Consider the following 72,089-nt stretch of genomic DNA (forward strand, 5'->3'; position numbering starts at 1 on the left):
AATAAACATTCCTTTGTGTAAGTATTGTCGTATCTGCTCTTTCTGCACCTGGGACCTCCCCTGTTCCCGAGTGCGTTCATCCGACCATCTACGTGTCCTGGACCTGATCCTGGACCTGGAGGAGCTTGGACCCCTGGCCCACTATCACCAAGACTAAGTATCCTCTTTAACAACCTCTCTAACTAGACGGGATAAATCTTCTATGCTGCACTGCCACCAGGATTGGCACAATCCTGGGAGGCCTCTCCTGCCTGCTGTCCCGGATCCTGCTGTCCGGGACGTACAACAGGGTGGTAGCTTCCACGTGGAAAGAGACACAGGAAAAACGAGGAAAGAAACGGCGCTTCCACGAGCTGCTTGTCAGCTAGTGACAAAGTCCATGAGCTCGGTGATTCGGCTTCAACCGACGCTGAAGCCACCCCAACTACTGATACTGAAGGAGGCTCATCACCAGAGGCGACGGCGTCGACGTCACAGTAACAGTACAAGCAACCTGATGATGACACAAGTGCTACGACTAAACTGCAAGACGAAGCACTCCACAACACATTTATAACCGGCCAATAACGGCCGGTTTACAGTGAAAGGAAGCATGAGTGGAAAGCCAAATATTGGAGGGTTGCCCGATGAACAACAGAACAAACAAGCACAGGCGCCTTTCAAGATCAAATAAGAGCGGAAAGGATGGAAAACACAGCCTTTTTAAGAGAGAATCCAGTGGAAAGGGAACTTGATCATACGAAAACGCCACGTCGCAACAAACCCGACGCGAGCAGTGATAGCGACGCAGTTCGGAGAATGAAATAAAAAAGCCACGGACTAATTCCCCTAAACAGGCTGAAGGATCGTCATCTAGTGATGACGAAATGCGAGAATAATCCTAAGGCGGGTCTATAGCGCGAGAGTATTTCGTAACAACCTCTACTCATTGCTCTCCTTTAATTAGTTTTGTTTATTCCATATGTTCGATACGAAGGGAAAGTCTGCATTACATTTCCTTTAATGTCAAAGGTCTACGGAATACCGGGAAACAAAAAAAGCTCTTGCGTCTATAGCGCGAGAGTATGTCGTAACAACCTCTATTCATTGCTCTCCTTTAATTAGTTTTGTTTATTCCATATGTTCGATACGAATGGAAAGTCTGCATTGCATTTCCTTTAATGTCAAAGGTCTACGGAATACCGGGATACAAAAAAAGCTCTTGCGTTTTGCCCGGGACAATGACATACACATTATGTTATTACAGGAAACCAATACGCGCACGCGAAAAAATGTGATGGCTTTTCAGAAAGCTAACGGAGTAGGTTTCTTTTCTTTCACCGACAGCAAGTCTTGCGGTACAAGCATACTCTTTGTGACGAACCGTTACCGACGCGTAGAATTTCGTACCAATCACACTGAAGGCAGAAGTACATGCCTAGATATTCTTCTCGGAGGCTCAAAAAATTAGATTAATCAATATATGTGCGCCGGTGACAAGAAGCTTAACCAGTGATTTCTTTATAACCTTATGAGACTACATACCTGTTAATTCGTGTTAATACCTGTTAAGTGGCGTAGCACCTCGGCAATGCAATTTGCGAACCGGCGCTGTGCATCAGCGTCGCCGTGTTCACCTTTTTCGGCAGCACATCGCATTGCACATGCACCTTTACTTGACGAGCGTTGTAGGCGGAGGTATTGTACGTGTTCTTCGACACGGCTTACGTAAGTCGTGGTGGTGGTGGTGTTTGCTCGCAGCTGTTCACGCGTCCTTGAAATGGGACAGCGTATGTTTTCAATCATGGTCAGCGCTAGTGCGCCATCCGTTGCTTCATGTGATTTACTTTTATTCTGGGCTTTACGACATTTATCGCGTAGTGCTGTGATCTAACGGAGCTTTAGTGACATCAGATGGTCTGCCAGAATTCTACGAACTAAAATGCAGAGTAGATGTTTAGTATTATCGGTACTAAGGGCGCGATAAACACAGTGACGTGGAGCTTAACACTGTGCCATGTAATGTTCAGCTGCATCTCTGCCCGTTTTTCGCGCTCTTAGTTTTAGCAATGGAACGCAGGGTTCTGTGCAAAGTTGGGACGAATGAATGTGTATATGCATCTGCAATAGCTTCACCGCAACGCATTTGTGTAATGCGTTGAAGCAAACAGTGTATTGCGGTGACGGGATGTATGGCAGCCCTAGTTCCAGCTTTGATGTCCCCTCTACCCTGAATATGCCGCTGCGCCCGCTTTACTATAATCTCGGGTGCTCTCAAACTCTCTATTTGCCGGTATTTTTATTTTCACATGCTGAATGGTCCCACCGGAATACATATATGTAGTGAGGTGAAGCTCAATAATGTTGCTAAATGCTTTCACAGTATCCGACCTAGCAATTTTAGAATAACATGGCCAATAAAGCAGCCCAGACCTTCCCTTTAACAATTTTATTAGGACTGTCAAACTAATCCTACAGCATTGAAAAACAATGTAAACACCTCCAGAGTTGACTAGCAAGTAATACACAAGCGAAAGTCTATTGGCCAAGGGTGTGGTGAAGTGCCTTAAACACGCAACAGATACGCCTTATGTGCTTAAACATTTCTAGCATATTGATGCGGATTGATCAGACTTACTGCAATGTTGGTTGCTTTACAATGAAAATAATAGTATTGGATAAGAGGATGCAAGCGACTCGTGTGCTGCTTGGTTATGCAAAGCAGATGGGTGCCACAAATAGGCAAACAGGGTTCTTGTTTACGCGTGCTGCTTGCGTCCACTAGCCTAAAGCTCTCTAATGTCAGCAGTATAAAGAGAGGCTGTAAAAATGGGGCTTTGAACTTCACAACTCCATTTTTTTCTTCTATACTCATACAATCTAAACACTAAGCTGTCGTGACAGCTTCTGCCTAGTTAATTGCCACATTTTGCAGCAAAAGCAGTCATCACTCAGAGTTGACTGTCCTAGCATTCTTCCAAGAATTCTTAGTTAAAGAGTTCATTTTTTAAAGCACTAAGCATGTCATGCACAACCAAAAATTTAACAAGCAATAAGCTACTAGAAGCAGCTCTAAAATCACCAGTCTTCTGAAGTCAGCTTGATTAGCAGCTACTAGAATTGGCTATTATCAAATCACGGCAGGGAAAGAACAGCTTGAATAAATATGTGTCTGATCAGAAAGTTGTGGTGGTGTGCTGCAGGCTAAGGCAGTGAAAGCAGGCCGTTTCGGAATTGGTCTACCTCTGTCCCAAAATCAGGCTCCGCAGCCGAGGCGACTTCACTTGGCTTTGAAATCTTCAAATTCGCTTTCTCGAGCACAGAATACCCAGTCGAGGTGAGCTGAATGCACATCACCCACATTGGGTAGGAAAAGATGTACCGGCAATAGGATGCCACCTTGACGAAGCAGACACCACAGACCTCAAATTAACAAATGACACCATCTGTCCCAACTGCGACACCCTCCATTAAAACCAGAAGGGCAGTACACTTACCTAGCATGGGCAACTGGGGCCTTCATCCAGAGTGTCAGTGTGACTCTGCCCCAAGAAGCAGCGACCATTATCCGATATAACACTTGATGTAGGGGTGAAAATGTGCCACATTCACAAAATCAGGGTTTCAGGCTGGGACCATTTCCGTGATGCACTTGAGTCTGCAGAATATGAAGGTGTTGGAGAATCGCTAGCAAGACGAATCCTTTGCACTCTGCATAGAACGACATGTGAACTAGAGCTTACTGGGGCAACATTCAGCCCTGACAAGCACCTGCTGCAACTTTGGGGTGAGCAAGCCAAGCTGCATACTGCATACTTAAATTGTGGCTGCACGCAACAAACCCTGATCAATGTTCTGCACAAGACTGAGTAGGCAAGATGTCATGCTAAGAAACTTGCCAGAGACTAATGGATGGACCACTGCACGTCGTTTGAACGTATAGGTCTCAGTAAGTGGCGACACATACTCGGAAATAACAGGATGAATGAAATACTGTAATACTATTGAAAACACGCTGCTCGATCTTCAGTGCGCATCTGAGAAATTTGAGGAACAAGCTGCAGATGCTTTCTCCGACCACCTCACAGTGACTGACCGTCACCAGAGTTGTACGCACCTTAATGACCACTTGCCAAAGAAGGAATGGAAAGCCTCTTTATGATGACAGGACCTGTTGTTGCTCTTGAGCATGTCAACCCTTAAAGCGCACGTGGCAAGGTTGGGAGTCATTTTGCAGATGTCGAGGAATCTCGCCGAAACGAGGAAGCAAGCACTATTGCTTGTAATGAATGAAATCTGGAATATTGGAATTTCCAACAAAGTGGAAACACTTGGTCATGATGCCACTACCGAAACCAGGCAATAAACCTGACACCATAGACAACCTTTGATCAGTCTCACTCACATTGACAGTGTGCAAATTGACTGAAGGAATGTGCCTCGAGAGGCTGAACCAGCACCTGGGAAAGACAAGACTACCACCTGTGCCAGATTGGTTTCTGGCCTAAGGTTGACATGTGCAACAATAGCCTCTTTCTGCATCAAAGCATTGCCAATACCAGCCGCTTCGAAAGAAAGACATATGGGTTCTTAGTCACACTCGAACCAAGAAGGTTGTTAAGCACAGTCTTCAATAAGGAGCTACCGGTGGCCTTTCGTGAAGAATGCCCAGGTATTAGGGTTTACAGTGTTGGTGGCAAAGCCACCAAGTGTTTGAATTGTGAATTTTGAATTATGAAGACTTTTACCAACTGCACAGGTGGAAATGCAGGTAAAACCCGGACCAGCACACTTCGTTGCAGGAGTGATTCGCTGATGAGGTACGAAGGTGACTTAAGTTGGTGATAAGGTACACCGAATGCAGGGATGTGCAGTATGTATAGATACAGTAAGGCCGAAACAGGTCAATTTTCTCCAAAGCAATATCAAAGCTCCTTTTTATCAGGATGCCACTCATGTGGTTTAGGTAAGTGTGGATAGCGGTATATAAAGTTGCATAGGAGAAGTGATACAACTAGATACAGCTGTTCGGCGTAATATTCTTTCTGGGCTAAATTCTTGCTCCTTGAACTCATTCGAGCTCATTAACTCAAGCACCAAAGTAGTGGACCACTACCAGAACAAAGGCATGTAGTGTGCCCACCTGAATTCTTGTGCTTATGCTAGCCTTCTTTTTTACAGCAATAGCTGCTATGGGGCTAACTCCCCTGGCTTTTCTGATGTCTACTGGTGTTGCCACTGGAATTCCCAAATTTCTTGCTATAATATTGCAAAGTTCTCATTGTGCTGCGAGTATTCAAACATACAATGAAAAGATTGGCAGTCCACAATTCTACATTTCAGCCATTCTGCTGAAGGTACAGTCATGGTGAATACTGATCCTGGAGAGCGCAATAAAGCCAACAAGTGGCATGATTGGCTAACACTTGCTCAATGCATGCGTACTGTATATACAGCTGGCGTCCACGCCTTCAAGTTCACCTTCCCACTTGCGAAAGCAGTCCTATGTTAAATGTTCTTCTTACATGTAATGACAGTGATTGGGTGCCTCTGCTTCATTAATCTTCTTCTAGTGCTTGGCTTCTCAGATTTACTGGATGGGACTGTTGGTGTCTTGTTTTCCTGAAGCACAGCGCGAGACCTATAAATGGGTAGCCCAAATATAGATTTGAGAAAACCAAAACGAATTCCGCAGTAAGAAGCTAAAGGGTTGTTTTGGTGGAGACCAGTGGTCAAGTCCGGATATGAAAGAAGAGGAAGAAAAGCCGTCTTTGCATTTCAACACTGGGAGGCACAACTCCCACAAATAAATACGACTCGTACTTATTTTACTTCTTTAAAGGAGATTACTGACTTGCATTGGCAAGTGTTCACTTCAACAAACATTGCATGCACCAAGCTTCCTGAGCATATTTCACCAGCTACTGCATCATTGTTTCGCATTATGAGTGAAACTGTAATTTTCTTTATGCCACAAGTTGCCAAATTTTGTGTTTTGCAGTAGGATGTTAGCAGTGCTATTAAGGCACTTAAATAATCGTGAATAGTACTACAGAAAAAAAATAAATGTAAGAAAGCAGTGGCTTGTCGTGCGTCGACTACGCATACACTTGGTGCTCTTATGGTCATTTTTTCCCTATCTGTAAACCATTCTAAACAAGAAAAGCTTATACAGAATTATTGTGCAAGGTCAGACCACAACTAACCTTAGGTATCCTTGGTAAGCAAGATATATTTATTTGGTGACACTTTCTGCGGCTCTGGTATTAGGCTTTCTTTCCTGTTCAGCTGTGCAGGTTCATTAAGAAGTGACGAGACAGACTGACAGTTTTAATCATTGAAAGACTTAGCGTAACCTTTCTTGGGTTGTTTTTTCTTGGTTTCAGACTCTGCACGTTGCATATTAAGGCGTGTTTCCTGTGTTTTTCGCTTTTGTTTTTTTTTTGTGGGCACGGCGTGTTAACATTTTTTGCACTATGTCAAATATGTGGTGCCATAGTGTTCTTGGACGGAGTCTTGCACTTTATTTTCCAGAATAGGATGTCGGTTTTTCGTGTCCAAGGCCATTTTACATTTGAGTGTGATTGTAGCATTTTGCTAAGTTTTGCCTGTGTTATCCAAGCTTGAAAGATTGCTACCCACTGCTGGTGGCATGACACAGGTGACATTTTTCTTCCATAAAATGAAGTCTGTCACTTATCCTATGCACTGGTTGTCTTTCTTTTTGAATTACAAGTTGTTGCCTATATTTGCTCTTCTGTTGCATTTCAAATTAGGAATGGCTATCATAGTTGACATCATTTAACCTCATTGCACACAATCTGGGTAATATGTACTTGCAATATATGACTACCATAAATAGAATAAATAGAAGTTAATAGAGACTTTTAGCGTGTCCGCTATTCCGGCAAACTGGGGCGGTTTGGGCGGATTACCGGATGGTCGGGGGCATAAACGTCAGCGGCCGGAGCGGTGAAGCTGCCTGGTGGTGTAGAGCTCAACCAGACAAACCGAGAGCTAAAATTGCGATAACCTACTTTATTATGCTTCGCTGCCGGCACAAATTTCGGCAGCGGCGTAATTGTGTTCACAATTTCGCCGCTGTCGAAAACTTACGCCCCAGCTAAGAAGAATGTAGTTAATGTAAGAACAATGCGGCTCTTTTTTTAGGGGGTTGAGCTTTACGCCACCTGCTGGCGCCACCAATCTGGCCGCTCACGTTTACGCCCCCGACCATACGTTAATCCACCCAAACCACCCCAGTTTGTCGGAATAGCGGACACGCTAAACGTCTCTAATACCTCAAGTATAGTACCTTTGCATGGTGGTGCAGCCATGAATTGTGGCTATTAGGTACCAGCACTGCAGGTAGCACTGCTTGTGCGAAATATACTTCAACTCTACTACTTTCAAACATCATTGCTTTTATCTGATTTGGAAAGCTCCAGTTCCTGTGAACAACACACTTCTGGTGGAAGAGTGGCTTGCACGTACAGTTGGCCCCAATGAAAAGCCAAATTTCTGCCCCTCTTCATTTTATAAGCATATTAGTAAAGGCATCGTTTTTATAGTAGCCTGTTTGCCCAATGTAGAAGGCGCTGCGGGGTGTCAGGATGTCGTAGATATCTTCAGCTTTGCAGGGGACACAGCATCTGGCTCATAGTTTGTCAGAGGCCATTTCTTCGGGGCAAGTTGAGTTTACTCACTTGCAAAGGGAGAACCAAGCTTGTTGGGTATGATATAAACCGCCTGTCCACTCAGTGGCCTTCTTCATTTTGTGTGACATATGTGGTTATAGAGACTCTTGCTTTATGCACTTCTTGTCCAGCAGCAGTCTTTCCTTTTGAAACACTCAGGATAGCTTTCACGAAGCTGGATATGAATAACACTGAAAAAGCCGCAGATGTTGAATTTTGCATTTATCATGCGAAGCTTCATATAGTATGATGAGTGCATAAATAAATGAGGGTGTTCTTCAAGGCTTTGCAGCACATGTCATCGGTTTGGAGCAACATGATGTACAGCACTTTTTTAATTGCATGCTATAGGTTCAGCCAGTGTGGCCATGGTTGAAGTGCGGCGCTAGGTCAAGAAAGCAGATATCTATGAGCAGCATCCTGGTAAAGGAGACGCAGGGAAAACTAGTGGGAAGCCTGTTGAACATCTGGTTGACCCAGTAGCAGGCTTCATCAGGCAAAGTGTAATAAAGAGAAGGAAGTCACAAACACATCAGAAGGTTTTTACATATTGACACTGTGCTAAGGTTCTCAGGGAGGTCTCTGTCATAACACGTCAACATTTATTAGTGCGCAGGCTATGCACGACCAACTACATATGCCTTCTGTTCGGACAAAGAACTGCTCATTGTAAAGGGGATGGAGTGGACAAAAAAATAGGAGCTCCATTAATCTGATTTCAGTGGTATCAACAGTGCTTTGTAAGTGTGCGTCGACATACTCCCCAATTCCTTCTTGGATGACACTAGCAAGGACCAGCTTGAGGCAAGGGGTAATATACGTCTTTACAAGATAAAGATGCATGCATGCATGAAGAGCACATTGCCTCCAAAAAGTAGGCACTTCACAAGAGCGAAAGTGGGCAAAGACAAGCTTCTCTGCTGCACCCCGCACTGTTGCCATGTAATGACCTCTGAAACAATCCCCCTCAAAAAGGAAATCATCTTTGTGTATCCGTAAGGAGGGCAGACAGGCGAAGCCCCTTCAGCAATGCTGCCTGCTTCAAAAGGCCCACTTTGCACCTCCTGAATGCTTCCTTGTTAGATTTGCTGGGTGCAAACATTCTACTGTCCAAAAGTTGTCATTGAGAGCACTGATGGTTTGGTGGCAATACAATTCAGAAGCGGTTGCAGCAAACCTTCCTTCCTCGTTGGTCTGGAGGCTCACGGTGCTCATGAAGTGACACTATGGGACAAGCAAGGTGACTGGATGCCTTCAAACTTTCATTCGTTTATTACACTGTTCTGTTTGTAACAACCATAAGACCTGAAACCAACAAGGTCAAGTTCGGCACTCGCTTTGTTTCTGTGGAGGATTCATAATAAAAAGCACAAAACCGGAAGACTCAAGGGAAACGATAAAGCACCATTTAACACTTAGTGTTGCTGCAGCCCACCCACTTCTTTTATTTTGTCTGGTTGTGGTACATTTTTTTTTACTATAGATAGGCATGAACTCCTGTGCCCAGCTTGCTGCGGAGAACATTAGGTGATGTTGCCAATCAGTGTTCGATTTTTATGTACATTATGTGCTGGCTCAAAGTCTCGAAACACTGCAATGGCAGCTTCTAGTAGAAAAGGTGCCCGGAAGAACGAAAAAAGAAGTTGCGCTGCAACCAACTTGGCAACATGTCTCCGTAATAAAAATTGTGCTTCTATATCAACTTCACCCCTCCAGTTTAGAGTAAAGTACCAGTGAACTTATGGACAACGAAACGTTACGTAACTGGGCTTTTTAAGATTACCTTTCGCGCATATACCGATGTTTCGCGGTGAAGTCTCAGCAATGTACTGCAATGAAGCATACTAAAAGTGGGAAAGGGCCACTGTCAGTGCACATAATAAGAGTCCTTTAATTATACACTCGCGCACCCGCCGCCTCTCAGGTCGCCTAAGTGGACATACTATGCTAAGTGATAGCGACCCCCTCCCACTTTTAGTACGCTTCACCGTGTAACTAAAATGTACTGCGTTAGGATGGATAGTTGGGCGTGTTGGTTAGGCATGATTTCTGAAGTGCAGGCGTTAAAATGACGGAGGCGAAGTGGCGCCCTGTGTGTGTGTGTGTTTCTTCTTCGTCCTCCGTCATTTTAACGCCTTCACTTCAGAGATAAAATGTACTGCGGCGAAGAAGTAGTACATTTGTATTGAGTGAATAAACAAATGGTTTCTACAACAATAATAAATACAGCTAAATCAAAGGCTAACCAAGTGAAACAAAAACTTAACCAGGCTAAAACTAGCTTTCGCTTTGCATATCCAGAGCTAGCTGAGCAAGCCATTGGCAATTTTTTACTCGCACAATTTGCCCGCCAGCGCGCTCACCTGCATTCCAAGGCGTCCTCTTCAGAAGCGTCTCCCGGTTGTTGCAGACGCAGTTCTCTGGTTGTTTGCGTTTTCCCCGGCTTCCTTGCCCTGACACGCTCTCGCCTGCGTTCTTTATGCGTCTTCACAGTTTCGGTAAGGCCAAACCAAACGCGCCTAACGTCTCAACGTGGTCGCTTGCTCGCGAGAAATTGAAAACGGCATTCTGAGCCGTTTGTTCATGCATCCATCCGTGGCGTAATGGTTTCAGTATCGGGCATCTGTTCGGGCATCCTGACATCACATAATTTTTAGAGCGTTTAATCGATTATATATTTGAACAGTACTCTCTTTTATAGGAGTTAAAGAGGCCATTCGAAGCCAGAAGGACCAATTTTATCAAATATATCTGCTTACCGTCACTCCCTGCTGGCTGACAATAATTATGCAGACACTCCACCGGAGTTGTCTAAGCTTAAGCTAACCGCCCAATTTCACCTGACCCACCCGCCAATTTCACGTTGACTCACCACAAACCTTCCAGCTGACCCACCCCAAATTTGAAATTGCCTCATCCCTAAACTTGAAGTTGGCCCACGTCCAATTTTAGTTGGCCCACCCCTTAATTCTAAGTTGTCCCAGTACCACGTCTCTTAGGCGATAGCTAAGGACAGCTGGGAATTTTCGGGGGCCCGCACGAAACGGAAGGACGAACGGAATCTAGCACCAAATTACCTTTGGCTTCACCTAGCCAAAGAAAGACGGCGGGAGAAACTCGTTTTCACCCCACCGCGTCGAAGGCGCTCAACGCGCTCTGGGGCTCCCTGGCCATCGCCACATTAGCCGCTTGACAGCTGTAATTATCCGTGGCTCCCCTCAGAAGCATTGCAGAAACTCCAGCGCTTCCCTTTCTACTAACGTGTGAAGCCAGAGGGGACGCAGATAGAACTGTAGATAGGAGAAGAGGAGAGGGAGGAGAAGAGGCAGTTACCATACAAGAGAGGGGCGAGTAGATGTGAGAAGGCAGGGAAACCCCACTACTATACGACAGCTGTTGCGGGGAAAAAGGATAAGCTTAAGTTCAACGCACGGTACAGTACATTGCTGCGATTTGGGAAAATTAAACGCCATGCAAATTTGTCAAGAGGGCAACTTAACGCAGGGTGCACAGAAGCACAGTGGAATTAATTATAGCGAACCGCAGGGTCCAGGAGACACTACGGAAACGGTCAACCGTCAAATCAACACTTCTGTGCCCGCCGCGTTAGCTTTGCGGCTATGGCATTGCCAGAGATCATGGATTTGATCCCACTCGCGGCAGCCGCATTTCGACGGGGACGAAATAGAAGCTACACGTGCACTTAGATTTTGGGACACATTACTCAGGTTTTGACACGTTAAAGAACATCACGGGGTTAAAATAATTCCGGAGTCCACCACTACGGCGTGTTTTATAATCCGAGTGTCGTTTTGGCACGTACAGCCCCACAACACTTCTGCCACAATGCGATGCACCATGTGATGTAATGACAACACTCAACCCTCTCAGAGGTTGTAAAATGTGGCGCACAACAACGCCTCGAGCAAACACCTCTCCCTATGTGTCCGGTGTACTACGCAGACAAACAGCCGTGGTGCACGCAAGGTAACGTTTAACAACAACTCACCACTCTCGTTTTAGACTAAACGTTGAAGAAATTAAGCTTTAGCCTTAACATCACGGCTAATTATCCTCAATCAAAGCATCCAGCACGGAAAGCTTCGCTTGCATAGATTGCCTCAGTGCGTGGGATCAGCATCATTTTTGTTATTATTTTACTTTTCTTCTTCCATTGGAAGATAAGATGTGATATTCCTTCGCTATTGAACAATTACATTATGCTAGACTAATTTGCCTTTACTTCGCAGAGATATTCTTTAAACCAAATTATGCGTCAAAGCCTGGTGTAATACTCCCATACGGCACTCAGGTGATATAATGGTCACTGTACTAACGTCGTGACAAGTGTAATCATTCTTCAAGTACTCCTCCCCGAAAGGCTGTCTGACCTCTACCCAACTTTCAAATGGCCTGAAGTATTGTCCAAGCTGCACTTTTCGAAAATATTTGCGGATCGGATTATTGTCTCAGTGCGATTCATTAGAAGCGGTGAAAAGCACGCTTCCTTTGACATTTAAAGATTAATTATATTTCTCTTCTTCCTTTGTGTGTGTGGGATTTAGAGCCGGCACGCTTGCCGACATGCAGCTTACGCCACTGTTGTTTCTGCAGGTTTTCGGTGCTTCCTGGACGGTGATCGCACATCGACCGCTTGGTGGGCGTGCGGTTAATCCGTGCTACCCCGAGCAATCTGCTGACCCATCATGGCACATATCGACAATCGACGCAAGCTCATCGCTGCACGAAGAACGCTGCAAGGCTCACTGGGATGGTTTCTTCGACCATGACGTCGACGGCAGGCTCGTCGAGCATTGCGAAGCACGTGACCCGGGACTGGCCTATATAGCTGCACAGCACCTTGACTGCGTGGGATTTAGAGCCGCCATGCAGCTTACGCCACTGTTGTTTCTGCAAGTTAGTACTGTTCACCTAATTGAAATTTCTAAAGCAGTCATGGCGTTGCCGGCTCTTCCCACGCGGGCATGTGTTGCATCTACAGCGCGAGTACAGTGCACTGGACGTGACAGACGTTTTTGTTTGGTTGTGAACCGAGTTTTATGGCTCGTTTTGCTCTTGCTTCTTTCCAGTGACATTGAGCTCAACCCTGGGCCTTTTGATAAAGGCGAAATGGATTTCTTAAAGACGCTACAGGATACTATTATGAATAAGTTAGAAAACATTGATGCCAGGATAACTAGTCATGATGCCAAAATGGCTGAAATGGACAGCAAGCTTGACAAAACCCAAGACCAGATAGGAAACGTTATGAAGCTAGTACAAGAACAAGCAACTGTAATTAGGGATCTAAGCCATCAAGTAAGAATTCTGCAAAAGGAAAATGTAGACCTCGAAAACAGAAGCCGTAGATCGAACCTCGTGTTTCACGAGATAGATGACACTGATCGGTCCGAAACACGGGAACAATCTGAAGCCTTGGTAAAGGGTATCTGCGCTACGAATTTGGGAATCGAACTGCAGTTGGTTCAAAGGGCACATCGGGTTGGTCGTTTTTATGAACGGAAGAAAAGACCTATAATTGTAAATTTTTCATCCGATAAAGAAAAAATGGCCGTTTTGAAGAATGCAAGCAAGTTCAAGCAACGGCTCCTCTTACAGTGTAGAACAGGACTTTTCATTTGAAACTCGAGCAGTGCGAACGAAACTTTGGGAATACGGCAAAATAAAGAAGGCGGATAAGAAAAACCAGGTTAAGTTGAAGGACGATAAACTGATCATAAATGGCAGAGCGTTTACATGGGACGATGAGAAGGAAGAAGCTATTGCCCTGTCAAAACGGTGACGTACAAATGATATTTGCTCTATTTATCGTGATTTAGTTATTGCGGTTGTTAATTGCCGTAGCATAGTCAACAAGATAGATGAGTTTGCCGTATTGGTTGAGTCATTAAAGGCAGATATAGTGTTTGGTACTGAATCCTGGCTAAACCCATCCATTACTGATAGCGAGGTCTTCCCCTGCAACTATACTGCTTATCGCAACGACAGGCCGGGTCGTGGCGGTGGTGTTTTTATATTACTTCATTCGTCCCTTTCGTCTTTGATGTTGAACATCGGTCATGACTCGGTCGAGTCGGTTTGGTGCACAGTTACACTGGCTAATAATCTTTCTTTTGTCACTGGAGCGTTTTATCGATCACCAAGTACGGATTTCAGTGTTTTGGAAATGCTGTACGATATCGTTTCGGAGGTATCTGGCCAAATAATACTGCTTGCGGGTGATTTTAACTTACCCGACCTAAAGTGGGAAAACGGTACATGCGAATTAATGAGTGCAAACCGTAATAATCTAGAAATGAGGAACCTGGTTGATAGCTTTGGCTTTTTTCGGTATGTCCTCGAACCCACACGAATTAATAGTACCCTAGATCTTCTCCTTTGTAATTCGCCAAATTTAGTTGGTAATGTTGATGTCATTCCAGGTATCAGTGATCATCGGGTTGTGGTTGCAGAGATCAAAACGAAAGTACAGCGCATAAAAAAAGTGCATCAGCAGAAAAATTTTCTTTGAAAAGGGCGATTATTCATCAATTTCTGATAAACTTCTTGATTTTCTTCCTGTTTTTGAATGCTTTGCGGAGGAACATGAAGTAGAATTTTTATGGTGCACATTTAAACAAAAGCTGTTTGACCTTACAGAGAAGTTCGTACCAAGTATTGAATCGGCTAGACTCCAGCAGCGTAAGAAACCGTGGATCACCTTTCGTGTATTGAGGTTAATTAAAAAACGAAGGCATGTGTTTCAAAGATATAAAAGAACAAAAACACACGCGTGTTTTAAAAGGCTACAAGGATTAACACGCGAATACAAAGACCTGTCGAAAAAAGCAAAAGAACAGTATCTTAAACGATTAAATGACAAAATGAAAACAAATCCTAAACCGTTCTGGCAATATTTGAAGGGATGTGGGTCTGATCCTGTTGGAATAAATGAAATTATTTACAATGAACGTATTCTTTCTGACGATGCAGAAAAAGCGACATGCCTAAACAGGTATTTCCAATCAGTCTTTCTTTCTCAATCCGCATGCAGCCCAAAATCATCCAAAAGCAACGTTCCTCTTATGAAACCAATCGAACTCAGTGTTAGCGGCATTGAATCTCTGCTAAAAAACCTTGATGAAAGTAAGGCTATTGGCCCTGACGGTATCTCTCCGAGAATTTTAAAACAGTGTTCTCACGCCATCTCGCTTTACCTTTATTTAATATTTCACAAGTCATTAACTACTGGTCAGATGCCACAGGACTGGGAAATTGCAAATGTAGCCCCTATTCACAAAGCGGGCTCTAAAAAAGAAGTTACTAATTATAGGCCTATCTCACTTACCTCAATTTCGTGCAAGATCATGAAACACATAATATATACGGCTATCATGGAACATCTAACGGACAACACATTGCTTACAAACAGACAACCCGGATTTCTCAGGGGGTTTTCATGTTCGACACAACTGATTGAATTTTATGATGACCTGGCGTCAGTGGTTGATATGGGTGGACAAATAGACTGCATATTTCTGGACTTCCGCAAAGCATTTGATACTGTCTGCCATTCTTTACTACTTCATAAACTTCGAATGCTAAGTATAGATTCTAGTGTTTTTAGCTGGATAAAGAACTATTTGTCAAGTCGCCGTCAACGTGTGGTCCTAAATGGTACTACTTCAGATTATCTTGAGGTCACATCAGGCGTGCCGCAAGGATCAGTTCTGGGGCCTCTTCTTTTTCTTATATATATTAATCATATTAACTTAGGTATTGATTCTAACATGCGGCTCTTCGCAGATGACTGTATTGTGTATAGGAAAATCGATAATGAAGACGATGTTCTCAAACTGCAGGCCGACCTAGATCGTGTTTGCGAATGGTGCTCAAAGTGGAAAATGAATTTGAATACCGGAAAGTGCGTCCATGTGCGGTTTACTAAGAAGAAAAAAGTAATCGATGCCAGCTACAGTCTAATGAATAATATATTAAGTACTAAATCCAAGGCTAAATATTTGGGCGTAATGCTGTCGGGCGACTGCTCTTGGCGGGCACACGTGGACTATGTAGTTGGCAAAGCGGCAGTTGCTCTGAATTACATTCAAAGAAATTTAAAATGCGCAAATTGTAACCTTAGAAGCACGGCGTGCCTAACCTGTATACGACCTATTTTGGAATATGCTTGTAACCTATGGGACCCGTCACAGATATGTCTGATAAATAAACTAGAACAAATACAAAACAGAGCAGCCAGGTTTGCCTTGAGTAGGTACGGGAGGAGGTACAGTTGCACAGCAATGAAAACAGAGCTCAATTGGGAGTCCCTGTCGTCTCGCCGAAAGAGGCTGCGGCTAAAGCTTCTGTATGAAATATATCACAACAAAACTGGGATTGATAGGGAAATGTACTTAAAACCACCAAACCATATATCGGCACGCACTGACCACCAGTGCAAAATTACAGAATACCGGGCTAGGACGGGCCTGTATGCCAACTCTTTTTTTGTAAAAACTATTGCTCAGTGGAATAGACTGTCATGTGAACTGGTGTGCAGTGAGAAACAAGATGTATTCTTTTCATGCTTGTAACCCCCCTGCTGTAACGCTTTCGGGCTAAGCGGGGATATGTCTCAATAAAGAATAAAGAATAAAGACATAGGCACAGACTCCTACAGCAAATAACATGAGTTCGACGCTCTGGCCTGCAAAAACCGTGACTTTCCTGACGCCACACAGCTGCTCAAAGGGGTACACTTTGTATAGATACATTTGCACGCTGCAGGTAACAAGTGTCCTAGCTGTGCTGGACAACGGTGCTGAATAGCTGTGCTCGTAGCATTGCCCGGAAAGGTCTGGACGTACTTTCAACAAAGCCTACATTTTGTAAGCATACGGCCATGATTCAGTGGTGGGTCGTGTTAGCAGTTGTGTTAACTTTAGCAGGGTGTGGTAGTTACGAAGAACGGCTGAAATGGTGCGGCAAACGGCTCAGTAAGTATGCGGGCTGCTTTTGGCAAGCATTACGCTAGCTCTATTATGATGTAGGTATTGTTGTTTAAGGCCATAGAAAAATTGTGTGTTTTCATTGTTCTATTGTAAAAGTCATCGCAGCCTCGAGAAAATCTTAAAGTAACATTTAGGCGAGTCAACTTCACCGAATGCTGATCTTCTTATATGCCTATAATATTCGCTGTGATATAGAGCTCTACAAGACTCGCCGTGGTGGATGAGTTGCTATGACGTCATGTCTCTTGGTACGAGGTGACGGGTTCGAACGCCGGCTGCAACGGCCTCATTCTAACTTGGTTGGAATGCAAAAAAAGGAAACGCTTGTGTTACGTATGCTTTAGTAGCAGGCTAAGGAATCACAGGTGGTCAAAGTTAATTGGCAAGTCCAATTTAGAGCAACGGAACATTAAGCTCCAAATTTAGTTCTTTATAGTTACATACAGCAATAAAACAGCAGTGTCTCTGGTGTAGAACGGAAATGCCTTGCCGATGACTTTTTATGGAAGTCTGTCTTTAGAGCGCAGCTCTTAGGCGCACGTTTCCCCGTTGAGCGTCGGCGTGCCTCGTTCTCCCTCGGCGCAAGTGAGTGAACGAGCACAGAGAACGATGAAAGAGCGAACGCGGAGCGCAGTCTCGCATGAAAGACGGCGAGAGTGAAGAGAGCGCGAGAAGGAAAGCAGAGGGAACCACGTTGAAGCAACACCAGATGGCGCTCCCATCCGCGCATCCACGATAACGTTGGCACCTGCCATGCGGGGTAACGAAAAATAAAGAACCGGAAAGCTCACCTTCAACCGTAGCGTTCGCCGCAAGCGTTTCCTGGTAAGGATTAGGGTTGCACAGGTTGCCGTTACCGGGATGCGGCAACTGTGTGGCTGGTATGTATAGCGCCGCACGTTGGGATTCTGCCACTCGGTGCGGCGATCGGTGCGGTGCCCAGATATATCGCTGAAATAAAGGCACGTATAGAGCAGTGCTTAAATTTCGCATTTAGGAGTATCGTAGTCGTAGGTGAATTTTTTGTTATGTCTCTTGAACTTAGAACGAACTGTATAGTAGCAACGCGGACATTTCTGCGATCTATTGACTTTGTTCAGATCCGAGGGACTTCGCTCGTGCTATGCGAGCGGCGACGGACTTAATGCTGTCGTGCAAGGACTACATCATGAAGCTAAACCTAAGCCCACTAATTCTCAAGGTGAGCACACCACTAATCTTTCGGAGCTTCTCCATGTATGCGATATGCTTATGTGTCCGTTGGTATGTAACCTATTTCACCCCAGCTTGGGTCACTGGGTGCTACACGGTCTAAATGGTAGAGGGTCGAGCTGCTGTGCTGAGGGAACCGCGTTTGAAAACGAACACCTGACCAACTTAAACGCTAGGTGTGAGACATGGGTTGCGGGTCTCCCACCAATGGTTATACCTCTTGGACACCAACTAGGGTCATTGGCTGAGCCAATGGTCCGCTTTGCGCAGCTTTTCAATGACAAAAAACAAAAACCTTTGAAATTTCTGCGGTGCAAGGCGGACTCCAACGCGCGTCATGTACGTTCCTAAACGCGCTCAAAGTGACATCGCGCAGGGGCTGCTAGATGGCGCAATGTGTCCACAGGAAAGCGCGAGATAACAGCCCAGCTGCAGTATATACGCCTTATACAGGACGCGTTTCGGCAGTGTTTTGACAAGGTGGGTCGCTACATTACTTGATGCTAATTGTATTAACGTGGCCAGTCATCCAGCGGTCGTTGCTGCCGGATCATTTGCTGACAACTTTGTGCTTGCTGACGTCAGCGCTTACAAGCAGACGACGGCGACCGAGGAGCGGTCGTTTGCCCAGCAGTCGTTACGTACGAACGCTCACTGTAGCATGGGCCAACCTTCGACCGGCAGGCATAATATTAATGCATGCAGGTCCTTCATTAGAAAAGCGCCCGGCATTTCAACGGTTTCGTCGGTTTTGTTCAATTACTTACATTTAAACTTGACGGAAGTTTCTGCATTCCATCGTTTTCCATTCCATCCTCAAGGGCCAACTACCGTCAGCACTTGAGGATGTAGGCTCCGAGGGGTATAGGCTCCGCCGTCATCATACCAAGCCACATTACAACCTAAGCAGTTGATTTTAGTTTTCCATACTTTGCTTTTTTATTATTTTATATGAGCAAATTCACTTACCACACATGTCGCAGGAAGACAAAGGTAACTTATAAGAGCAAATTATTCCACAATGTTAAAAAGAGTGCCGGAGCTGTGCTTTAAGGATGCACGAACGAATGCGTGGACGTTGTGCTCTGCCAAGCTTTGCAGCCACAGGGCCGCTGCGCGAGCCTGCCACACGCCCGCGAATAGTCCTAGCAGAGCAGCGTGAAACAGTAGCGTTGGTGTGCCTCCACATTGACGTTCGTCATATAAAGTACTCAAAGCTAGACTTCCCTTCTTGCGGTGCTACAACGTTATTCCCCGTTTATTATCTATGATAAACCTATATACGGCATGTCTACGATGCGTATCTGCATATGCCAAGCAGAAACGAGACGTTTCTACGTCATTTGGAATAGCTGGCGCACCGTACAAGTGGCGGTGATGACTAAAAACTTGTCATGAGTTAACGATGATTTTTCGCCTGCAAAGGCTATATTCTCGCTAACAGCGATGCCATGGGAATTTCGAGCACCGCTCAATTACCTCATGTTGCTTTAGTACATGAATTCACTGTGCATTTACTCTAGACAAACATAATAACACAATAATCTCTACAGAAAACTTCCACACAGAAGACGCATTACAGTATTTTAGCATGTGTGTTGTGCATTCAGGATAAAGGAACTGACAACCGGCCAGAGCGTATTGTGAGTGGAAATGAAAAAACCGTAGTTGATATCGATTTAAGCAGCAAATACATTTGATATTGGCACGGAAAGCCGCAAAATATGGTAAGTGGCGTGCACGGTTGTGAAGCCTTAGTACTTCGCAAGAAGAATACCCGGTTACTGTACGGAAGCAAGCTGTCATTAGGTATCGCATTATTATTCTTTAAATTGCAGTTCTCATATTATTACACGCTTGCCCTTCATTCTATACGTATTACGAAGTAAAAAAATGACGACGCTGACTCGTGGTAACGAGTCAGCGTGGTAACGAGGGGAGCGACAGGGACACGTTACCGCACACGAGTGCTGTTGCACACGCGCGTGAGCTTGCGAGCTAGTACCCGGAGTTATGTGGTCCCTGAGAGGTACGAAATGCCATCGACTATAATTGCGCCGTGGTTGGGTGCAAGCAATGCACTAATAGCACTACTGGCACACCGTATCACTTAGCTTGTCTTGGCTAAAAAAAGAAAATGCCCAGCGAATGCAGCCACCAAAAGCATTGCCTTCTAGGTTTGTTTCTGTTACTTTGACGGAGCCGTCACTGGGGCGTAGATTTGAACACCACCCATTACTGCAGAAATAAATGAACACTTCAGAAAACATGAACAGCAGGAACGTCAGCTTGATAAACGAAACATTACTTCCTTAGCACTAGGGCCGAACGTGTCATCTGCTTCCCAGCAATGCCGGCATATAATCGCTGTCGCGCTCACATATCGCTATTTCCAGTACGTTTCCAGCGCACGACTACATTCTCACAGCAGACCGAAAAATTGCGGTTAGGTAAATGGTGTACGACGTTTTCCACGTTGCCGCTGCGTCATTGAAAACTATGACCGGTAAGCTTTCCGTTGCACTAAAAGAACTGGTACCATAAGAACTGATTGTCAGCCCCTTTAGGGAATACACCTAAAACGAATTCTGAAAAAAATGTTTTCTCTTTAGCTGATTGCAGGGAAACACGGTAGACGTTTCTCAAACCATGGTGGTCCGAACATGGAATTTATTAGGGATACGTGCAAGGGAGACATTGCTAAGCTGCACATGTTTTCAACCACACGCACCACAGTTATGCCATCACCGTTGGACTGCTAAGCACGAGGTCACGGGATTGAATCCCGGCCACGGCGACCGCATTTTGATGGATGCGAAATGTTAAAACACCCCTGTACTTAAACTTAGGTGCACGTTAAAGAACCTTAAGTGGTCCAAAATATGCTGTAGTCCCCTAATACGGCGTCCCTCATCATCAAATCTTAGTTTTGGTGCGTACAACCCCATAATATTTTTTTTTATTTATGATACCACCCCTTCGAATGATCTATTCGCTCAGTGCTACGTGCTACTGCGAAGAATCAAGTATGTGAAAAGGAAACGAGAACAGGACCTGTGTTTAATGGACTCATCTGTATCAACAACCACTGTAGAAGACGGATATGCGGAGCACGGTTAAGACTGAAATAGTCGAGCCACACAAAGGCTATAGGCTAAAAACCTCTTCCAAAGAGTAAAGTTTTCACGCCTTAAGCACTGCCAGTATCGAAACATCTATTTCAGAATAATGATAGTCCACTTGCTCAACCTGGAGAGTTATTTTCAAAAACCGTGGTGACAGCAATGCAACGTCAGCATCTGCGGGGCTGACATTTTATGTTTCGTTTCTTTTTGTTTAACTTCTGGAATTTATTAGTCCAACATATGCAGCTCCCTTGAATTTTGGATTTTCCTTCTTTATGTGTACTCCGAAAATCTTTCACGCAGCCTAGAGTAAACTATCTGTTCCCCAAATTCAACCTGCTTAACAGCTCGCTTTTCGGTATTCGTCAGTAATTCTGAAATCATATAAAATATTTTAACAAGGATACTACCGAAGTGAGTGATACCCAACGTGGTTTCTTAAGCAAATGCAGAAAGTCGTAGACGTTTCCTTCCGTGCTCTTTTTATTGCGCCAAGGTCAAGATGATCTCCTGCATGCTCACAAGAGTTGAAGCATAATTCGCAAAGGCTGAACAAGTCAGTGTTTTGTCCAGTAGAATGTAGTTGAAACCATTGTCTGAGTTAAGGTTCCTTAGCAGTTGTAAAGTAACATTTACCTGCAATGTAAATCGTTTTCATTTGAACTCCAAAGAGCGGTAATTCCTCGCATAATTCTGGAAAAAACGTCATTTCGAATTGCTTACGGAAACAAAAGTATACATTCTCGCATGCACGTCACCTGGAACCCAGAGACAAAGATCTCTGATGCAAATTGCCTATGCACGTGCTATCACAGATTTCTGTCAAATATTTTTGTCTGCAGTCCCGCTGTTAGCCCACGGCCAACAGCGTGGTTGCAGAGAAAGCGCTTCTTGCTTTAGAGCTCTTTCGAGAATACATGCTCATTATAGCTCATTACCACGTCAAAGTATCATTACCAGAGACGCGCAGTGTGTGCAAAGAAAGTTCTAGTTATTTATATTATGTTGTGTACAGTTTATTTATTTGCTTATTTGTCATACTGCCAGTCTCCGTGAGACCAACGTAAGTGAGCAGTGTATTGGACAGTTGTGCAAAAAAAAAGAAACAGTTTATGGTACATGGTACAGAAAAAAACTACTTTAAGTATTGCAAAACTTACCAATGACGATGCGACATACAGTAGATGCTGTGACACAGTTACTAGCGCAAACAAGACGAATGGAAAAAAGGTTGGGACAGAACTAGCGCTCTGTCATTTCCCAACCTTTCTTTCTGTAGTCTTGTTCGCGCTAGCAACTATGTCACAGTGACTGCATCAACATCAACTTGTCCAACTTTCTTCGTTGATATACAATACTTTTGATTAGTATAGCAACTACACAAGGTAATATAGTATTACTAAATATTATATAAAAATATCGAATAAATGACCAATGTGAAATTACAGAAATTGTACAGATAACAGTGCAGATGTGACCACAGTTTGCGGCTTGAAATGCAGAATTTTTATGCGCAGGAAACACAAGTACTACAGGGAAGATAATTAAGCGCGGGTGTTAATGGCGTCTTGCGTGTGTAATGTCTCCAGTAGGTTAGTAGTTAAGTGGAATGAGCTGTAATAATCTCCCACTCACCTACGAAACTGATAATCGCGTATCTTCATAGAAAACCTAATGAACTTCTATTAATTGACGATACTTCCGATGTATAAAGGATGTTTGTGAACATTCCGCACTGTCTTTTGCGGCATCCTGTTCTAGTGCGCGGAATTTTGTATGTCTTTGTGCTCTTTGTAGTTCGGGAACTTCAGCCCTTTTGAGGTACTATTTTGTTAACATTGTAACGAGGAGTAGACAGTGAGGCGTAAATGTGCCAAGATCTGCTGCAGCCTAATTATTTTTTTACACACGTTCATAAGTATGGCACCGGCAGTATGGCGCAGCTAATGTGTAATGAAAGACCACTCTTACAAAAATGCGTGCTTTTTTTTTCTGGGCCACGCTCGCGGCCTGTGCTACAAAGAACTCGTAACCCCCTCTTATTGGAAAATAATAGAAATTAGGTCTAGCTGCTACAGGTTGTTCGTGATGTTTCAGGCGCCTAGTAGAAACCAAAAATAACAGGACAGGAAGTAATTGCTGGAAATTATTGATCGCACTTTGTATTCCATTCTGTGCCCTAAACCATGCGAACACGTGACGTGACCTCATGATTTTCGTCGATTGATCGTATCTACGATAACTGACTACGACCTTTTGTGTCTTATGCGACTTGTTTTGTGCGTTGTCTTCTACATTTTTGTGAGATGACTTCAATCACAATTTTTTTTTATCTGATTTCTGTTGTGGATTCCTATAGTGCAGTTCCGCCATTTGACACTGACTTTTCCTTTCTTGCTATCTTCCTTTTGTCCAGGGCGGGCTTGTTATATTTCTTTATTTGGTCTATGTGAAAATGACCAGCTGGAGCCTTGCAACCGCGTCAACGTCTCCTAAATACCATGCTTTTTTATTAAATAAGGACGCGATTGTCCATTTTCTTATGTGTTCTGCTTGGAGCCTAATGACGGCACAAATGAGATGACATTTTTGGCCCTAACTGTTTGCGGTTTCCAGCATCTGCCTCGGGTATTGCTGCAAAGTGGACGTATTTCGTCTTTCACGCAGGAACACCGACGGCTGTGCATCGGAATGCGGATCTGCTACGCTCAATTGAGCTACCACAACAGTGTAAGCTCGCGCAGTTGTAATACCGAACCATGTGTAGCGGCCCAGTGACTTGCGCTATCGTCCATTTTTTTCAGACCATCAATCAACATCGGAGGTCACTCTGCGAGTGCATGGAGAAAGGGCTCTATATGTGGCAAGCCATGAATCCGGTACGTACGCAGGCAGATACAAAAGATGATAATATTGGAGAAACAGCATATCCGTCGTCAAAGATTGTGGTGCTGACAATAGGTATGGAGGGTCTTAGAAGTTAAACTGGCTCTAATTTTGATAAAAGGGCGGGGCTATGTACGCAAAGTCTGCTTGCACACTTTGGTTATGCGCTTTGGAGGGCACAGTTTCTGTGAGTAATTAAAATAACCACGCGCATAAATAGAGGAATCTTGTCATCACGATTTTGATATACGTTAGATGTATATATCTGAAACATAAGGCAAATGGTTTCTCCGGACAATTTTGCTTTGTTTAAAGGGCTTGGTGAAACAACATCTTTCGCGGATAACACATGCTGCTGCGAACATCTCAGCCAAAGTTTTTTGCAGTCGCGTGCGGCGCGTTGAGCTCGCAAGCAGAGCACGAAGTCCCATTTCTCTCAAACGCTCTCTTTGCAACTGAAGCCTCTGTTCTGAACGCTTTATTTCGTAATGTAGCGGATTCCCATGCACGGCTGCAATTTGCCAATAGCTGACATCAATCTAGTATGAGGTGTTTGAATCAGAGCGTTTCTTCCTGCTGTTATCGTGTGTATTTATAGGCGAAGTTTAATAAACAGGCCTAAGTAAGAGAAAACCTGCTTTCGAATTTTCGACAACAATGACGGACATCCGGCAGAAGTCGACTATCGTCTGTTGACACACCGCCGCTCCCCGTAGGAATTAAACTTTGGCTTACGGGCGTCGGAGCCGTAGGATCTGGCTAATGTTTAGTAGTGCTGAACACCCAACCAACCTCGAACCACACAAAACGTAAGGTCAGACAACGCGCACGCTTGCCAGGTCGAGCTCACTCCTGCCGGTACCCGGTTAGGCGCTTTGGCAGGCCAATTGATATCGCTTCGAAAATGCGGAAGTGGCATGTGGTCACTGTCCGTCGGTCAAGTTGGTGCAGGTCGAACCCGGTCCGCACCACGTAGCGCGGCCAGACTGGAGGATATGAGCGCGAGCGGGCACTCGAGCCTTCTCGTGCTCGAAGCAAACGCTGCGCATGCGCACTGCAGTTGCCTGCAGCTGCGGTATGCTACTGTAGCGCCGATAGCGCGGCCGTCGCGCGGTGTCGCGACGAGTCCGCTGGCTGAGCGCACTGCGGCTCGCTGAGGACCGCCGCGTTTGGCGAGTCGCAGGCTCAAAACTGGAAGTTGTGGCGTCTACGTCAACCCACAAAATCAAAATTTAACTGCACACCACGGTGACGTTCAGTAGGCGGAATGCTGTGGGCAGGCCCTGCTCCGCCGTAGCTTCCGCAGTGCGAAGCAATGAACAAGGAGCAGAAGCTCCGCGAAGAGGTTCTTTAATTGCCAGGAAGTCCACTTCTGCTCAACGCATTGAAGTGCTTTTTGCGACAAATTATTTCTGAAATAGCCTATTTAAACTTCAAACGTATTTCTCCACTTGAATAAAGAGTGGTTCAGGGCCCCTTGAACTACCCTGTAATGTCTGTGTTTCGAGATATATATACGAATAATGTACATTCAGTCAGGTAATTTCGCATTAAGAACCGTGAATTTCGACATAACGTCGAACCGTGAGGGAACGTCAACGGGAGGGAAAGGATAAAGTCCTGTCTTGTTTTCGCCAGCCGAGAGGAAGAGCGCAGCTGTTGTCAACTTCGCTCCTATTGCAAACCATGTTCCAAAAGCAGTAAGCTACGTCACAATGGGAGCTTGACGTTCTCTCGAGGTCCACGCCCCTGAATACAAAATTAGCTAAGTGTAAAATCTGATGACGAATATCTCGGGGCAGAAGCTCTCTGGAAGAATAAAAAAAGGTGAAGTCGTTTTCTTCCAATACGAATGCTCACATATCATAGACCTATACCATAATTGTCATTTTAAATATGGTAAGGAGCTACTGTTAAGTATAATTGCTTGCGTGAATTGTGTCCGCGAAAGCTCATACGCAAAAAAGAGGTGAGGCGTGCAGAAACAAGAGTAGAGAAGCGGACAACACAATATGAGCGCCAGTTTTAATGCGCAGGTCCGGCACCTATTAGAAGCAGGTTATCCTAGTGTAGCTGTGGCCACTGTGGCTGAGCGAGCGCCAGTTTTAATGCGCAGGTCCGGCACCTATTAGAAGCAGGTTATCCTAGTGTAGCTGCAGCCACTGTGGCTGAGCGCCTAAAGAAGTCGGTTTCGAGGGGGACGGACGTGATTGAATAGCAAAAAAAAAAAGAAAGAGAAGAGTTGTGGCTATTCCGTACATTCATTCAGTATCACGCAGGCTTAAAAAAGTTGCAAGTAGATATGATGTTAATGCTGCTTTCACTGCTCCCAATGAGCTAGGTAAGATATGCACTGTCGTACAGAGGAAAAAGGAGCAGGTAAAGGCAAAAAAGAACAGATATATGTCCAGTGAAGCACAATAAGAACAACAGTTTTACTGACTGTCGTATGGGTGTGGTTTATAAAATTCCACTTAGCTGTGGCCAGTTCTACGTAGAGCAAACGGGACGGTGTATCAATCAGAGGCTAATGGTACATAAAAGGTCGTTAACCGGTGGATCGCCTTCTAATCTTTCCCTACATTGCTAAGATTGGAACTGCACGCCAGAGTCAGATGAATGCGCGATATAGTACAGGCATAAGAATGAAGATACGCGTCTTACGGTAGAGGCATGGCATATCTACAATGATGGAAGTGCGTGCGTGAGTCAGCCTTCGATTACTTTCCATAAGGAGGAGGTGCCTTAAAAGTTATCTCTCACGTAGACCGGCACGTGTACCCTACTAGCACGTGGTGTTACCATTCCTGAGGTTGCGCAGATGAGTTTTGTGTCTTCTTTCTTTTTTCGCCTCAGTGCTTTCTTCGGTGTTCGTGTAGTCCACCTCTCTACTCCTGTGTCCTGTATGCACGCCTCACCTCTTTTTTGCATAATGAACCCTTACCAACTAGCTCAGCTTTCTGTCGTTCTAAAGCTCATACACCGTCTGTGCTCGAAGATATTGCGTAGTTTGCAAGGTATTTTTTAATAAAATTACTGATTGCTTAACTTTGAAGGCCCCGTATATATATTCCTTTATGACCACGAGCTTATAGACCTATATATTTGTTCAGAACACCTTACCGCACACCTTTATATAGTGTACTGTGCAGCATATTACTGTAATCACTGTAATCGCGCGTGATATTTGAAGTGAAATAAACACGTTCCATAGCGGGCATATTCAGGCGATTCTTGCTACCCTGACGAAGACGGGATCCAAGTGAAAACGTAGAAATACGCATCACAACACATTTCTTGCATTGTTGAGGCCGGGAATCTCTGATCATTAAAAAAACCCGCCCCGGCCGCAGAATGCAGTTACCAAAGTATATATATATATATATATATATATATATATATATATATATATATATATATATATATATTGTAAAGGGGGATTTATTCGGCTCGTAGAGCAGCTGCGACAAACTCAGCACCAGCAGGTAGGGCGCAGACAGCGAACCAACTGGGTACGTGCCACGCGATGGCAACGGGGCTTCTCAGCCTGCCGATCTTCTTCGTCACAATCACTCCCGGAACTGAAGAGTAGCCATCCTGGCGACCTAGGAAGAGGTGGGTGGATCGTAATACTGCTTCAGCCGGTCAATGTGCACAGTCTCTCACCCCCGACGACGCACATCGGAAGATGGCGATACGGGCTGGACCACGTAGTTCACTGGTGATGTTTGAGCAACCACGTGGTAGGGCCCGTGGTACTTCTGGAGGAGCTTGGACGAAACGCTATGAGCAGCAACAGGCGGGACCCAAAGCCACACGAGTGAGTCGACGGGGAAAGGGTGAGGGGGGGGATTGAGGGCGAGGCATTCTTTTTGGCGGCACTGTTGAGCAGACGTCAAAGAACGGGCCAGTTGTCGGCATTTCTCGGCGTGCTGAGCAACCGCAGAAACAGGTGACCATTCAGCAGGGTCCGGCCGGTACGGGAGGACCGTATCAATAGTGCTGGAGGGATGGCGGCCATAAAGCAGAAAGAATGGTGAGAATCCGGTAGTGGCTTGAGAGGCAGTGTTATATGCGTAAGTGACGAACGGAAGTACAAGGTCCCAGTTGGAGTGGTCAGATGCAACATACATTGATAGCATGTCACCAAGAGTTCTGTTGAATCGTTCTGTTAAGCCATTGGTCTGTGGATGATAAGCAGTAGTAGTGCGGTGAATAATTTGGCATTCAGATAGGAGTGACTGCAGGACATCCGAGAGGAATACGCGGTGTTGCAAATGGGTCGCAAGACCCAAAGGTAGCGTTGGCCTGGCGGCCTGGGGCACAGCTGGAAGCATCCGAAGGTCCTGGCAAAGGATGAGTCGACTGCTAACAGAACAACTTGTTTATTCTAGCATCGCAAAAGAGCGGCCGGTCAGCTCGACCAAAGTGGAGAAACAGGAGACCACGTTACTCGACTGAATAAATCGAAGCTTCTCTCGTGGCGCCCGGGGGCAGCTGCTTTTATACTCTCGGAGTCGAGGGCAAGAAGGAACGGCTCGGATGAGGCGCACGTGACGGCGGCGCACGGACACGTTGTTACAAAAAGTGACGTATCCGCCGGGCCGGCGCCGGTCGGGCCTCCTCGCTTCACCGTTGGGGAGCTCCTCTCCCCGGCTGCCGCGCTTTGACAAGCGTGGGCACCAATATGCACACACACACACACGCACACACGAAGACACGTGGCATTGAAACATGCCTGGACGCGCTTGGCGGAAGGCGTTGCGGCAGCGCTGAACTGGCCAAAATGTCCGCTGCTTTGAACGAAGCCCCGGCGTCCGTTGCATCCGCGCCGGCTATACCACACGTCGGAGGCGAAACGTAACAGCGGCCCCGATCGCTCAACAGTTCACGAGGTGCGCCATGGCAGAGAACGAAGTTGTTCAGAATGAACGAGGCGATGTCTTTGCTGATGCGGCAAGCAAGGCGGCGGTTTCAGCATACCGTGTCAAATGATCTACGGCGACAACAATCCATCGGTTGCCAGCGCCAGTAGATGGAAGAGGCCCGTATATATCAATGCCGACACGGTCAAATGGCTGAGCTGGGCAGGGAAGTGGTTGGAGACGTGCGGTGGAGAGATGCGGGACACATATGCGTAGCTGGCAGGCAATGCAGGAGCGTACGTATTTGTGGACGAAGGTGTACATCCTTCGCCAACAATATTGTAGGCGAAGCCGTGTGTAAGTTTTTGACACTCCGCCATGACCACACTGCAGGTCAGGATGAAAAGTGGAGCATAACTCTTGTCGTAGGTGGTGAGGCACTACTAAGAGCCATTTGCGGCCGTCATTGTGGAAGTTGCGGCGCTATAAAAGTCCGTCCCGGATTGTGAATTGCTGCGCCTGTCGGCGCAACGCTCGAGGTTCCGAAGTTGCCGGAGGATTTGACAAAAAGTCGAATATCATGACAATCCATGGGTCTTTTCGTTGCTCCGATGCCATGTACAGGATGTCAAGTGGTGAGATGTCATGTCTGTCGGTAGAAGTGCTGCTGTTTGAAATAACTGGAGAGCGCGAGAGGGCATCGGCGTCAGCGTGTTTGCGTCCAGAGCGATAGACGACACGGATATCATATTCCTGGATTCGGAGGGCCCACCGAGCGAGGCGGTTCGACGGGTCTTTTAGGTTGGACAACCAGGAAAGAGCGTGATGATCGGTCACCACGTCAAAGCGTCGACCGTAGAGATATGGACAAAATTTTTTAAAAACCCATACGATATCCAGGCACTCTTTTCTGTTACTAATTGGCTTCAGGTTTCGTGAGGGCACCGATTGTGTGTATATATATATATATATATATGTATACAGTGAAAGCTTGTTAATCCGAACTTCAATAATTCGAATTTATGGATAATTCGAACTGTACGATTTGGTCCGGCCAAGCTCCACAGAAGTCTATGTATAAAAAAGTCCGTTAATTCGAACGCGAGATGGTTCCCTCACGGATAATTCGAACTACGCTCGCCTGGCACATAGCCAGAGAAACGCGCCTACTGCCTACACACAAGGCTGTATTGCCTCCGAAACGGAGAGAACGGCGAGAGAAGGCAAAATCGGAAAAAAATCTAACCGACGCGGGGTCAGCCAGAAGGCAGCGGCGGCTGCCGCCTCTCCGTTCTACGTAACCTCCGAGACTTCTTGCCCGTTGCGAATCTCAGAGGCTTTGCAAATCTTGTACAGCTGCTAATATTGTGCGGAGATGGCACGGCAAGCTGCAAAACACAGTGAATCAAGTACGTCGCAGCTGCGCTTGCAATGAAGAGCCAACGAATCAGGGCCTTCGCCACCTTCACATGTTCAGCGTCTTTGTCTCAGCAGTCTTCATCGGTTGTGCACCTCTGTTTTCAGCTTAGGAGGTACCGGCCGTCGCGATTCATTGTGATGGTGTTAAGCCTCGGCTAACGTTCGTTTCGGTGGACATCGGTGGTGTGGCACAGTCGGATCCAGAGCTTCGACTTGAAGAGGGCGTGTGCCCGCGGCACACGCCATCACTTTCTGACGCGCCAGATTTCTGACATGCCCGACTGCTTCCAAATCGTAGTGTACTGTTGCCCTCCTTAACTTTCGTTAGTTCGAACTTTCGTTAATTCGAACTGAAGCGGCTTCCCCTTGCGGTTCGAATTAATGAGCTTTTACTGTATATATATATATATATATATATATATATATATATATATATATATATATATATATATATATATACGTGACTTAGGCAAGCCGCGGCGTCCGTCCGTATATTTATTAGTCCTATCAAAAGAAGGCCACAAACAAAGACGCCAAGGAGCAATTGCTGGTACATAATAACTGCAATAAATCAATGCTACATTAATGGAAATGGAAGTGTGTGATAAAAAAGCAACTGGCTGTAGGTTGAATACGAATTGTACACGACTTCGCATGACGTTTGCGATGCTCTTATCAATATATATATATATATATATATATATATATATATATATATATATATATATATATATATATATATATATAGCATTGCAATATATATATATATTGTGCGCATGATACATACGCTTCATATTCTCACCTTTACGTTCTCGTCTTCACCGCTTTGGGGCCTGGTGGTAGGGCTCTCACTCAAGAGAATAAAGAGGAGACTGCCTAAAACTTGTCTCACAAGTGGTGGAATGTGCTGTCCTGTTTCTTCGTCCTCTCGCTCCCGGTCTCTCTCCAGCTTCCCCTACGCTACACCCATGGAACTCCGCTCGAGTCGCCGCCTCTACCAACTGCACTCAACCATGTCGCATGACCAGCAGACCAATACCAGGACATCCACCTTGCCTGCCCCTGCGGGAATCCCTTCTTGGACAGTGACCACTCCTCAAAAGGATCCACCAATGTTTGCTGGGCTTCCGCGGGACGACGTTGAAGACTGGTTGGAACTATACGAGCGCGTCAGTGACTTTAACCACTGAAACGAATCAGCGAAACTTGCTCAAGTTCGCCTTCTACCTAACCGGCGTTGCGAAAGCTTCGTTTTAAGATCATGAGCTCGATTTCGTCAACTAGAGTACCTTTAAACACCACCTACGCCAGATTTTCGCGAACTCGTCTGTCCACTCCGATATCGCCAAGAAGAAGCCTGCGGAGCGTGCTGAGCACTCGGGCGAGTCTTACAATTCGTACATAGAGGACGTCCTCGCCGTCTGCCGCCGCGTGAACCCCTCGATGGCAGACAGTCACCGTGTACACCACTTGCTCAAGGGTATTGGGACTGTGGCATTCAATGCTCTTGTAGTGCTGAATCCCACTACCGTCGCAGACGTCATCGGTATATGTCAGCGTCTCGATGAGCTTCAAATGTTCCGCCTACAACCTGACACATCTGATTTCAAGGCGTCCAACGACAGCGAGCTACGTGCCTCGATTCGCTCCATCATCCGTGAGGAACAGCACGCCCAAGCTTCGTCAAACCATCCTGAGGTCCATCTGACGCCTCCTAGGGGCGGCCTATGCCATATCGTGAGGGAAAAGATAGCTGCCGTGACCTGCCCGCAAGTCCCGAGCCCGCACCCCATCCCTACGCCAACTTACGCTCAGGTTGCCTCTATAACGCCACCCTCCCAGCAGCCACCACAACAGGCACCTGCACCGCACGTGTACCTAAATCCCATCACTGCAAGACCACCACCTCTTCCGTCTTACAACGCATGGAGCCCACCTCTCCCGGTTTGCTACTACTACGGCATCCATGGCCACATTTCAAGGTTTTGCCGACGCCGTCAGCAAGACGAAAGAGGTGGCTATGACGGGTTTGAATGGGATGAGTTTTCTGGCCCTGTACACAACGTCGGCGTTCTTCGATTATTATCCACGACATTCCCCATCTTCCAATTCGTACATAGAGGACGTCCTCGCCGTCTGCCGCCGCGTGAACCCCTCGATGGCAGAGAGTCCCCGTGTACACCACTTGCTCACGGGTATTGGCAATGTGGAATTCAATGCTCTTGTAGTGCTGAATCCCACTACCGTCGCAGACGTCATCAGTAATCAGTACATGTCAGCGTCTGGATGAGCTTCAAATGTTCCGCCTACAACCTGACACATCTGATTTAAAGGCGTCCAACGACAGCGAGCTACGTGCCTCGAGTCGCTCCATCATCCCTTGAGGAACAGCACGCCCAAGCTTCGTCAAACCATCCTGAGGTCCATCCGATGCCTCCTGGTGGCGGCCTACGCCATATCGTGAGGGGAAAGATAGCTACCGTGACCTGCCCGCTATCCCTACGCCAACTTACGCTCAGGCTGCCTCTATAGTGCCACCCTCCCAGCAGCCACCACTAGAGGCACCTGCACCGCACGTGTAGCTGAATCCCATCACTGGAAGACCACCACCTCTTCCGTATTGCAACGCATGGAGCCCACCCCTCCCGGTTTGCTACTACTACGGCATCCATGGCCACATTTCAAGGTTTTGCCGACGCCGTCAGCAAGACGAAAGAGGTGGCTATGACGGGTTTGAATGGGATGAGTTTTCTGGCCTTGTACACAACGTCGGTGTTCTTCGATTATTATCCACGACATTCTCCATCTCCACAGGACTTCAACGCTGCCGGTTCATTGCGTTTCCCGCGTCGTCGCTCTCCATCACCGATGCGGCGCTCCTCTTCCCTTCTTCGACCGGCTACTTCATCCTCCGATCACCGCCCAGAAAACTAAATGGTGCAGCTTCAGGAGGGAAATCTGCATCCTTTGGACAACCTGAAATTCCTCCGGAGCGCCCGTCAGATGTACCTTTGGTGTGCGTTGAAGGTGCCCAAACCGAAGCCTTGGTTGACACAGGGGCATCGCTTTCCGTTATTAGTACTGACTTGTGTTCTCGACTGCGAAAAGTGAAGACACCATATAGTGGCCCTCCCCCTTGTTGTGCTAATGCAGTTCTTGTTCAGCCCTCCGGTGTTTGCACTGCGCGTGTTTTCATTTATGGCATCCTTGACCACATTCATTTCGTCGTGCTGTCTCCGTGTACCTACGCGATGATTTTCGGATGGGACTTCCTGTCCTCCGCCTCAGCTTTCATCTCTTTCCGTCATCGAACTATTTAGATGACGGACACTGAATCTTCGTCCGCTGTCGATGCTCATAGCCTACGTTTCGTCACGTTTACGACTGTTTCATTCCCGCCGGCAACGAGCATATTCTCACACTAACTTCCTACACTGTTCTTGGTGGTCTTAGCCTTACTCCTAGCCTGGTGTGGTTTCAGGGTGGTAGAGCGTTCGTCGCTGTTCATAACCCTACTTCTTCACCAGTTGTGCTCTCTCAGGGCACTACTGTGACTTGCTTTACTCACACCGAACCTCTTTCGCTGGTACCGGTTCACACCGAATCACCACCTTTGTCTACCACAACTGATGATCATACTGGTGCCGCTGCTTTAACGGCCACGATAAATACCGATCTGACTTCTGCGCAGAAGGAAGACTTTTTGGCACTCCTGCAACAACACAGCACCTTATTTGACGTTCATTCCAAGCTTCTGGGGCGCACTTCCGTCGCAGTACACCGCATCGAAACCGAAGGCGTTTCGATTGTACGCCGCCGCCCGTATCGCATGTCTTCCGCAGAACGGAAAATCATTGCGGATAACGTTGACGACATGCTCAAAAGCGACATCATTCGGCCATCGTCGAGTTCTTGGTCCTCTCCTGTTCTGCTGGTTCGCAAGAAAGACGGTTCTGTTCGATTTTGCGTCGATTATTGACCCCTTAATAACATCACGAGCAATGACCTATATCCTATGCCAAGAATCGACGATGCTATTGACTCCCTCCAGGGTGCAGAATATTTCTCTAGTCTAGACCTCCGATCCGGGTACTGGCAAATCCCCATGCACTAAGCGGACAAGGACATGACAGCCTTTGCAACACCAGACGGACTTTACGAGTTCAACGTCAATCCCTTCGGTTTATGTAATGCTCCTGCAACATTTGAACGCATGATCGACACAGTTTTACGTGGCCTTAAGTGGAATACCTGCCTGTGCTATTTAGATGACATGATTATTCTTTCTAAAACTTTCCATCAGCGTTTTGAGCATTTGAACGAAGTTTCCACATGCATTTCCAACGCTGGACTCCAACTCAACACAAATAAATAACATTTTGCAGGAAAAAACATCAAAGTCATAGGCCACCTTATCAGCAAGTTATCAACAGGTTTGTATCCTGTGGAGGGATTAAAATCTTGAGCTCCCAGCGTGGCAACCCGATCCTGTAACCATTCGGCCACAATCTCACGTATACTTCTCAAATTCCAACTGCAACTAGCTCCTTCAGGTGGCCGTCACGTGTTGATTATGATCATGATTTCCATTCTGTTACACGTACCCGAAACGGAGGATTGGCCACGAACCACGTGCGCGTATTAATGTGATGATTTCTATACTATGGCGAATGTCTACAAAGGGTTATTGGACAAGAAGCACGATCGCAGGTTAATTATGATGATGCTTTCCATACTGTGGCACATAGCCGGAGCAGGGGATCGGAGAAAGATGCAAGAACGAAATGCGCATATTTATTGCATTTGATTACCCAAAGCCTTCGCTTAACACAGGTCCCAACGTGTGCATTGCATCTGCGTAGCTTTTTTTTGCCATTTTATGAAGAGAAAGTGCCATTTTTGCCATTTTTGCCATTTTATGAAGAGAAAGAAGACAATTTATTCTATGCAGGAACTGCTCGCCAAGCTGAGACTGAATGTCGCCAGCCTCGTGAAAGCCGGAAAAGTGAGACAAAGATTGCTTTTTACTCGTTCAGAATATAGTTTCAAGCATACACACTGTAAGTTAAGATAGCTGAAGCACGTTGCCTTGAAGCTACATTTTCTCAGTGGCTGGGGCAGTCGATGTCGTTTTATCGCAAACGCCTTTAATGTAGCCAAGGGTGTGAATGAGAACCGTCTGGCCGCGTGGAGTAATAGTATAGCAATTATAAATCTTGTCACTTTACAACTCAATGATGATTTCAACATTTGTGCGGCCTTACAGAAATCTAGCTTACAAAGCAGAAAATGAATAGTGGTAACCACACATTCAAGATTACGTATGTCATTTATGCGGAGACGATGTTTTAATGTATGAGCATTTCTGTATGCCTACCCAATGAGGAAACACATCCGTCCGTCTGACTGTCTGTCCGTCCGTCACGTAAGACTATCGTTTTCGAGATAGGGCGCGCAGCAGCGAATAAATTGAGTTTCGAGCTGCCTCTCGCTTCAACGCGAAGTGGCGAGAACAGAGCGCACACGAAGCTATCAACACTCGGCGATCTCTGTACCCATCGCAGACCGCTTTCAAGATAGGTCCCGCGCTACAGCACCATAGGCAGCCAGAGTACGGTTGATCACCGTTAATGATGGTTCGACGCAGATGGATGAGGCGCTAAAGAGCGATAACGACATATAATGATCGGAATCTCATCAGCGCACCTGGAGCCGCCACCTGCAGTAATTTGCTTGCGTTATCAATTCACCTTGCGCCGCCCTTCGCAGCAGTTTGTGTCGCCACAGCACTGTCATTTATACTGGTGGGATGAAGTTTCATAGCGCTGATATGACAACAGGCTGCGCCGAGAGGAGCAAGCGGCACAATGGTTCCGCACTCTTAGGCAACTCTCAGACTCTGCTTGAATTCTTTTTTTCCGCTTTGCGAACAAGGTTCTCGTACGGGCACCGAAACGGCACATTTGTCGTTGCGTTGGCAAGGTTTACCACGGCAAGGTTCACCCTCCGCAAGGTTCACCCCGGCAAGGTTCACCCTCCTCAAGGTTCACCCCGGCGTCGATGCAGTTTCAACTCCAATTTAAGAACTAGTCGATATCCTCGCCCCACGGCTCCCCCCGCATTGGCAAAGGTACTATCTGTCCTTGCACAGGCCAAGCTGGAAGCTCATTGTGGTCAGCTTCCTTAACGCCAGGTGAGCTGTGTTCAAGTACCTCCTGGCGCTGCCGGACTAGTCGGCCGGTGAGGTAGTTGTGGTGGTCGTGAGGATACGGTTCATATCTTTTCGCAGTGTTTGCTTTCTGCATCGCTCCTTCACCGAATAGCCAATATTTCAGCCTCTCACGTGTTCCATTTCAGACTGTTCGTTTCTTGCACCCTTTGCCTATGCAGACGACCAACCAGTTCGTGCTCCTCCTTGCCGAGTGCTCATAACAAGTTTGGTTAGCACGCTGTGATGCCGTTTCCGGGGTGCGGCCGCCGGGCCTCCACACAGTGCTCGCGAAAGCACGGAAGTAGTTCTGGCTACATCTCACCTGGGAGTGGCATCACTTAGGCGAGAAGTTTCTCGAAGTGTGGGCTCGCCCTGCCCTGATTTTTGATGTCCCTGGTGGGAAGCTCTTTGTTAAATTATGATGCATGAGCCTAAGGTCGCTCGACTTGGCCGTGTGCGTCTGTCCACCCACGTGTTTTGTTTGTCTTAATGGAACCCAGAGCCAGAACCAGTCGTGGCCCATCCTCGTGTAGTCACGCTGCCCCGCGGACTGCTTTGGTGGTCTCCGTGATTCTATACCTTGACCTCTTTCGTGTGAAGGCAAACCGAGAGTCTGTCGAACTGAAGTCCTGTAAGACCCACATGGCTGTTTGTGTGGTGAGCGCAGTAGCTCAGTTCGTGCTGCTCCACAGCAGCCCCCTTGTCCAGGAATGACAGCTCGCCCGAACCAATGCCTCCCACCCAGTCAACCCGGATAGGCGGGCAGGTACTGGGGTCAAGGTAGCGAATGATGCCGGGTTGGTGAGTACTTATAAGTTCTGGGATATGGTACCTACAAGTACAATGTCCTCTTCCCATGTAACAACGGCGCCACATTCTCAATACTACATAACCGCCATGTCGTTTTATGCGTTCAACATTATACGTATATATGTACTGTAGGAATTCGTTTATATATAGTTGTGTGTTTCTTTTGGCCTAAGTACTAACGTGATAGTGAGATCAATCATGAAGTTAATTTTTACCTATACATTCAGTCGTGCAAAATATGCAAAAAGTTGTTTGCACCCAAAGCCATAGGTTACTAATATCAATTAAACATATGTATATCACAGAATATGACACAGACAATTTCAGTAGATATCATGCAATGTTCCAGTAAACACACGGTTAATGTGTAACCAGAAGTTGATAGAACACTTGAAAAGTATACATAACGACTAAATTTTACATTTCCATGCAAACATACATACGGCAAAACAGATAAGCAATGGTATCCTTGAAACATCGACTTTTACAGTGAAGCTCTTAAGGGCTAGTTCCCCCAGGATCGTGTCCGTGTGTAGACACAAAACTCCCTTTACGTGGGCCGATCCCGAAGATAGTGCAATGCTGCGCCCACCCGCGGCAGAGGTGAAGCAGGCGTTAAGCACTCTCCGTACATATGCCGATCACAGAGATAGTGCAATGCCGAGGCGACCCGCGGCGGAGGTGAAGCAGGCGTTAAAACACTCCCCATACGTGGGCTGATCCCAGAGATAATGCAATGCTGGGCCCACCTGTGGCGCAGGTAAAGCAGGTGTTAAGCACTCCCCATACGTGGGCCGATCGCAGAGAAAGTGGAATGCCGAGCCGAACCGCGGCGGAGGTACAGTTCGCCATAAAAGGTTCAACATACGCAGCTTCGCTGGCCATCTGTCATCACAGAGTGGAAGGGCACTGAGTTTTTCCCGTTTGACACAAATTATAACTACACAGGTTGTTCCAACCATCTTGCACCAAGATTTAAAGATACGCATATGCCACGTAGCTGGACAAAACCAAGGTAATGTTGTTTTCCGTCAATATTGATACTCAGATTATTATTCTCTTTGCATTCTGCCTAATTTCATAATTAGTCTTAGTAAATGAATCAAGTTCTCAGATACTATATTTAGATTAAATGTTTCATTGAGAAAATTGTAGAGCACTATGACAAACTACCCACACAGCTTTTTGTTGCTCAGTCAGCATGCATTGCAATTGGTCCTCTGAGTTACTAAGCAAGGCAATATCGTCAGTGAATTGCAAGGGTTTTAGGTATTCTCCATTAACTCTCATTCCCAATTCTTCCCAATCCACTATCTGAATACCCTCTGTAAACACGCTGTGAATAGCATTGGAGGTATCGTATCAGATCGTATCTCCCTACCTCACGTCGTTCGTTATTGGGATTTTGTTGCTTTCCTTACGGAGGACTACCGTGGTTGTGGAGCCATTAGAGACATCTTTCAGTATATTTACATACGGCTCGTCTACACCCTGATTCCGCAATGCCTCCATGACTGCTCAGGTTTCGACTGAATAAAACGCTTTCTAGTAATCAATGACAGCTATATAAAAGAGTTGGTTATATATTTCACACATTTCTCTATCATCTGATTGATAGTGTGAATACGGTCTATTGTTGAGTAGCCCTTACAGAATCCTGCTACTCAACAATAGACCATACTCACACTATCAATCAGGTGATAGAGAAATGTGCGGAATGAAACCAACCCTTATATATAGCTCTCATTGATCACGAGAAAGCGTTTGATTCTGTAATTCTGTGCGATAAAGCGTTCTGTAAAACTATTATAGTATGGTACTGCCGTCAAGGTAAATCCAAATAGGTCACGAAGCTTCGGGCGGAGAGCAGTTCAGAAGATATTGCCACCGACATCAGCAAGGGTGGTTATGGGAGCAGTGATTGAAGCGCGACTTTGTTTGGAGGGAACAGACATTTGGAAAGTAAAAACCGTGTCTGTCTCTCACTTTAGTTAAAAAAGGGAGACATACATTCATTCAAGGAAGGGAAAATTCCTAATCAATTTTATATATTTGCGACGAGTAAAGAAAAGACAACTCTATTTTATTTTATCATTATCAACAAATACCTTTTTTACATCGCCCATCGTAAGAGGCCGCTATCGCTTGGACAGCAATGCAGCTCTTGAAATGTGCAGAAAGGCGCGCTCGTAAAGTTCACCTGTTCGAATACGCCCCCTTAACACATTGTGCTCTCTTGCTTGTCGACGTTTGTCCGAATTTGGCGCCGCGGGTAGCTTCCTCGTTTCTCAACCTGTTCAGTCAAAAGTAGTGAGTTATGAACGCCAGATAATTGCTTACTTTAGTTGTTTTCGTGCGACTGCATAGGCCAACGGGCTTGGTGTCCGACGATAGAACCAGCACTCTAGACCTACAGCTTTCGTCGGCTTTCAAAGAAAGTATGTTCTGTTCAGGGGTGCGATTTCGACACACTACGGCTGACATTTTCTTGCATCGCTCTCCGCGGTTAAAGCTCGAAACGCCCATCAAGTCAAATGGCGAGGTATTTCAATGTACAGCTCAAAAAGCAGGCCGCGAAAACAAATCTCGCGCCTGGTCATGACGTCACTTTTGCTTTTAACGGATATGGCGTCACATTGTTTTTTTTTTTCTTCCGCCGGTAAACCTCCCTGCACATACAGATGGCGCCATGGAGGAAGGAAACTCAGGAGAGGCCCAGACGTCACTATTTGTGAAGCTAAAGTGAAGCCGGAAGTTGGCGTTGATCATGACGTTGCTCCGCCTCTCGGGCCAGCTCTCCTCTATTGTTTACCTTTCCCGCGAAACCACGCCGCGCTGCGCGATACCGGGCTGTTCGGACACGCGCGCTCCGCAGCAATACTAATCAAAATCATCTAAACGCGATGTCTCAATGCATTACCGTTGCCGAAGTCATGTTGAAAGAAGTTTATAATGAACTTCGCAAATTGGGGCGTGAGGTCGAATCTGTTGCTTTTACCGGCTTTTATGAAAATAAACATGCTTTATCAGGCCAGCCAAATGAGCTATTCTCATCAACCGTGGGTACCGGTCGCTGCCCAGTTCTTGCGCGATAAAAAAAAAAACGTCACCTTTATCGCTGACTTCTACTTGCTTTTCTCTGCTTGGATTTCCTTGCGAGCTAGACATCTGGCGATACGAAAAAAATGCACGCATTCTCACTCTATTGTAAGAAAGCAATGGAAACGTGTACCTACGACACACCGACCCATTTGCGATCCATTTGGAGTTTATGAGGACAAACACATTCCCGTTTGAGGAATCGTCGTGCTTTATTGAACAAAGTTCGGGTGGCCGCGCATCACTACGACAGCCCGCCGGCGAGGAGGCAAAATGTCATTTTTGACTTCACGTTTAAATTGATTGACTGCGGCCTGAGGTGCCTTCTTACCACGTACGGTACGTGAAGCATCAGGTTATCAAAGTTTTGCGATAGCCGGCGCAAGGTGCAGAACAGTACGCGCGCAGAACCGGCCAACGTGCAACCATGGAACAGCCATTTGATGTGTTCGCAGGCGTACGTTCTGTGGAGCCTTGCCGACTCTTGCAGCGCATCCGCTAACCTTCACTTCCCTGCGCTTCTCGCGCGCACACATAAGATACGCCCGCGGTAGGGAGCATTCGTTGCTTAAGCCAAAGCAGCCGTTTCTTTCCCGTCTTCCAGGATGAAGCGTCGGCTGGCAGGCACACGGTGCCGAGGGCAGCAAAATGCACATATTCGGCGTAACACTCTATCAGCACGTGTATTCAGGTACACCTGTGCAGGTGTGCATGAACCTCGAACGCGCTCTGCTTAAAAGACTCCGTGCTGTCGCGAGTACTGCGAGGAACAAGCAACAGTTAAGCAACATGTGTTTTAATATGCACAAAAGCAAGTGGCTTTTGAACACAAACTATGAATTCATAGCGTACGTTCTACGCGCCGCAAATGCACCATATTCGCTGTCAAAAGCAGGAATCACTGACCTGCAAGGCGTTCATTGTACAGATTCTGAAACTCATCGGTTTCGGCCTGCGTTGGCACGTTAGCATGATTTCGCCAGAAGAGCAATATTTCCCGCGGATATTCCTTCGTCCGTTGCCATGGCAATAGCACGGTACATTGCGTACAGCGCTGCGTGCGCGTTCATTTCACGAACTTTAGTTCCTCGTGTCCCACCGGGAGAGCGCGGTGCAGATAATGCAGTGCAACAAAGCATGGAGACCAACGCAAACCTGCCCGCACGGCGCCTTTGCCACGGTACGAAACCTACGGAGCAACACGTGTGAGCGCATAGAACCAAAACAAAGCCGCCATTGTGGCCCGATAGGCGTGGCCGCTACGGCAAAGAAATAAAAAATGACCAAAAAAAAGAGAACCTGCTACGTCATTTCCTCCACACTTTTCTCCTAGCGCGCGGAGAGGGTAGGGCCTCTCCTCAGTTTCCTTCCTCCATGGATGGCGCTAAGCCCCATGAACCGACGATGAAACGCTATGTTTTGAACGTATGGTCTTCTATGGAAGCTTCGCTACCAGGTATATATACCTTTTAGAGCGCAGCTCTTTGGCGTCCGTTCCTGGGTTTCGCGTCGTCGTCGGCGTTGTCGTCGTCGGCGTCGGCCTCGTAACCAGCTCGCCGACGAATCTGCTGCTCCGCCGCCGCGCATGCGCGCTGTCGGCTCTCCGGGCGAGGGAGGATGATGGAAGGGAGGAGGAGAGATTGTGGAGGAGGGCTGGCTACACAAATGGCTCTTTGGCGTCCGTTCCTGGGTTTCGCGTCGTCGTCTGCCTCGTAACCAGCTCGCCGACGAATCTGCTCCGCCGCCGCGCATGCGCGCTGTCGGCTCTCCGGGCGAGGGAGGATGATGGAAGGGAGGAGGAGAGATTGTGGAGGAGGGCTGGCTACACAAATGGCTCTTTGGCGTCCGTTCCTGGGTTTCGCGTCGTCGTCGGCGTTATCGTCGGCCTCGTAACCAGCTCCGCCCCCCTTTCATCCCCCCAGCGCTAGCAGCGACCGACTGATACCGCTTTCGTGAGTCCGCTACCGCACTCACGAAAGACGTCGTGCACTTCCTGCAACTCGCATTAACCGTGCATCGATCCACACCGATGTTAGTAGTGGGGGACTTTAATGTTGACATAAAGACAAACAGCAATTTCCTAACACTTATGCGGGAGAACATCCCGTTCCTCTCGCTCGTAACGCGTCCCACGGCTGTGACAACCTCGCGAGGCACTTGTATAGATCTCGTCTTTGAGAATCAAGCATTGGTGTACCAAGTCGAACATATATCAGTCTATTTCTCCGACCACAAAGCTTCCTTCATGACTGTCAAGAACTGTTAGTGGAGTCTTTGTTAAAGGAATACGTGTGAAAAATAAAAAAAAAATTCTGTGATAGCGCATACATGTGTTGCTCGATTTCTTTGCCTCAATCTATCAAAAAGGTGAAACAGCTTATTTGCTGCGCTCAAATTTCGCATTAGGAAGTAACGTAATCGTCGGTAATTTTTTTGACGTAACCGCCAATGGTGCTTTCAAACCGCTTCAGCGCTGTTTGAACAGCACGATGAAAAGCACTCCTCGTTTATGGGAGGTCACTTTTTTTTTTTTTTCAAAGTGGACTGCAAGGCCTACATTGAGCAGATTTTCCTATCGAATTGGCTCACAAGAAGCAAGGAGCACGCTCAATTGGATAGGGTTTCAGTGGGGCCTAGCTAGTTCAGTGAAAGTAGATAACCGGATGAGGAGGGTGGCGCCGGCGTCTGCGATTGGTCCGCTTTCCCACAACTAGCTTGGAAGGTGGCTGGTCGAAAATCTCGCGGCGGGCAACGGAACGTTAGAAATGCCGCCAGCATGTATTCTCAGCAAAGAATAGTTGGCAAAGTGGTGTATACTGCCGAAAAGGCTCGATAACGTTATACTGCTACGGAAAAAAATGTTTATTATGCAAAAAGAACCATGCTCCCCGGCATCTCCGAGCAGCTAGTGCCAGAGCAATCGGCAGGCAGCGATCATTTATTCCTTTCGGAACAGGCCAGTCCCCTGCTGTTGCAGTTTTGCAGTTTTGTTTTACCTAATAATGCGTCTTCAGCGCGTACACGTCATTTTGACGCGATAACCTTTCGCGGTTTTGTGATGTCGCGTGGCGGGCAGGCAAAGTGGGCGCAGCCCGAAAATGTTTGATCAATGGCAGAGTACTATGGCGAAAAGGGCGTCGAATCAGAGACAATTATTTTTCTTTCATTCGCTCTAAACATGCATAATCTGTGTTCACACGTCACATCAGGTGGGGTGATTTCGCGGTTTTCGTGACGTCGCCTGAGAAATCGACAGGCGAAGTGCGGGTGAACCCAAAATTTTTTGACGAATCACGGAGGGCTGATTGCAGAATCGGAATTGAAAAATTTCGAATAGATTTAGGTCATAGCGCTCAAGGTTACAAGTTGGAATTCTTGTCACTTACATAGAGATAGTAGACGCCACATTGCCAATTTTACATATCCTTCATTTACTTTTATACTCGTACGTTCAATATTTTACATATAACGTAACAATTTGTTTATATGTAGCTGTGTTTTTCTACTGGTCTAAGTACTAACATAATAGCGAGCTTAAGTTTATTTTTTTACTTTAACAATACAGCCATGGAAAATATGTAAAAGTTAACATCATCATCAACTAATTGTATGTCCACGTACGGCAAGACGAAGGCCTCTCCCTGCGATTTCCAATTACCCCAGTCCTGCGCCAACCGATAACAACTAGTGCCCGCGAATTTCCTAATTTCATTAGCCCACCTAGTCTTCCGCCGACCTCGAATGCGCTCCCCATCTCCTGGCACCCATTCTGTAACACTAATGGTTCACCAGTTATATAACCTGCGCATTACATGGTCTGACAAACTCCATGTTTATCTCTTAATGTCAATAAGAATGTTGGCTATCCTTGTTTGCTCTCTACCTCAAACCGCTCTCTTCCTGTGTCTCAACGTTGTGCCTAACATTCTTCATTCCATCGCTCTTTGCGCAGTCCTTATCTTGTTCTCAAGCGTCTTTGTCACTTTTCAAGTTTCTACCCCACATGTATACCACTTGTATAATGCACTGATTGTACACCTTTCTTTTTAATGATAATGGCAACCTTTCAGTCAGGATCTGATAATGTCTGCCGTATGCTCTCCAACCAATTTTTATTCTTCTGTATATTGCCTTCTTATAAACAGGGTCCCCTGTGAGTATATGAACTAGATAAGTGCACTCCTTCACAGATTGTAGAAGCTTACTTGCGATCATGAACTCTTGTTCCCTTGTCAGGCTATTGAGGATTATCTATGTCTTCTGCATATTGATCTCAACCCTACTGATACACTTTCTCTTTTAAGCTCCTCAATAATTTATTGCAAATCGTCTCCAGTGCTGCTGAACAGGAAAATTTCATCTGCTAACCGAAAACTGCTGAGATATTCGCCGTTGATCGTCGCCCCTAAGACTTCTCAGTTTAATAGCGTGAATATCTTCCAAGCACGCAGTGAATAGCGTTGTGGAGATTGTGCCTTGTTGCCTGACCCCTTTCTTTATAGGAATCTTATTATTTTTCTTGTGGAGAATTAAGGTAGCTGTGGAATCTCTCTAGATATTTTCCAAGGTATTTACGTAAGCCTCCTGTTCTCATCAATAACTTATTTTCTCTATCACTTCTGGTATCTGTACTGAATGAAATGCTTTTTCGTATCCTATGAAAGCTATATAGAGAGGCTGATAGTACTCTGCAGATTTCTCCATTGCATGATTGATGACATCGATGTGATCCATTGTAGAGTATCCCTCTCTGAGGACAGCCTGCTCTATTCGTTGACTGAAGCCCACTATCGCCCTTACTCTATTGGAGATTATCTAGGTAAATATATTATACAACACTTTAAGTAAGCTTATGGGCCTATAATTTTTTAATTCTAACGTCTCCCTTTTATTGGATTGGTATAATGTCGGCATGCTTCCAGTCTCCTGGAACCCTTGAAGTCGTGCGACATTGCGCATAAAGAGTCGCAAGCTTTTCAAGCATAATATCTCCTCTATCTTTGACTAAATCGACTGTTATTCCATCTTCTCCAGCCTCCTTTCCCCGTATCATGTCTTGCGAGGCCCTTCTAACTCCATCGCAAGTTATAGAAGGAGCCTCTGCAACCTGTTCATTTCTACTTCGAATGGAAGTACCGTGGCTGCTCTGGGTACTGAACAAGTCAGTATAGAATTCTTCCGCTGCTTTGACTATATATTCGAAATTGCTGATGGTATTACCCTGCTTAACTTTCAGTGCATACATCTGGGCTTCTCTTATGGCGAGTTTCTGCTCACTAATTTCACGCTGCGTTCCTTCTTTATGGCTTCCTCAGTCTCTCTCACAGTAAAATTTCAGATACCCCTATTTTTTCCTTGTTGATGAGTTTTGACAGTTCTGCGAATTCTATCTGATCTCTTTAGTAGGACACTTTATTCTTTGTCGTTCCTTTATTAGGCCCTTCGTTACTTGTGAGAGCTTACTAACTGGTTGCCTTGGTGCCTTACCTCCCACTTCAATTGCTGCTACTCAAGCTAACCTAGTTACGGTCTCATTCATTGCCTCTATGTCATCTTCATCTCTCTGTTCTAAGGCTGCATATATTGTCAGGATTGGGGGCTCAATCCCATCGCTCCTGATCCCTTGTCAAGATTGGAGTCGGGCAAGAATTAGAAGGTAGCTGGCCCATGCCGTCGTCCGACTTATCCACGCTGAGGACGTTGATAAAGAGAAGGACTACTTCTCATGGAGAACGAGGAATATTGGTTTGTTTACTGTGTCTACATCAGTCTAGCATGACTGCGAAAGAAAGTACATCAGTCTAACATGACTGCTTTCTGTCTAACATGACTGCTTAAGAAAGTGTGTCGAGCATCCGCACAACAGCGGCTGATAAACACTCGGTCCCCCCTTGATTCCAAGGGGACGGAAATGTTTGTCCAGTCATTGTAAACACGCCGCCTCTCTCCGGGACGGCTTACAAACACACACGCGCACACACACACACTGGTTCACGGTCCGGTCCGGAACCGACGTCACACGGACTTAGTAGGACTTGGAGCTGACCCTCGCAGCGCGACCGGGTAGCCATTGTTCTGCGTCTTGGTCGGCGTGTGGGAAGGGGCCGCTGACGACGTTCCCGCGGCAACTCCCCCGCTCACGGCCGACGCGGTTGGCGTGTCGTGTTGCGGCACAAAGCCTGCTAACGGTGGGGTTCCTTGAAATTTGACGCCGCCGTCGTCGCAACTGGCTGTCAACACTTGCACCTCACCTGGGCCGTTCTTAACAATATGCTTGGAAGTAAAAGGCGGAATTGGTCTGCTTTTACCCTTACTGCGTCTAGGTTGGCCTGTTTCTTCCTGGCCAATTTTACTCTTTCTCTTTTCATATAGAGGTGAATCTTAGACATCCCTAACCTACGACCACTGCGCTTTACCCTAGCTATCACTTCTACATCCTGCACTATGCGGAGATAGGCAGAAAATATGAAATCCATTTCATTTCTTGTTTCACCATTAGGGCTTTCCCAGGTCCGCTTTGTGTTGCTACGCTTCCTGAAGGTGTTCATTATTCGAAGCTTATTCCTTTCTGCGAATTCTACCAATGCCTCCTTTACTAGATGCCTGCCGCATCGCTAGTTTTCCCGTTGGAACGGACGTTCCTGTAGTTCAGGGTAGTCGCGGAGAGATGGCGCTTGCTGCCAATCCTGCTTCCTCTTGCGGAGGAAGTGACGATTACGAGGCTGGCGAGCGCTCGACCAATGGCTTGACGAGAGACCACGATTCCTGCCTCCGTGATTGCAACAGACGCCGCTAAAATCTCGGAAGCGAAGGAACGTGATTCCAGTTTGGAGCAGCCGCAGCAACTAGCGCTGGCAACCGAACCTAGTGGAGAGGAGGAAAGAGGAGAGGGGCCGGAATCAGCTTCTCAGCTCACGTGGCAGGCATCTTCAAAAGGAGGCATTGATTCTAGTAACATCTCCCCTCTAGTGTAAGTAAAATAGACGCCGTAGTTTCCAATTACTTGTTCAACAGCCTGCTTTTCCCAACTTTTGCATTGAAGTCACCCATGACTGCGGAACCCAAAGAGAACACCGACAGCTTGCGACTTCCTTGAAGTAGCATTATGAATATATTTTTGACTGTGCGTTTGAAGCGACGAGCGGTTAAGTATGACAAGAGGAGACGATCAGTCATGTACGGTTGTCTTGCAACTAAACAGTAAAAAATATATTGAGCGGCGCTACTGTAACTCGCTCTAAGGGACCAAAACTATCTCGTACGCGTTGTACATATGTTTCGGCGCAGTTAAAATCACAATAAAATTGAAACAGTCTCACATCACAACATCAAGTAGAGCTTGCTTCCCTGCATATCTCCTGCAAGAGATACCTCAGAAATTGGTCATTTTTTGAAACTCTAAGGCAACACTTCAGAGTCTGCAATTTGCCCTATATCATAGGACTCATGAGCAGCTGACGTATTAAATAAGAGATTACCATCAAGCTATTCCTAAAGGGCATGAAATTACATTCCAGTAGCCACCTAGACCTACCGACATTGCTGGTAATGACCTCGCCAAAGAAGCCACCCCGTCGGCCCATCTGGAAGCCCGACCAGTTCCAATCCCTTTATCCAGAACCATCCTGCAAGAAAGCCTTGTATTAATGGTTAAGGTTATGACACACAAATACTGATCTTCTCCCAACCTCCCGAAGTGTCATCTTCATTGTCTGGATCCATCCTTAAAGCTACAAGTGCCACCAAAAGCTGCCCGCTCTGAGGGACAGTATTATGCTGCCTCTGGCTCGGGGTGGCATTTACGAAGGCCTACTCGTTCCGCATTGGAGTGGGGGATACGCCCATGTGCGACTCTTGTGGAACCACAGAAACGATTGAACGCATCCTATGTACCTGTACCCTATGCGACGTTGAGCGTGAAGCTCTCCGGACAGCACTGAATCAGCTGGACTCTAGACCATTTTCGGTAATGAAGATCCTTGGACTACGGCCGTACACGTCGATGGCACAGAAAGCCACGAAAGCGCTGTTGGAATACCTCAAGTGGACATGTCTTGGCAACCATGTGTAGACTCGGTCCGAACCTTCAAATGACCGGAAACTGCTCTCTCTACCTCCCCCTCTCTCTCTTCATCCCCATACTCCTTCCCCCAGTGCATGGTGGCAAACCGGTCGTGCGTCTGGTTAACCTCCCTGCTTTCCCTGTCTTCTATTTCTCTCTCTCTTCTGCGCAGTCAGCTGTGGTTTCCATAATTTATCGTAAATTTATCAGGAGGCTCGAAAGCCTGTACGATTTGCCTCAAGGAATGAGAGCTAGTATTTGAAGACACTGTAGTAGATATGAACGCACTGTAGTAAAATTATATAACAACACCCTAATAATTTGTTGCTTTCTAAAGAACACTCAGCAACCAGTTGCTTTAGGGCTTATATTCTGCCAGCTTTTAACCGAAGAATTTCTGCGTTCAAGGTACGATCAGTTAATGAGAATTCCGAGGGGGTCACCCGTTTAAATATTTGTTTTCAATATCGCTCTATTAATACGCTGGTGCTCAACTTACTGTTACTGCCAGATCTCAAACAGAAGACAGCTAAGCCTTGTAACAAACTAATACGCAAAAACACTGATGTACCTCCGATATCTTTTGCGCAATTCACGATAACCACCACTGCTGTCAGCAATTTCCACTAACTTCAACAGCTTTGACAATTCAAAGACTTCAACTTCACAATCAAAAGAGAAACGTCTCGAAATCGCATACAAATGTTGAGTCGAGTATGCCGTGCATTACTATTTATTGTGTGATTTTACTACATACAATTATCATTGACACTGATAATGCTTCTACCGAAAACAAAAAAGGTTATGTGTGCACCCATAGGAAGCGAGAGACAATGAAGCCAGAGAAAGTATAGGGGGAAGGTAATGGTTGTGTATGATGGAAATGTACACCTAATAGGCTGAAGGAAACTGAAAATGAATGAAAAGACGCCTTTCCAATGGCGGGCATAGAACCGGCGCCTTCCGCATTACGGGTGGAGCTCTTTACAAATTAAGGTGCCGCCGGGCTCACCTTACCAGCCCACTTTTCTTTGTGTTTGTGTAGAAAGTTATCTTTGGGAGTGTTAGCCAGTGACGCCCCTTTATCTTTATATATTTCAAATAAATATAAGAATTGCATTCTTCTATGCTCCCTCTATCTTGGTTCTTTGGTTACTTCGTATGGGTGCGACTAAAAAATAATCGAGCCTCTAGGTTGTCTGTAATCTTGGAGCTCGTTATGCGCATTTATGGTTGGGCTCTGGGGAACGATCTTCCAAACGAGCTGTCACCACTTATCATGGCTGTTTGACGAATGACTAATGCATTATCTATTTTACATTGTAGAGGCACATTGACCACCAGCATGTAACCAGCTGGTTTAGTGTTATTCAGTTTCGATGACATGGTTGCGCTGACTACCCTTAATTGCTTCTTTCATCCTCTCTTTCTTTCAGACATGCGCATACGACTATTTTCCTCTTGAAGAAAAGTATGCATTAGCAGCCCTTACGTATTTTACGGACTTTATTTCAGGGTAAAAAGAATACAATGGCCAATAAAAAGCAGCGTGTGTTTTGGAGATGCAGAACCGTTGCGTTATTTCCTTGGTTCGTCTTTTTATTCTTGTTGTTTTGAATCGGCATTGCATTACCTTATGACATGATTTTTATTACTGGGCGAAGCAACAGCCCTTCGACTGATATGTATTCATTAATTCATTCACATTTTCATCAATAATGAATTGGCGAGTGTTTGTGCTTGCTCTCAATAACCGCTTATTTTGAACGCATTTTCCAATTTTCCGCTTGGTAAAAATGGTACAATTAATACGTTAATATGCGTAATTAATATATTATTTGGCGTGAACCACGCACTATTACATCTTTTAATCATGGTTATCTTGCTTTCATTTAATAAATGATACATTTATTCGTTAATTCAATGAATTATATGTGAGTGTTGGTGGAAAAAGGAAAGAAAACATGCTCATGATTGCAAAGAGCGCAGTGCAGGTCAATCCACAGGAGGCAGAAAGTAAGTAACGCAATGTCCAATGTGCATAGTATAGGGCTATTTGATTTCTGTGCCAGACTAGGTCGCCGCAGAAGCTGCGGACACTGAGTGTCACAGCAACAGTGAAAGTAGGCCGGTAAGTGAAGTGGCCGGTAAGTGGCATTAAAATCTCCATCACCCGTGGGAGAGAACAAGGATCAGTATGCGAGTAAGTATTTAGCGGCGCAGAAACGCGACCTAGTGCAACCACCGGCTGGAGCACCTAAACCTTCAGACGCTATGAAATCTCACGCGGGACAGCACGGCCGACGAACGCGTCCGTTCGAGCAAGAAAACCGGAGAAAGAAGCCGTGAAGCTACTCGCTTTAAAACGGCAGAACGCGCAAAAATATTATTCCGTTTTATTCAAGGAACGATGCACTTCAGGGTAGGTTTTTTTGCAGTGGCGATTTTTACGTAGCGTAAATTTTTTTTTCGTAATTCAGTAGGGAACAAATTCCGTAACCGGCAATCAGCAGGGGTAGTACAGATGGCTATAGGTATGCGCTGACGTGTTACAGCGTCAATTATTGAGTCGCATCACGCGATGACGGAGATCAAGAGAGAGAGAGAGAATGAAGAGGAAAGGCAAGGAGGTTAACGAGATATGAGTCTCCGGTTTGCTACCCTACAGTGGGGATTGGGCATAGTGGTTAGAAAGATGGCAGAGAGGAAAACACTAAAAAAAGTGAAAGAAGAAAGAAACACGCACACATGGAGACACATACACACACAAAAGGCGTTCCAGTTAAAGGCGTTCGCAAAGGCCGGTAGATCGCAAATACCTCAATAGCGCTTGCACGGCCTTCTTCTGTGACGTTAGCTCTCTTCGATGCTGTAGAATTCTTTTTTCCGATAGCGGTTGGTCGTCCAGTTGGTCAAGTTCGTGGCGAAGGCATTCCCTCTGTGGACCGTACTGCGGGCAGGCGCACAAAATATGGCCAATTGATTCTTCATGCCCGCAGTGGTCACAGGTTGGGTTGTCGGTCATCCCTATGCGGAATGCATATGCTTTGGTGAATGCAACGTCCAACCACAGTCGATGCAAAAGCCTGGCGTCTCCACGGCGAAGCTGCGATGGCGCTCGAAGACTTAATGTTGGATCAAGTGAGTACAGTCGTGTATTTCTTAAAAGGGGGTCATTTTATTGTGACATGGTGTACTGCCGAGCAAGCAGGCGGAGCTTCCGTGCTGCGTCAGTCCCGGAAAGTGGAATTGGTACGTGGTGCTCCTCAGTATGGGCTGAACGGGAAGCTTTATCGGCCCGTTCATTGCCGATAATCCCGCAGTCACTTGGAAGCAAGATACCGCCGAGGCTGGCAAGGATATCGGGACTTAAACATACATATTATGCGGATGACATTACTCTATAGGTAACAAGGGGAAGCGACGCACAATTGGAGGAAACTCTACAACAGGCAGTGGATATTGTGGGGGAGGCAGGACTCTCGTGCTCTCAGCCCAAGTCCGAGCTTTTTGTGCTTAGAGATAAACCAAGAGGGATACATGCGAGGAACTATGTGCCGCCACCACCGCTCAAGGTGAAAGTGGGGGGGTGCACCGGTAGCTAAGGTCCAAACGATCAGGATCCTGGGTCTGTATCTGCAGACTAACAGGAAGAATAGGGAGGCCTTGGAAAGGCTTAAAAATACGGTCAATGCTACCGTGAGACTAATCAGCAAAATAGCCAATCGTGAGCGAGGGGTCAAGATAAAGGACTTGTGTAAGCTGGTACGGGCAATTGTGCTCAGTAGAATAGTGTATGCGACGCCTTATATGAAGATGGACGCGACGGAGAAAGGCAAGGGGGAGGCTATGATTAGGCAGGCGTATAAGGCGGCCCTTGGGCTGCCTAACAATACGTCTACCGAAAGGCTGCTGGGATTAGGGGTGCACAACACCCTGGAAGAACTGCGGGAGGCACACTTGGTGATGCAACTCAGTAGGCTTTCCAAAACGAGAGTAGGGAGGGATATAGCGGAGAGGATCGGCATTGGAGTTGATCCTCCAGCCGGGGACATGAAAATTCAGGTGAAGCGAGAAATACACAAGGGCTTCTACATAAAACCTTTGCCCGAAAATGTACATCCGATACGTCACGAGAACCGCAGGAAGGCAAGAGCCAGAGCTTTACATGCTAAGTATGGGAAGTACAACGGGGCAGTCTACGTAGATGTCGCCGAGTATAAGAACAAGGACGCATTTGCAGTTGCGGTGGTGGACGGGCGGGGACGCTTAGTCACCCCTGGATCAGTCAAAACCCGTTCCTCTCAGAAACTGCAGAGGAGGCGGCGATAGCGATAGTTATAGGTAATACTAAAGCTGACCTGATTTTCAGCGACTCTAAAACAGCCATCCGAAATTTCGCGAGGGGCAGGATATCTGTCACAGCGGCAGGATTGCTAAATCGGGCCACGGGGCGAGGGACTAGGGAGGTGGAAATTGTCTGGGTACCGGCACTCTCTGGGAACCCCGGGAACGAGGCGGCTGACATGAATGCTCGAGGTTTCGTCAGCCGAGCAGGTAAGCCGGACGTTCCGGGGAGGTCCACGAGAGATGGCCTGGTGTCCTTTCAGGAAATTACTAACCATTACAAACTTGAGCGGAGAATTTACCCGCCACCCGACAAGCAATTGGTGAAGGCGCAGGAATGCATCTGGCGAAGTTTGCAGACGAGATCTTTCTATAGCCCATACGCGTTAAACAAAATCTACCCGGACGTTCAGCCGGAATGCAAAAGGTGCCAGGAACTGGCCACCTATGACCACATATTATGGAGCTGTAGCATAGCGCGGCCACCGGCAGATATTATGCGCGATCCTTCTCTCGAGCAGTGGGAGACCGTGTTGGCCAGCTCAGAACCGGTCGTCCAGACCAGGGCCGTGGAGGGAGCCACCCACGTCGCCGTCAGCCATGAGCTGATGGCCATCTAGCACGGAATCGTCCGCACATGCGTTCTGACGAAAATAAAGTTTTTCCATCCATCCATCCATCGACGCGAAGACCCTGTAGTGCGTGGCATCAAAAATGCAGCTCCTATGAAGCCGCTTCTCCAGCTTACGCTGTGACTGTTGCGCGTGCAGTGCAAGCCTGTAACTTTTTTTTTTCGTGCCTGTCCTTTATCTCTCTCCTATTCTTTCTGTCTTTCATTTCCCTTGACCCTTCTCCCACTGCACGGTAGCAAAGCGAAATTTTCACCTACTTGCCTTTCCCACCCCGTTTCTCTCTCTGTGTGTGCGTGTAAAAAAATGTGAATGTACCTTAATTTACCGTTCGGCTCCATGTCAATTTATATATATATATATATATATATATATATATATATATATATATATATATATATATATATATATATATATATATATATATATATATATATATATATATATATATATTAGTTAAAAATGTCTAAATTCCCTGGAATCACAGTAATCGAGATCGAGTAGGCGATCAATTAGCCGCCGACAAAGCCAAGCGTACATTGAGGTAGCCGCTGAAATGAGTACCGATGTGTTACGCCATGAGCAATTCTACACATGGGAGCTGTACGGACGCCGCCTGCAGCTGCGCCTACTATTTGCGCGCTCGAGGCGACAGTGTTTGCACTTTGACGAATTGCAGCACCATGCGGCGCGACGCCCTCGAAAGGAGCGTATGCTAATAAAAATAGCAAGGTTAAGCTCGGCAATCTCTATGGCAACAATGGACGCCTATTGGGTCAGCTGCGCCGAGAAGCGTTGCCACAATGCATTTGAGCGGTGCCTTGGCATGACCTAAATTTCTACTGATCTGTGCAACTTAGAAGAAGAAAAACTGGCTGTGGCTTAGCTAAGGTTAAGCCCAGGATGCGAAGCATACTAGCCTTTATTTTAACGCGACAGCGTTAAGGAGCTCGTGTCGCAGAAAAGGCGGTGTCATCGGCGTCGGCTCAGGCGTGCGGCGCTTGCTCAGGCACACATTTCGTTGTCGCGCCGAACGCTGCGTTGCTCGACGCTCACCGCGTCCGATGCGGGGCGCGTAGTCGCTGCGCCGTAGCAAAGCCACCTAGAAACAGTCTCTGTAGCACGCCGCAACCTTCGCTTCTCATTCCAACGAGCAGCTCTGTCTCCAGGAGGCATCTCACCTCGTGAGTGTCTAGCAGAGGCAAGCGCAGCGGCTTATATACCGCCGCGACGCCGCGAGCGACGGCGCGAGTTGGAGCCCCGTTTCTCCTCTGTCGTGACGTGACGGTGTCACGTGGTCAGCCTTGAAGGCGACGCCGCGAGCGACGGCGCGAGTTGGAGCCCCGTTTCTCCTCTGTCGTGACGTCATGGTGTCACGTGGTATTGAAGGCGACACCGCCGCGCCTGAGGAGCTGGGTTGAGCTCTAGTAATATGCTTCGCATAAAAAATGCTGGCTCTCCAGCAATGGCTACCGGCAAATCAGATTGGTTGGAGATGATACTAGCCACAATCTTAAAGTGGACGCAGTGCACGTTCACAACGGCACACCCCACCACACCACAACGCACTACGCCATTAGTTGTGCACTGGTCCATATGGACGCGATAGTTTCCGGTCACAAACAGAACCTCATTGCAAGTCTCGTCTCGGCACAACAGTCATCCGCGGTGAGCCGGACGCTACTGGTTTGGACGCTGCCGGCGCCACCGGCGCACCGGACGGGCCGCGGACCTTCCGGACCACTGGCTTTGAAAAGAGCACAGACAACTCTGTCTCAGCGCCAAAAGATGTCAGTCAAATATATAGTGTCCTGTATCTGCCTTTTGAATGTCGCTATTGGAGATGGCAACTAAAACTCGAGCATACTAGAAGTTACAGCCTGAGCGATATTGTGAACAAACATTTGGAAGAACTCGGAAGCACTATTTTTTCTAACTTGCTTTGGAAGTAACCAGCGTATGTAATGCGGTCTTGACTGGTTGCCCGGATGATCTCGTTTTGTTCTCGAAACTTGCCCGGATGTTCTCGTTGGAGTGCCCGGGAAAACGGCCGTGGCTTTTGGGTCAAGGTTTCTTGAAGGTCGCCGACAAAGGCAGATAAAAGCATGCTAAGAATGCCACTTGTTGTTGGATTCCGCCTAGTGGCTGCCGCTTCGAAATGCCAGACGACATGTTCCCGTTCATCGGCTTCGCACGTTCCACCTTGGTACACGTACAGCTGTCAATTCATCGGTGATCATTTTGCCATGTTCTTGCCTGTGGTGCGCGCCCGCCACGAAGAGGAACGGCTCAATTGGTGCGCGAAATGGCCAAGTACAGCCTCTATTTCATGGAAACATGCAGGCCGATGTTTCAGAAGTGCCAGCAAGCTTTCGAACCTATACGCTTGTTTGAAACTCCTTACCAATTACCAAGGTTGCATCCCCCGACGGGGAGACAAGCACCTACGTAAAGAAAGCACATGTAGACTTACGCAATGACACCTGCAATAGATGATTTTGCCACATACAGGGCGCTTGCGCATAGCCCCTGCCTGTGCCGTTATGACAGTAGGGATCGCCGCTTTCCCTCTGTACTTGCGTTGAAGGCACCATTAAGGGCAACGCCGAGGACAATACTGTTGCGGACTCTTCCAGTTAGTTTCGGGAGGATCTATGGAGAGTGCGTCTCCTCAACTAGGATCTTATTGAAGAATCTTTTTTTCTATTCTCACCTTGTTGCCTTTCGATCTGGAGGGGTAATCAGTTTTGAGAGATTATGGGGTTTTACGTGCCAAAACCACTTTCTGATTATGAGGCACGCCGTTGTGGGGGACTCCGGAAATTTCGACCACCTGGGGTTCTTTAACGTGCACCTAAATCTAAGTACACGGGTGTTTTAGCATTTCGCCCCCATCGAAATGCGGCCGCCGTGGCCGGGATTCGATCCCGCGACCTCGTGCGCAGCAGCCCAACCCCATAGCCACTGAGCAACCACGGCGGGTGGGTAATCAGTTTTGTCATGACCCGTGGTCATGACCAGGGCAGAACATACTTCGAACTAGTTTTTGAGCCCACTGATGACTGCTAATGCAAGCACGATTTGCGGCAGCAGTGGCTCAATAACCCTAAAACTTGTGAAATCTGGTATTTTTTCGTTTTTTTTTTTTGGGGGGGGGGGGTAGCACTAGGGAAAGGTGCCTTGTCAGCATAAAAACTTCAGCTTCAAAAAGCTTCATTGGGTTTAAACATAGTTTGGGATAAGGTACAAAGTTGAACGAGTTGGAATAGATGGAGAGAGAACGCACCAGAATATCTCATTGTCAAGGCATTATAATTTCGAGTTAAGACATTTTAGATCTCTGAACCATGGGCATCTGGGACACGAAATAATGAAAGTCGTCCAGGAGTCTGAAACAAAGATGTGACAAGTGGCAGCAAACCCAGGGCCCTTATGTACTTTGGGTCCCTGCGCTACGGTTGCCCTACAGCTTTTTAGTGCTACTTGAGAAACAATAACGTATTTTTATCGCCCTGCAGAAAAAAATTATGGGGTTTTACGTTCCAAAACCACTCTCTGATTATGAGGCACGCCGTACTGGGGACTTCGGAAATTTAGACCTCCTGGGTTTTTATAATGTGCACGTAAATCCAAGTACATGGGCGTTTTAGCATTTCACCCCCATCGAAATGCGGCCGCCGTGGCCGGGATTTGATACCGCGACCTCGTGCTTAGCAGCCCAACACCATAGCCATTAAGCAACCACGGCGGGTTACGCGTAGAACAGTGCGTAAACTTCAGGTTACTCACTGAAGGATAACGTAAGACGACTATGAAACTGTCCAAAGGCGAAGAAAAGCAAGACAGTTACTTTCTTTATGGCTGCGCCACAGGTCCCACCAATATCAAGCCCGCACGAAAAAATCGATCAATGCGCTACGCACGTGCGTTGATCCGGGTACAGATGCTTATACTCGCGAACAGCTTTCTGTGGTAATGAAGGTAAAGTTACGAAGGCAAAGCGCGCATAAGTTTCTGAAAAGAGTCCTGTGTTTTAATCCACGTTAGTTTAAGCTGGGGAAGTGAAAACATAAACACCTTATTAGCAGATAAAACACGCCACTGAATGCAAAAGTTTGCTTATTTTGCGGCTTTTCCCTTTCACGTCTGGGCAAGCGCGAAACCATCGCATGTGAAGCTGCGTCGATTCAGTGTCTATTTAGAGCAACCAAAAGACAAACGCTGGCGCCGTAACAAATGTGCAGCAGCCACGCGCCCCTTCGTTGCCACAGAAAGTTGTTCGCGAGTATAGAACCCTATGGATTATGGCGCAATGGCGACACAGTACCTTTTTAGAATGCGAAAACCAAGTTGTGGGGTGCGTTCATCGCCCCCTATTATAGCTATATGAGACGGACGCGTTGTCACGCGAGAGCTTTGGAGCGTCTCCAAATTTAGATACGGTGCCGCAGAGCTCGGGATGGATAGCCCTCCTTCTCTACCGCTGCCCTCTATCACTGAGGCTGGTTCTGTAGAGTCAATAGGCTTTCACAGCAGCACTGAACGCAACCATGATCGAATTAGCTCAAAGTAGGAATCTGAACAACGCTGCATCTGACATTTTAAATATTTCCACTCAGATCCCAGAAAGTTTGGCAGTGCCATGAGTATCGCGACTGATTTGATGCTTGCGTGCAAGGACTCCATCATGATGTTTAATCTCAGACCACTAGTGATCAAGGCAAGTGTTTTTCAAGACTTCTGTCACATATTGAAAATGAAGTAAACGTGTTCCCTCCACAAGGTCAACAAATGCTGTGTTAGAAGACAGTTACAAAAATGCCCGTCGAATGAGAAAAACTGCATAAATTTTTTATGCTTCTAAGGCAGTAGGTCTTACGGCATTTTAGTATTTACCGATGTTATTTCAATTTCTCGCGACGATTTTAGCCTTTCTCATGCATCTCTCTGTAACAAATTACTTCTCTGTCGCTGCTGCTGCTTTCACTAAGTTTCGGATCTGTGCAGCTGATCCTGCTGTGCTCCCTCCGCATCTCGCTGCAACGTTCTCCCGTTACTGCAGATGATACTTACAAATGACAACATTGTTGAGGCTGACTAGTGCCTTTGGTTCATACTCTGTGCTAGAGCACTCAAATTTCGTCAAAGATAACACGGGCTAGATAAATAAGCGCAGCTGCTCGGAGAAACTCTGATAATAAACAATGGCTCCCTTCAGAAGTTGAAGCCTCCCAGCTACAGCCTGCCCAACGGCGAGGAAATTGCCTAACTAGCGATGCCATCACCAATTAACTTCAAGACCAAACAGCCTCTGGTAACCATGTGTGTGTGCGGAAGGGGGGGGGGGGGGGGTGTAGAGGAGGTAGGGATGCTGGCAAAGCAAACAAGTCGTGCGGCGGCTGGTTGTTTGGCGAACCCTGTTTTTTGGGCGCACAGCGAGGCGCAGCCATTCCATGACAGAGATGACGCAGGCACCGCGTGACTAGCCTCATCTGCGCAATCTTCAATGTACTGCGGCTCGCATTCATTGACAGCAGTTACAACGCATGAACCAACGATAATTTGCGCGACTTAATAAGCCTATTCATTTGTTTCTGAGGTATTACGCATGAAACAAGTATTATTGGCGGCAGGGTTCATAGCGTGCTATTTTTGTGATGTCATAACATTACAGAGTAGAGAAACAGAGAAAATATGTCATCAGTGGCAGAGTAAGTGTCCGCTTGGCTACGCTGCGCTAAGGGAAGTTGCAAGTGTATGAGAGATGAACAAAAAATAGGTTATGAAAGGAGTTGTATGCATGAACACGTTGAAGGCACCTGACAACGTCCACCGTCCTTCCTAGAACCTAATAGCGCTTATAAATAAACACACTAGAGCAACTGTTGCACAAGGGACACGAGATGATTTGACGTTGGCGACCAAGGCAAGCTTGCACGCAACTGGACGTAAACAACCTCAGAAAAAGGGTAAATGCAGGTTGATATGAAAATACTGCAGTCGCGATATGTGCAGATGACCCCTTTAAAGAACTTTCTCAAGATAGCAATACAGCTATGAAGCAACGAAATTGTTGTGCATTACAATGACCAGCCACGACTTAGTGCAAATTTTGCTAAGCGTTAAGGTAAGTTATCCCGTGGCTGACAAAGCTTTTGACGCAGTCCGCTTATTAGCCTACTACGGCCACGTAAAGTTTCCTATGGCACCAATAGGTTTACTATAACGCGCTTTCTCTGCAAACGTCTTCAATTGCGCTTCGCATTCGATGCTTGCCACCGCTAATTACTGCGTCGTACGAGATGATGGCTTTGACAGCAAGGTCCGGGGCTGCAAATTGTCAAATTTGCAATTGATCGGGCACTATGGTTGTAACTGAACAATCATTCTGCAGCACTTTCAACTAATAAGCAAGAAGGAAATGTTGCTTTGCGCAATCCCGATAAACAAACCTAAAAAAAGTGTATAGGTTGTGACTATGTTATAGTGCAATTTTCAATGCATATTACAACCCTCTAAGTACAGCTCATATTCATTAAGCTGGTCCGACGTTTACACCTTTGCAGGAACATCATCGGTTTCGCATCACCATCCGGGCGTGCTAGGCTTACGCCAGCTAGTTGCGACACTGCAGATTTCGAGTCATAAGACAATAAGAGTTGCCTAGATTTATGTATTTTCGTACTGGAAATATTGTGAGAGTATAACGACATTTCGATGAACATTTATATATTTATATATGCATAGAGAACACGTTGCACATTGTAGGAACCTTATTCCCAGTAAGTGCACGAGTTTGTAATTGGATTCAGCATCTGTGTCTCATTGCATGCAGTAAGACGACTCGCTTTTCTATACATGCGCATAGTACCATTCCTTTCAAAATATTGGGACGCTAACGTAACTACATTGAAAACATGGGCTTAAACATGGCACAGAAATGCAGCGTGAGCTCGTCTAGCACTACCCAGACGGATCAAAGCTATCTTAATACCATCACTCCACCATGTTCACCCACTGCCCATTCCACCAAGTAGAAAGGAAAGCGTAGCAGAAGCCAGAGGTATTGGAGAGTGCGTGGCGGAAGTCATGTGCTATTTTTCGCAAATAAGCACTGAGACTTGTGTCCCAAAGGTTATCATTACCATAGCAACCGCGCTCATGAAGCTCTCGCTGCTGCTCTCCACCTCCGAAAATTGAGATAAGATTTTTCCACCCGGGCCTTTCCCGAAGCAGAATCTGTTTGTGAGACAAGTTTGGCGTTTGGTGCGTAGGCTTGAACGTTGTGTTTTGGGTCTGCGAGTGTCAGGCAGCAACAGAGGCACTCATGTAATCACAGCGCAGGTTTTCGACGTCTATTTCAACGTATCACAAAGAAACTAACACAGGGGCGTATCTGCTTCGCGAAAACTCTTACAGAAGTTTTATTGGTTTTCATCGGACACGCGTCACCAGCGCACACTTCCGGTTGCTCGCCGCATCTCCTCGGGCGAGCTGATTGGAGATGCAAAGAGAGATGGCATATCAACATGGCTGCACTTCCGGTTTCAAAAACATGATGTCAGGGCCTCGTTTAATCCGGCGGTCGTTGACGTTTAGCGTAGCTGGCTAAACGTCGCCATTCGCTGAAGAGACCGCTGTGTTTATGAAACTGTAGGATGAAGCGGAATATCTCCCTTCTAAATATTTCCCTAAATGATTCAGTCTACCAGAAGCGCATATAACTCAAGTTGACTCAGGCTGCAGGCAGCTTTAGTGCTGTAGCGAGGCAGCGTTAGCAGGAAAACATGTCCCTTGTTAAGTATTTTAGGAGCAGCCAATTTATATTCGATTCTTGAGATCGAGCTGCTTTCACTAGATATTCGCTCGCCGCATTCCCGCAGAGTTGAAGTAGTAGCAAACAGGAGGAGTTTCCATAGATTCGGACAGGCGACGGTACCTATAACAGAAAAAGGAAACTGTTGTTAGCATAGTTCTTCCTTGGCATTTAAGTCTGTGAGGCCAACTTGCAGTTGTACGAGGTCTGCTTCCAAGTTAGAGAGGATGGCTGGCTTTGCACCCCGATGACGTAAGCAGCGACCGCAGTAAAGCCTGCCCTAAGTGGAGGACACAAAAAAGTTTCACTTCCCATACCCAGCACATGTCTAACAATTGAATGACTAAAGCGACGGCGGTTGGTCTTCCAGCGTTAGCGGTGCGCCTATATGCACATGCTGAGGCGTTCCACATAACCTCTGTAGAACCAGCCACAACATTTCAGGTGAAGGAACTGAATGTTCCTCGCCTAGGCCTCTTATTGTCAGCTAGCAGCCGAAATCTATAGATGAACTACTCCAATTCATGCTTCTAACGAAGGCAGACTCAACACAAGCTATAATTGAGGGACTTCATAATCACAGGACTGGCAATATTCAACATACTTCGACGCATTGTGAATCACGGTATTCTCGCCGTCACAGAAAATCGCAGCATATAAATCTACCAACTCGATCACTGTGCACTTGGCATCTCTCAGTGATGTGCAGAAAATGTGCACTTTAACATCTATCCCGCTGTCAGAAGATCAACACCTGCCTGTGCAGTGCTACTTTGCATCGGGCCCTAATATACAGAGGTGTGTTGTCTATGGCATTGACCCAGAAGACACCCCTGAGATAATATGTCGTGAATTGACCTCCACGACACACAGGGTGCTCGCAGCTAGATTCATGGGCAAAAGCCGTACATGCTTAGTGACGGTACAGGGCCCTCAATGTATCCCATAACGGTTTTATTACTATGGTTGCATATTGCGACCTAAGCCATACCTCCCTCGAGCAATATTCTGCTACCGCTGCTTTCAACGTGGACACATGCAGGCATTTTGCCCACAGCGTACTATTGATCCAGAAAAGCTCACACCAGAAGGCCAACCACGATATCGATGTGGCTTATGTAAATCTGATGAGCACGATTTGACAAGCACAAATTGTCCGACTAAACAGAAGGCCACAATCCGGATACGAAAGGCTATACCAAAAACGACTATAGTAACAACACACAATCGTTATGAGGTTCTTGCAGAAGAGCCAGAGATGCTCCTGGCAGAAGAAGAAAAAGCCCCAGAAACACAACTGTATTCTTCTGTTCTTAAACGTGGCAAGCAGTCGCAGACAAAGAAACAGAAATTACCGGAACCTCTGCATCAGTCAGATGATGACCATGATGACATTGACGCTCGGATAGACGCACTGGCCAGAGAGATTGAGCGACTACGCAAACATAAAGAATTGGTAATTCTGCGTCGTCAGAAAATAGGACCGACACGTGACGCTTCAACCACTGCTAATGCCACCGTTACGCCTGGATCCCGTCCGGCACCACAGGTCAACCAAGCTGTTTGGACAGCAGTTATAGATCAACTTGCTCAGCTAACGTTGCTCATTCAGAATTGCCTGCATCATGGCTAATTCTCTGCAGCAGCTGTCACAGGATGGAATTCTTCAGTGGAATTGTCGGGGCCTAAACTCCAAGTTAGGAGAAATTAAAACCAAGCTTCAATACAATAAGCTACATGTGTGGGCACTGCTTATTCAAGAGCATAATAAGCTATGCTCCCTAACCAATTTTAATGGGTACCATAACCCATCTATTAGAGATAGACGTGCTACTACAATGGCTTCAGCTCCGGGAAAAGCTGCAGTTTATATATCATCGCAAATTGCTCACACAGTGATTGACCTGGAGCCATGGTGTAGTGGTAATCAAGAAGTTGTCGGGGTCCTGACACGACCAGTGAAGACTCCTGTCATTCTAGTGTCATTCTACGCCAGACCGCAGCGCACACGTTTGAACTTAGGGTGGATAGCCCATCTCCGGTCTACGTACCCGGGAATTCCTATTCTCGTGGGTGGAGACTTCAATGCCCCACATACAGAATGGGGGTACAAGTACAACTCCCGAAGAGGATACCAAGTTAAAAACATCATGAGCGATGCCACTTTTACACTGCTGAACCATCATGCTGTGGCTACCTGTACTGTACCCGCAGTATCTAGAACAAACGCCCCAGACCTCACGTGGTGGTTGGGTCCTGGAATGCCGCAGTGGCGGGTGGAACCAGATACATGGGGCAGTGATCATATGCCAATAATAATTGGTTTGCACAGAACGTGCATAAAGAAAATTCGACGACGAGTAACAGTCACGCATTGGGATAAGTTTCGGGAATCATCGACTGATAAAGTACCCTCAGAGCCCTCAGAAATTCTTCCCGCTTTGAAAGAACTGCTACGGAGGAACACCACTGTAACCACAGTTGACGAGGAACAACCTCAACCGGACCTCACCCTTTTGCAACTTTGGGCAAAGCGACGTCAGGCAGAATTGTATGCGTCGAGAAATCCCGATGCACCAGGTAGCCGTGCACGTGCTAACCATATAGCGGCGAAGGCGCGTCAGCACGAAAAGCAACTTTCTCGACGACGATGGTATGAGTGGTGCGAAAATCTTGGATCGGGCATTGGAAACAGAGCACTTTGGCCCACGTTCCGGTCAATGGAACGCGGTCATAAGCAACCTGACCCTGCAGCGAGCGTTAGGTTAGCGATGCAGAGTTCGCCGCATCAATTTGCAGAACACGCTGCTAGAGCGTTTTTCCCGAAATACGATCAAGCGTCACCTGTAAACTGCCCCGAAATTGATGAGTGTGACACAACTTCCATATCCGATATATCCAGCCCTTTCACCATGGCCGAACTAATAGCGGCGATTGAAACTTCGAAGAAACGAACAACACCTGGTCCCGATGGTATTCCTTATGAGGTTTTCAAGAACATGGAAGGAGCAGCTCTCGACGCACTTCTTCAGGCTATTAATAAAGTATGGGAGACTGGAAACGTTCCACCAGATTGGAAGCACTCAATTGTTGTCGCGATTCCGAAACCAGGAAAGTCTCCAAATAGCCTGCAATCTTTACGCCCAATTTCACTAACCTCAACTGTCTGCAAACTCGCTGAAAAGATGCTGGCCACACGAGTTTCCTGGTGGCTTGAACGCCACGATAAATATCATCCTGCTCAAATTGGATTCCGTTCTTACTTGGGAACTGAAGACGGACTTTCTATCTTATCAGACGATGTTTTACAGGTTTCTCCACACAGTCACGCTGTGCGTACGGTACTAGCAACAGACATAACGAAAGCTTATGACAATATAGACCATGAAATCATTATATCCAACCTCATCGACCTGGGACTTACACCGCGGGTGATAAGATTCATCTACTCATTCCTTCAGAATCGCACATTTGCGATTAGAGTAGATGGAAGGCAAGAAGGATACTTCACATCGAACAGAGGAGTCCCACAAGGTTCCGTTCTGGCTCCTCTTCTCTTCAACGTTGCTCTAATACCTCTAGCCTGGCAACTACATCGGATTCCAGATGTGAGGTTCTTAATCTATGCAGATGACGTCACTTTGTGGTCCGTGCATAAAGATATATCTAGACAAACTCAACAGCTTCAAGAAGCCCTTGATGTGCTGAACAACTACGCTCGGAAAGCAGGATTGGACATTTCCGCCCAAAAATCAAGCTATGTTGTGGTGGCCAACAAGAAAGGACGCACAAGAATCACGCAGCACCCCTTTGCATTTAGACTCGGCGCAGTGACAATCCCTGAGGCTTCTGAGGTCCGCATACTGGGTCTCGATATTCACCAATCCGGCAGTGGTGCACACTGGCTCCGTAAAACCAGACAGAATTCGACAAAAACACTTCACCTTATTCGTCGCATTGCAGCAAAAGCAGCTGGAGCTCGTACTGACGTAGCTCGACGGTTGGTGCGTGCAGTCTTGCAGCCACGAATTTTATATCAAGCACAATTTCAACGGCTGACGTTGGCACAGCTAGCACAGTTGGAGACGATTAATCGCGATGCTATGCGCACAATCACAGCACTGCCCCGCATCACTCCGATACCTGCCCTACAGGAACATGCCCAGCTCAACACAATTGCAGAGCTAATTTTGCAACGTGAAAAAGCACGTGAAATAAAAAAGCAACTTATTCCGGCTGTCGCTGCGCTGCATGCTCATTTTCACCGCGGCTCTCGGATTGACAATCAGCCCTGTCCAATGCCTCCCTGGGAATTCACTAGCATCACAACTAATAAGCCAACGAAGTTACGACGCAGCGATACAACAGGTACTATTGACGAACACAACATCGTCGATGCATCATGCGTTAACACCTGCAAAGTCTATACGGATGCTGCCATTCTCCCAGACGGCGGAAGGACATCATTCCTGAGTACAACGCATAATTTCATCAGCGGCCACCAGCGCTATTTATCTACGGAAGCCAGCGCTCTAGTAATGGAACTTCAAGCCATCCACGACGCTATGCAAGATGCGACATCTAAGCTGCCTACCATCAAGCAACTAGACATCTTCACGGATTCTTTAGGGGCCATTCAGGCACTCAAGAAGGTCGATAAAGCGATGGAAATCTGCCAGAGAATACACACTATGAATAGTAAGACAGCTACTTGCGTCAAGGTACACTGGATTCAAGGGCATTCAGCGAACCCTCACAACATTGCTGCTGACCAGCAGGCACACTGCCCTCCTAATCCTGATCCTCCACCTATTCCCCTCCCACCCCAACCCCGTAACTCGCTGCGAGCCCGTAAAAATGTTCTCCGGCAGGACACACGCGCTCTTATCCCACCGTGTGTCTGCTCCCTCCCCCTTCACCTTACTAGGGCGGAGGAAGTTGTGCTTAGGAGGCTTCGGGCCGGGGTGGCCCTTACACCGGCTGTTGTCTCAAGGTGGAACTGGTCGCATTTACCACTGGGTGCTACGTGTCCATACTGCTCCGTTCCTGTGGTGGAATCAGATGCATACCACCTAATATGGACATGTACGGGTTTACAATCGGAACGCTCGCGTCACCTACTGCAAGCCGGCCTCCGCTACAGTGTGACAACCAGCTATGACCGCTGGATACATGATAACAGATTTCACAAAACACTGCTTCAATTCATACACAACACAGGCCTCACAGCACACATATAATACACATATACGCTCCAACAATTATGCCTTAAGGGCAAGCCTTCATCGCAATAAAAAAAAAAGAAAATCCATGGGCAGGATGCCATTACACGTGTAAACAGCGCTACTTCTGTTTCTATATTACACCGCACTTCGTCCTAGAGAGAGTTATGAAGTTTCTATCGACATCACGCAGTATTGTTTATTTTCGTTCATTGCTATGGCCAGAGGAAAGAAGCCAGTAAAATAGCAGAAAACATATGTCGTCCAGTGCAGTACCAGACTACCTCAGAAATAAGGATAGCCTTGGTATTGCACTAATCACCATGTTCACCTACCGCATCTTTCATTACTAAAATCATTTCGTCTCTACAGCTTCAACTGAAGAATAACAGGAATCCACTGGTACCTCTTTTACTGGTAGCGACCATTATTTCTCAGCAAGTGTTTATTTAATTAAAGCGTAAGCTTGTTCTTTCGATTTTCTCATTAAGGACCAAACAACGACATTACGAATGAATGCGACCATCGTCTTCGTAGCCGCGAAAGTAAGTAACCTTATACTTCTGCATATATAAATTATTTATTTATTTCGAAAATGACATAGAAATACGAGCCTGCCCAAGCCAACAATGGGCTTGCGGGGCAGCGCTCGGCAGAATGGAGCAAGCCAGGGAGTGGCACAGTAAATCAATTATGTACAAGACTCAAAATAAAACTAAAGAAAGAAAGAAAGAAAGAAAGAAAGAAAGAAAGAAAGAAAGAAAGAAAGAAAGAAAGAAAAAGGAAAGAAACCAAATTACACATACAAATCAAAAATATAACATTTAACTCCTTTCCGTGTGCTGGAAGATAAAACTTTATCTGGCAGGTCATTTGACACATCAGGTACATAGAAGGCACGGACACGTTTGCCATATCTTGTCCGTACTCTTGGTAAGGTAAAGCGGTCGCGTGTACGTAATGCTCTGGCGGGGACATACGGGAGGCAGAACTCATTGTTCCATATATAAAAAAGGATTACCGTTTCTTTGAATAACAGCCTGAACGAGGGCATGTGCGAGCATGAAAAAAGACTGGAATTGTTAGTAATGTGCACACCATACATCACCGCCCGAATTATGGATTTTAGTAAAGAATCAACTTTATTGCGCCAAAACACTGAACAGAAATAAAAAGAACAGATTCCATATCTCAGCACACTGTACGCTAATGCATGTGCTATTGTTTTCCTTACGTAAATTGGGCATGGTGCTTTAATAGAATGCAGTAGGCAAATAAAAAGAACAGATTCCATATCTCAGCACACTGTACGCTAATGCATGTGCTATTGTTTTCCTTACGTAAATTGGGCATAGTGCTTTAATAGAATGCAGTAGGCAGGCTATTTTGCGCAGCCTTTCACAAACGTTAGCCAAGTGAGTGTTCCAGGACATGTTAGAATCGAAATGAACACCGAGATAATTGACACTTGAGAGGTATGGAATAGGAGAGCAAGAGCAATTGTTACACAGAGGAGAATGAAGAAACAGTGGAGTGATGATAGGAATAGATTTCAGCGGATCGTGAAAACATACTAATTTAGTTTTATTCTGGTTAATAGAAATTAAGTTTTTACGGTACCAACTGATAACATTTGTAGTGTCAGTTTGTAATTCAGCCACGGCTTGATGGTAATTAGTATGACGAGATACTAAAAGCGTGTCATCTGGGTATTGAAACACCCGACAGCGAAAAATTGCTTGACTGAGATCATTAACGTACAAGTTGAATAAAAGGGGAGCTAAAATCGACCCTTGGGGAACTCCAGCGCTCAACTGTCCAGGTTTGCTTTTAATATTTCCGAGAACTACTACTTGAATTCGACCGTGCAAATAATTCTCAAGGAAAGTTAGAATCATTAGGCTTAAGGCTCTACGACGCTGCCTGTCCCACATGGAGGGACGCAACCTGGTTGACTGTGGCGTTGAGGTGTCGCACTTTGCTTCCCTCAATCTAGTTAGCCTTGCACGAATTGAAATTATTCGTCCGACTCAAGAAAGCGAGCTTTGTTCACGTGAACTTAGCATCTGAGTAGTGGCCTGATCTTTTGCTAGCCGAATTGAACAACGCACTACGTGGGCGATGCACATTCAGAATTCCTCAACGTTGCACTACTTTAGCGTTTGTTGAGTGCATTGAGTACGCAGCGTGAGCGCAATCTTCCCTGGTTTGCTGTCACCTGCACATCGTCTGTGCTGCTGCCCCGGACTACGATCGAGCCACCCCAGCCAATGGAGATTCCTGTGGCCAGTTCGGTGCAGTGACTTCAGCAGCCGCCTTTGTTCGGCTCACAATTCTCGGCGGCTGGGAAAAGAGCTGGTAATTATCACCAATGGCTACTGCGGCTCACGCCGGCAGGGCACCGTCGGCGCGAGCAACGCTTGCTCGTGCCCACTATTACGTCGTCGTTTCCGGAACCCTGGCTTGGAGTCGTGCCATCGAGTTTGCAGAGCTGCTGATGGGACCAACCAACGGACGCCAGTGGCGTACCCAAGAGAGATTGTCGGCGCGCATGCTATGGACAGTGCGTGGGCATTTTTTTGGTACTGCCACTGGTACTGCCACTGGTACTGCCATTTGCTGCAGTAAGGAAGTATGATCACCAGAAACATAACCAACGGCGAGAGCCGAAATGCCTGTCGTATCAAAGAGAGCGCCGCGTCGAGATGCACTGTTCCCGTAGCTCGTCGTAACTTGGGCAGAGCTGAATGATGTGGGCGACTGTTTGGGCGTTTTTGGGAACGAGCATGTGGAAGGCGTCGTCCTCAATCCCCTTCATTATGCGATTGATTTTGTCAGCTTCCGACTTAGCGGGGTTCGTGCAGTGGCAGAGGTCGACGACATCTTTAATGTACGTGGTGAAGTTTTCACCTGATTGCTGAACGCGACCACGCAAGCGCTGTTCTGGGCGGAGCTTGCGCACTTCGTCTTAAAAGACGACTAGTTGGCAACGCCGTCTTCATGGTTACGAAACCATAGATGTGCCACATTGCTCAAGTATATGATGACGTTGTCTAGTTTGGCAGCGCCATCCCACTTGTGTGCACTCACTTGCTCGTAAGAGCACAGCCAGTCCTCTACGACGCGGTCGTCGGTGCCGCTGAATTTAACAGGGCCACGCTGTCTGTGAACGTTCGAACAAATGACGGTGGGGATTGGGTAGCCTCATGTGGTGATGCGTCGTCACACATAGTAGAGGCCGGGTAAGCAGTTCGAGGATGAAGAGGGAAACCGGCAGCTCCACCAAATACAAGCACACGTTTAGACGTAGTCGTGATTTATCGCAAGGATCGAGGGAAACGAAAGCGTTCTATCAACGGCGAAGCCGGGCGAGCGCGAGCATCAGCAACAGTCTTCTTTTTCGTATTTTGCTAGTGTTCGTGTATATACGACACCACGAATTACCAGCGGCGAGTTCTGCCTCACCTCGGAATTTTACGTTCTCCGAAAGTTAAACGTATCAGCCGTTGTCTTAATGGTGATAATAATGATGATATGAACAGAGCCTTAGAAACTGTTCCACCAATCTTGTTCTTCATTCTGGTGTATCTAAATATTTAAATGGCTTTAAGCCCTAACTACGTTGACTGCTGTTTACTGCCACCCCAAAAGAAAAATATACATCGCTCGATATATGGCTTTGAAAAACTGTTACATCCATATGAAATGTGACAACCAATTCAGCACCTAAAACACAGATTACGCAATAGGAAAAAAATTAAACTGAGGGGTTTTACGTGCCATACCACGTTCTCATTATGAGGCACGCCGTAGTGGGGGAACTCCGGAAATTTGGACCACCTCGGGTTCCTTAATGTGCACCTAAATCTAAGTGCACGAGTGTTTTCGCCCCAATCGAAATGCGGCCGCCCTGGTCGGGATTCGATCCCGCGACCTCGTGCTTAGCAGCCCAACACCAAAACCATTAAGCAACCATGGCGAGTTACGCATAGAACAGTGCGTAAACATCAGGTTACTCGCTGAAGGCTATCGTGAGACGACTATGAAACTGTCCAAAACCGAAGAAAAACAAGACCGTGACCTGTTTTATGGCTGCACCACAGATTCTACGAATATCAAGCCCGCACGAAGAAATTGATAAATACGCAGCGCACGAGCGTTGATCGGATGCAGATGCTGACAGTCGCGGACAACTTTCTGTGGCGATGAAGGGAAAGCTACGGAGGCAAAGCGCGCATAAGTGAGTGTGCCTCTTAAGAGAGTCCCGTGTTTCCATCCACGTTAGTTTAAGCTTGGAATAGAAAACATAAACACCTTATTAGAAACAGTTAAATAAGGTAAAACACACCACTGAATGTAAAAGTTTATTTATTTTGCGGCTTTTCTTCTCCGCGACTGGGCAAACGCGAGACCGTCGCACGTGCAGCTGCATCGATTCAGCGTCTCTTCCTAGCCACCTAAAGCACTGTCAAACGCTGGCCGACTACTTGGCGCCGTAACACATGTGCAGGAGCCACGCACCCGTAGCGTTCCCTTCATTGCCACAGAAAGTCGTCCTCGAGTGTAGAACCCTATAGTACATGTCGAAATGGCGATATAGTACATTTTCAGAATGAAAAAAGAAACAAGTTGCGGGGTTCGTTCGTCGCCACATATTATAGCTCCATGAGACGGACGCGTTGTCACGCGAGAGCTTTGGAGCGTCTCAAAATTTAGATGCGGTGCTGCAGAGCTCGGGATGGATAGCCCTCCTTCTCGACCGCCGCACTCTCTCCTTGAGGCTGGTTCCATAACAACGCTGGCTTCCATAACAACGCTGATCGGTTTCACTCAAAATAGGTGTCTGAGCAAAGCTGCATCTGACGTTTTGAATATTTCCACTCAGATATCCCAGAAAGCTTGGCAGTGCCATGAGGGTCGCTACTGATATTATGCTTGCGTGCAAGGACTACATCATGACGCTTAATCTCAGCCCACTAGTGATCAAGGCAGGTGTTTTTCAAGGCTTCTGTCACATAATGAAAATGAAGTAAACGTTTTCGCTGCACAAGGTTAACAAATGCTGTGTTAGAAGACAGTTAAAAAAAATACCCGTCGAATGAGAAAAACTGAGTATATTTTTGATGCCTCTAAAGCAGTAGTTGTTACTGCATTTGAGTATTTCCCGATGTTATTTTGATTTCTGGCGATGATTTTAGCCTTTCTCATGTGACTCTCTGTAACAAATTGCTTCTCCGTCTCTGCTGCTGCTACTTTCATCAGATTTCGGATCTTTGTAGCTGGCCCTGCTGCGCTCGCTCCGCATCTCGCTGCCGCGTTCTCCCACTACTGCAGAGGTCACTTAAATATGACAACGTTGTTGAGACTGATGAGAACCTTTGGTTCATACTCCATGCTAGATCACTCAATTGTCCTCGAAAATAGCACGCGCTAGATAAGTAAGCGCAGCTGGTCGGAGAAACTCTGATAATCAGTAATGCCTCCCCGCAGAAGTTGAAGCCTCCCAGCTATATCCTGCCCAACGGTGAGGCACTTGCCTAACTAGCGATGCCATCACCAGATAGATAAGTCGAAAACCAAACCGCCTCTGGTAACCATGTGTGTGCGTAGAGGGGGGGGGGGGGGGGGGCTAGAGATGGGCAGGGATGCTGACAAAGCAAACAAGACGTGTGGCGGCTGTTGCTTCGTCAAACGCTGTG

The 72,089-nt window shown here is 46.6% G+C and overlaps 1 protein-coding gene across 1 annotated transcript; it reads left to right on the top strand.

Annotated features, from left to right (window-relative positions):
- The first annotated feature begins 13,445 nt into the window (after window positions 1-13,445).
- On the top strand, window positions 13,446-49,919 carry LOC135915188 (uncharacterized). The gene is made up of 6 exons (XM_065448222.1): window positions 13,446-13,475; window positions 17,788-17,888; window positions 23,692-23,754; window positions 23,829-23,903; window positions 35,146-35,199; window positions 49,813-49,919. Exons 2-6 carry the CDS (start codon window positions 17,811-17,813, stop codon window positions 49,894-49,896), a joined length of 354 nt encoding a protein of 117 aa, XP_065304294.1. The 5' UTR covers window positions 13,446-13,475; window positions 17,788-17,810; the 3' UTR covers window positions 49,897-49,919.
- The last annotated feature ends 22,170 nt before the right edge of the window (window positions 49,920-72,089 follow it).

Source organism: Dermacentor albipictus, chromosome 8 (genome assembly GCF_038994185.2).
Source record: "Dermacentor albipictus isolate Rhodes 1998 colony chromosome 8, USDA_Dalb.pri_finalv2, whole genome shotgun sequence".
NCBI classification, from domain to species: domain Eukaryota; kingdom Metazoa; phylum Arthropoda; class Arachnida; order Ixodida; family Ixodidae; genus Dermacentor; species Dermacentor albipictus.

Excerpts from the sequence above, each read along its gene's own strand:
- LOC135915188 (XM_065448222.1), top strand. The coding sequence starts at position 17,811 with ATGCGAGCGGCGACGGACTTAATGCTGTCGTGCAAGGACTACATCATG. Across the intron at positions 23,755-23,828 it reads AATTGAGCTACCACAACAGT|ACCATCAATCAACATCGGAG; the intron begins GTAAGCTCGCGC and ends CATTTTTTTCAG. Across the intron at positions 23,904-35,145 it reads TGTGGCAAGCCATGAATCCG|GAACTGCTCGCCAAGCTGAG; the intron begins GTACGTACGCAG and ends TATTCTATGCAG.